This window comes from Hibiscus syriacus, unplaced genomic scaffold, assembly GCF_006381635.1.
Source record: "Hibiscus syriacus cultivar Baekdansim isolate YM2019G1 unplaced genomic scaffold, ASM638163v2 tig00112738_pilon, whole genome shotgun sequence".
NCBI classification, from domain to species: Eukaryota; Viridiplantae; Streptophyta; class Magnoliopsida; order Malvales; family Malvaceae; genus Hibiscus; species Hibiscus syriacus.
The window spans coordinates 2696272-2766656 of NW_024063392.1; the positions used below are offsets into that span (position 1 = coordinate 2696272).

The window sequence follows — 70385 nt, forward strand, 5'->3', positions numbered from 1 at the left end:
CATATTTTGTTGGTAATTATTCCTCATTGTTTATTTGATGTTGCTAATTTAGTTATGTTTTGACTTGTTTTTGTGTCGGAATCTATTTTCCAGAAACAACATTAAAAGGGATAAGTTCTATAGTTTTTTTAATTTTCTAAAATTATGGTTGGAATAATGGGCACGGTCTAGGGCATAACTATTTTCGATATGGTAGACTCTGGCGATCCAGTCAATATCATTTAGAAGGAAAACAGACGAAAATTACTTAGGAGTTAAGTTTGAGTTTAAATTTGAAAAAAATATTTGGGATTTATGTTTTTATTATTTAGGGTTTATCTTTCTAGTATTTAGGATTTATTTTTTGGATATTTTATTTCAAATATTTTTAGGAAGTTTATCTCTTGTAAATTCTCTAAATTATAAATACCTCTTAGGGTGAACCTTGAGAATGTACTTCTATCTCTTTTAATTTTATAAAATTCTCTTGGGTTTTTATTAAAAGTTCTCTTTTCTTCATTTAGCTAAAGGCTTAGCGATAACTTAATTCTAATTGTAAGAATTGAAAAGTACTTAACATCTTCATATTACATTCTTGATTTTTTGAAATCTTGATTTGACAATCGGCTTTATCTTTAAAAATCTTTACACTTTCATTTCAAAAAGTTGATGTTGGTTTAAATGTTGTTTGGATTTATAATTTGGAAGAATCAGTTGGTCGTAAATTACCTTTCTAAGAACAAAATTTAGTAAGGTGAAACGAGATCGAATTCGACTCTTGTTGAGACAATATAATCTGAGCACAAACTTTTCTAGCGCTTAAAGCTACGTTGTTGCTAATGGCGATAGCCGTGATTAGTTCAAGTAAGAACTGAATTCTGGAGATAGATTTGTGAATATTAGTTTTCCAGAAAGGAAAAGTAAGTTAGAAAGGTTGGACCTTATAGACTATAAGCGGCATGTATCCAGAGTAAAATATCTTTCAATGATCAATTGAAATTGAGGCGAACCGAAGCTTGATGCTATTTTAAGATCTTTGTTTCTTTTCTTTTTATTTCATAACCCCCATTTCTTTTATTTTTCGTTTCATCCAGATCAAAACAATTCAGAATTGGAAACTTTAAAGTCCTTACAGATCAACCCTACTTCTTTAACCTATCTCTTTTCCATTATTTATTTTGAGAAATATAATTATTTATTTGAAAATTACGACGTTTGTCAAATTGATACCATTTTCATGGACTTCGGCAAAGTTTCTAGTTGTTTCTTGTTTTGATTTACGACCTGTAGTATGAACCAGATTGTCAAACTAACAATGTTAAAAAAATGTTCTAATGAGAGGTAACCCATTTTTATTTATTTTCATTCATTTCATTTTATTTATTTATTCTGGTTATTAATTTTTTTCTTTGATTTTTAAGGTACCTAGATGTTTTTATGATCAAGCTCAAAATTACGGATGTGACATTGATTCAAATAAAAATTGAAGTTTAGTCGTAAAACAAATGAGCAGTATTAATTCCCAAAATTGGAAATCGTCTTGCGCACCAAACCCCAAAACAACACTCACCATTTCATTAAAACCCACATGGTGCATTTTAGCAAAACCCATTCTTTGTTTTCCCACTGACCCATGGTAGTAAAAACCCAAACCTTGTTTCATTTAAATTGCCGCCCAAACATTTTTTGTTTTATTTTATTTTACGTGACTTCCACCCTATCTTCACCTCAAAATTTTCCTACTTTCATGTAACTTGGGCCCTACCATATCTCTGAACCTTTTCAATTTTTAAACAAAACAATCTTTACCCAATACCATCCCTGTGAACAACCAATTATCTCCCTCTTTTATTTAACTTGGCCCACGCCTATATCTTAACACCAACTAAATTCAATCATCACTTTTGAAAATGTTAACGTGCATCAATTTTAATATATGGTTAAAAAAAAGTATTATCGGTTTTTTTATTATTTTAAATAATAAAATTGGTAAGAAATGATCGAAAACATTATTATTTCTATCGGTTTTATTTTTTTACAGAATTTTTTGTACCTCATTTACCTATTTCAATATTAAAATCAATAGAAATAATAATATTTTCAGTAACTGTTGATTAATCTTGTATATATATATATATATATATATATATATATATATATATAATTAAAATACAATATATAATAAATAATATAAGTAACTATTGATTTTGTGAACCCTAAATTCTAAACTCCAAACCTTGAAATATTTTGGATGTTAATGAAAACTCTAAACCATAAATCTTAAACCCTAAACCTTAACCATTCTCCCTCCAATCAATTTCTTCTCATAAAAAAACAAATATGTAACCACCATCATGGTAGATATCACCATCCTCTACCCCTTTCATTGCCCTCAACATACCATGAATTTATAAAGGTTTTCAGCAACAACCAAAATATTTTAGGGTTTAGGGTTTAGGGTTTACAAAATCAATAGTTAAGGTTTAGGGTTTATGATTATAGTTTAGGGTTTAGGGTTTAGGATTTTCATCAACAACCAAAATATGTAACCACCATCATGGTAGATATCACCATCCTCTACCCATTTCATTGCCCTCAACATACCATGAATTTATAAAGGTTTTTAGCAACAACCAAAATATTTTAGGGTTTAAGGTTTAAAGTTTAGTATTTAGGGTTTAGAGTTTAAGGTTGTTACTGAAAACCTTTATAATTCATGGTATGTTGAGGGCAATGAAAGGGGTAGAGGATGGTGATATCTACCATGATGGTGGTTACATATTTTGGTTGTTGATGAAAATCCTAAACCCTAAACACTAAACTCTAAACCCTAAATTATAATCCTAAACCCTAAACTCTAATAATTGATTTTATGAATATTAAACCCTAAACCCTAAAATGTTTTGGTTATTATTGAAAACCTTTATAAATCCATGGTATGTTGAGGGCAATGAAAGGGTAAAGGATGGTGATATCTACCATGATGGTGGTTACATATTTGTTTTTTATAAGAAGAAATTGATTGGAGGGAGAATGATTAGGGTTTAGGGTTTATGATTTATGGTTTAGGGTTTTCATTAATAACTAAAATATTTTAGGATTTAGGGTTTAGGATTTAGGGTCATAAAATCAATAGTTACTTATATTATTTGTTGTATATTGTATTTTAATAATATATATATATATATATACATACATACATACAAGGCGTTGAAGAAGCATAAATATTTCAAATAATTATTTGGGAGGGACCAAAGAATTGCATATGTGAACAATGTTTCTCCTTATATTACATGGAATTTTATTATTTTTAAGTAAATAAACTATTATTAAATTATTCAAATTACATGGAATTGTAGTTAGACAAATGGAAAGTTTTTGGTTGATGATAAAGCACTTTGTGGAGGAAAACAGATGCTTGAAAATCAAAACTGAAAACAACATAATGTTAAAAAAATACAAAACCTCATGCCCACTACATCACACATTACCTAATTCTAACCCCCACCATAATAATATAATAAATTAACGTGTGTTAGCAAAACAGAAAGAGGAGGAGCTCGCACTCCCTGCATGGCGATCTACAAGGTCGCACGACTTCCATGACGACCTGAATAGGTCGTTTGGACCACCTGGCTACCTACAAGATCACTGTAGCAATCGCCCCATTTCAGTAATTAATTCTTCGAGATCAATATCTGGTGAATTTTTTTATTTTCAATGCATTATTACTTGAGTTTTGCCTAAAAAACCAATACCCTATTTTTTTCTCTCCAACCACTCGACACTTCCATCTTTCTCATCCTTTTTGTTTGCTCCAAACCCACAGTTGTTTCCTTAAACTGCCCTCATTGCTCGATTCTTCAGCCACACCAAGATTGTCCCATCCGTTGCATACCGTCATCGTCAAACCTCACCGTTTTCAGTCAAGACTTTTGCACCTCCACATTCCATGCCCACTATCGAACCAAATTTTTTTGATGAAGTAAATAGTGAACCATAATTTATTACACTACTACTAATGTACCACTTTGATATTTGTTTTGTAGAAAATTTCAATATCAGTACATCTTCCAAAGGTTTCTCGGTCGGATATTCTACTCCGCAACAATTGTATGAACAAGCACTCATCACACGAACAATCAATCATTGATAGAAACAGGAAGTATCTATGTCCCTTCTCTTATGCTTTAAATTTTTGTATCGGGACAATACACTTTAAGTGAGGGGTAGAGTAAGAATTTCACCTTGCTTATTCATGCTGGTTTTATGGGATATCTCGATGCTTATGACGATAGCTTACATTGATTGACTTGTTAGTTTTGTCATAATCTCTTGTTTACAAGCTTGAGTTGATCTTGTTATGTTTGAATAATTGATTTGAGTTGATGAAATGATTTTATGAATGCTTTTAACCTTGTGGTATAATTGTTATTGTTGCTTAAATATGAGCTTGTGCTTGTTTCGCTAATGATTAACGTTATCTTCAAGTGTGTAACTTTTTGAGATGACTGTGAGTGGTAGATCGTTTGAATGTGACCAGATTAAAGAATCGGGAGGAGGTGTTTGGCTTGTCATCTCGTTTAAAGTTAAAAGATTCGATGACGAGTCAAGACTACGGAGTTGATAAAAAAAGAGAAAAACAAAAAATAAAGGAAATTAAAAAAAATAAAGGAAAAAAGGAAGGAAAAAAAAAGAAAAGAAAAATGAGAGAAAAAATAGGCGCTTGGAAAAAAGAGAGAAAAGAGCGAGTGATACAAAAGGGGTAAAACTAACACTCAGCCAATTATTTATCATGAGGAAACTAAACTTGATTTGATTACGTCTCACAAGCAAATAACAAAAACTCTACATATTTACCCCTTATTCACTTGGATAATTATTGTTTATTGAATTATCATGTCACTTTTGTTTGATTATTTTATCTAACTTTTTTAATCTATGCATGTACTTAGGATTTGACATAAACTTTTGAGTGAATCTTTAGTAAGTGATGAAAATGATAATTGAAGTATGTTTGAGAACAAACATTGAATAAGTGAGGGAGAATTTGACGAGTGATTTAATTTGAATATATTTTGTTGATAATTATTCATCGTTGTTTATTTGATGTTGCTGATTTAGTTTTATTTTGAATTGTTTTTGTGCAGGAACCTATTTTCCAAAAACAACATTAAAAGGGACGAATTCTGTAGTTTTTTTTATTTTCTGGAATCATGGACACAACCTGGGCATGACTATTTCCAACGTGGAAGATTTTGGTGATGTAGTTAGTAGTAGTTTCTAAAAGATGATCCATTCACCATTATCTAGAAAGAGGACGAACGAAAATTACTTAGGAATTAAGTTTGAGTTTAAATTTGAAACAAATATTTGAGTTTTATCTTTCTATTATTTAGGATTTATCTTTTAAATATTTTATTTTAAATATTTTTAGAAATTTTATGTCTTGTAAATTCTTTAAGCTATAAATGTATTTCTTTGTCTTTTCACTTTATAAAATTCTATTGGTTTTTTTATTAAGAGTTCTTTTTTTTTTATTTAGCCAAAGGCTTATCTATGACTCAATTTCTATTGTGAGATTGGAAAAGCACTTAACATCTTCGGATTACATTCTTGATTTTAAGAAATATTGATTTAGCAATCAATCTTATCTTTAAAATCTTTACACTTTTATTTCAAAAAGTTGACGTTGGTTTGAATGTTGTTTGGATTTACAATTTGGAAGAATCGATTGGTCCTAATTTGTATTATTAGGAACAAACTTAGCGGCAATCCCTAAAGTGAATCTCGTTGAGACAGCATAATCCGAGCATGGGCTTTTCTAACGCTTAAAGCTACGTTGTTACTAACAGCGATATCCATGTTTAGTTCATGTAAGAGCTGAATTCCAAAGATAAACTTGGTAATATTGGTTTACCAGAGACAAAACTAAGTTACAAGGGTTGGGTCTTGTAGACTGTAACTGACTATATCCAAAGTAAATCTCTTTCGATGATCGATTAGAATTGAGACAAACGAAGCTTGAGGGTATTTCCATTCGTTTGATTTCTTTTAAAGATTTACCTTATTTTATTTTTTCTTTCTTTCCACTCTTGATTTCTTTTATTTCAATTTTAAAACCCACTTTTCTTTTCTTTATTTTTCATTTCAGAATCAACACAATTTAACATTAGAAATTTCTTAGCCCATGCGGATCGACCCTTCTTCTTTTTATTACATATTTATTTATTTTTTTGACAATAAATTTTTTATTAACAATTACGATGCTTGTCAGTAGATGGGCTAAAATAGATAATTGATTTATCCATGTTTACACGTTGGCCATATGAGGTAGCATAAACATTAAGAATCTTCTTAATATTATTAGACTATAAAGTAGAGTTTTTCATGAAAATCAAGCTATCATAAGCAAAAAGCAAATGGGAGACACAAGGTCCTGATTCACTAGCACGAATACCTTTAATTTGCTCCATCAACTTGTGCCTTATGAAACAAGGCAAATAAACCCTGAGTCATTAAGAGGAACAAGAAAAAAGATGAGGGGTACCTTGTCGAAGGCCACAACTAGGGACAAATTCTCTAGTAAAAGAATCATTAACTTGAGCGAAAAATGTCATAGTAGTGAAACATTGAATGATTAAATCTGTAAACACATCATTGAACCTGAGCCTCATCATAATACCTCATAGGAAATTTTATTCCATGCGATCATAAGCCTTTTTCGATATCAAGTTTAAGAGTTACACCCTTATTAATCCTATTCTGTAAGATAATCGATGACAAATATCTACAACAAACTCACTTCAATAGACTCTTTGTTTTTTGTATTATGTAACCATTAAATCAAGTCTCAGCTTTACCCACAAGATACATTACAACTATTTTTAACTTTTAGTCGTCAGGAATACTAAAAAAACACTTTTGGCATTTTCGCACCCACCCCTAGGGTTCTCACCATTAAATGTTGGGAACTCAATTCTCGATTTAAGAGGAAAATTTTCTAGGGATTGATGTTAAGCATTATATTCATTTTATTTGAAGTCAGTCATTATATCACTATGACTAGTATCCCCAACAATATTTCTCCGTTTACCAAGTTGATTATCATTAGTTAATAGAAAATATAGTAATGGTTTATAAGCTAGCAACCCTGGTTCATTAGGATTAAAGGAATATCTCTTATTTTCAGCAATCACAATAACTTGAGTATGTCTCTGTTGGAAGTAAAAGTAAAAAAAAGGTGGCAAAATTGGTGGCACCGAATTCCACCAAAAAGTTGCACCAATTTTGTCAAAAAGGCAAGCCTCAATTGTTGAAAATGAAAGGGTAAAATCTCATAATTAATCCCTAGACTTTAGGATATTTACAAGATTAAGTCCTTAAGCTTCAACTATAAATACCCTAGCTCATTTATCTTCAAAATCATCCCAAATCATTTCTTTCTTCCAATACTATAGAGCTTTCTTGTGAGTTGTCTTGTGAGTTGTGAGTGTTTTATAAAACACCTGTAAATTTTCTCTTTAGTAAAAGATCTGCAGCAGTCCGGAGACATAGGCATAATTGGCTGAACTATGTTATCAATTTTTGGTATTATTTTTCCTCTTTTATTTCGCATTCTCACTAATCTGGTTATAGGGAAATTACTCGTTTATTTCCCAACAATTAGTATCAAGAGCTTTTGGTGATTAATTTTGTCGGTTTTCTGCGATGTTACTATTTATATGAATAGTGAATTTTGTGAATATTAAAATTTGGTCGGCGATACGAATTTGTCGAAGGAGGTGTTATAATACACGGTGATTCATAAGAATTAACAGAAACGATCCAAAAGAAGCCATATTCGAGTGGGAGCGATGGTTGCAAACGAAGGGAATGTGAAAATTGAGAAGTTCGATGGTGCGAACTTTGGCTTTTGGAAGATGCAGATTAAAGATTTTCTGTACCAGAAAAATCTATATCAACCTCTCTCAGGAAAGCAACTAGAGGGCATGAAGAATGAAGACTGAGTTCTTCTCGACAGACAAGCCCTCGGAGTTATCCGACTGACGTTGTCCCGAAATGTTACTTTCAACATAGCAAAGGAAAAGACCACGGTGGGCTTATGGCGGCTCTCTCCAGTATGTATGAGAAGTCATCGACCTTAAAAAAAGGTCATTTGATGAGGCGATTATTCAATTTGCGGATGGCAGAAGGGGCATCAGTGGCTCAACACCTAAATGAACTCAACACAATCACAACCCAGTTAAGTTCCGTGGAAATTGAATTCGATGATGAAGTTTGAGCTTTAATTCTCTTATCATCTCTACCAGACAGTTGGAATACTACTGTAACAGCAGTCAGCAGCTCATCGGGAAATAACAAATTGAAATTCGACGATGTTCGGGATCTGGTATTGAGTGAAGAAATTCGACGGAGAGAATCGGGTGAAGCATCAAGCTCCTCAGCCTTGCACACGGAGTCTAGAGGGAGAACTTCAGAAAGAAATTCAAATCGTGGCAGATCGAAATCCAGAATGTTAGAGTTGGTTCATACTGATGTATGGGGACCATCTCCAGTTCCATTTCTTGCAGGCTCACTATATTATGTCACATTCATTGATGATTCTACAAGGAATGTGTGGGTTTATTTTCTGAAGAAGAAATCAGAAGTCTTTGATACCTTCAGAAAATGGAAGGCCATGGTGGAAAATGAGACTGGTTTGAAAGTCAAGTGGTTGAGGTCTGATAATGGAGGAGAGTACATAAACAGTAGATTCATAGATTTCTGCGCAAACAATGGGATCAAGATGGAGACAACATTTCTCATGACACCGCAATAGAATGGCGTAGTAGAGCGCATGAACAGAACTCTGAATGAACATGCCAGAAGTATGAGGATACATACCGGCTTGCCTAATTTACTATGGGCTGAAACTATCAACATTGTAGCTTATCTGATCAACTATGGGCCCTCAGTTCCCTTGGATGGTGGAATACCAGAGGAAGTTTGGATCAAGAAAGAAATAAACCTTTCACACTTAAGAGTGTTTGGTTGTATTTCTTATGTACACATAAATTCTGCTGAAAGAAATAAACTTGATGCCAAGTCCAACAAATGTGTCTTTGTTGGTTATGATGGTGATGAGTTCGGTTACCGGTTTTGGGACTACAAAAATCGAAAGATCATCAGAAGCAGAGATATCATTTTCAATGATAATGTGATGTACAAAGACAGGCCAACTATAGAATCAAGTATCTCCAATACCGAAGCTGAAACAAAGGAATTTGCTGAGTTTGAGGAGATTTCTAGAAATGATGTTCAGATCAGTCCTTAAGAAGTTCAAGAAGAACCAGACACACCAGAATTGAGACACTCCGCCAGAATTCCTAAACCAACCCATCATTATTCGCCTTATTTACACTACTTATTGCTGACTGACAATGGTGAACCAGAGTGCTATGATGAAGCAATGCTGGTGGAGGATTCAGTTAAGTGGGAGTCTTCCATGAAAGATGAGATAGACTCGCTTATGTCAAATCAGACGTGGGAATTAGTTGATATACCACCAGACAAAAATGTGCTCCATAACAAGTGGGTTTACAGGATCAAAGAAGAGCACGATGGGAGCAAACGCTACAAAGCAAGATTTGTTGTCAAAGGTTTTCAGCAAAAAGAAGGTATTGACTATAATGAAATTTTCTCTCCAGTCATGAAATTGTCTACAATCAGACTAGTGTTAAAAATTGTAGCTGTAGAGAATCTATATCTTGAGCAGTTAGATGTGAAAACAACTTTCCTTCATGGTGATTTGGAGGAATAAATCTATATGAAGCAACCAGAAGGCTTCATAAAGGCATATAAAAAAACCTGGTATACAGGTTAAAGAAGAGCTTGTATGGTTTAAAACAAGCTCCTAGACAGTGGTACAAGAAGTTCGATAGTTTCATGAGTAGCAGTGGTTTTACCAGATGCCAAGCAGATTATTGTTGCTACATCAAGAAGTTCGACAACAACTTCATATTTTATTATTGTACGTTGATGACATGCTCGTTGCAGGTTCAGACATGCAAGAGATTATAAACTTGAAGCAAAAATTGTCGAAGCAGTTTGCAATAAAAGATCTGGGCGCTGCAAAGCAAATTCTTGGGATGAGGATTAAGAGAGACACAAATTCGGGGACTTTGATGTTATCACAGGCTGAGTACATCGACAAAGTACTCTTCAGGTTCAACATGCAATATGTTAAACCAGTAAGTACACCTTTAGGTGTTCATTTTAGACTCTCCAAAGAACAGTCACCAAAGACGGACGAAGAACGTGCACACATGGTGAAGGTTCCGTATGGCTCAGCAATTGGAAGTCTTATGTATGCCATGGTTTGTACCAGACCAGATATTGCTCAAGCAATGGGACCTGTTAGCAGATACATAAATAATCCGGGCAAGGTACACTAGGAAGCAATCAAATGAATCCTCATATATCTACGAGGTACCACAAACAAAGAACTTTGTTTCAAAGGTGGAGATATGATACTGATAGGCTATGTAGATGCTGACTTAGCCGGAAATATTGACATCAGAAGAAGCACTACAAGGTATGTCTATACTCTAGGAGGTACCGTAGTGAGTTAGGTTTCTCAACTACAGAAGATAGTTGCTCTCTCCATAATTGAAGCAGAATATGTCGCTGTTACGGAAGCCAACAAGGAGATGGTTTGGCTCCAAAGTTTCTTGGAAGAGTTAGGCAAGAAACAAGAAAACAATATCTTGTATTGCGACAGCCAAAGTGTTATCCATCTAGCGAAGAATCCGTCTTTTCATTCCAGGACGAAGCACATATAATTGCGATATCATTTTATCGTGTCTCTTCTGGAAGATGAGATTTTGAAACTTAAAAAGATTAGTTGAGCTCAAAATCCGGCAGACATGTTAACAAAGACAGTGACTACGGACAAACTGAAGTTGTGTTCAGCTTCAGTTGGCATGCTAGAGTAATGAGACCAAAAATACTATTGCATCGATCGAGGTGTGAAGACAGATTAAAATCAGTCTTCAAGTGGGAGATTGTTGAAAGTAAAAGTAAAAAAAAGGTGGCAAAATTGGTAACACCGAATTCCACCAAAAAGTTGCAATAATTTTGTCAAAAAGGCAAGCCTCAATTGTTGAAATGAAAGGATAAAATCTCACAATTAATCCCTGGACTTTAGGATGTTTACAAGATTAAGTCCTTAAGCTTCAACTATAAATACCCTAGCTCATTTAGCTTCAAAATCATCCCAAATCATTTCCTTCTTCGAATACTAGAGAGCTTTCTTGTGAGTTGTCTTGTGAGTTGTGAGTATTTTGTAAACACCTGTAAATTTTCTCTTTAGTAAAATATATGCAGCAGTCCGAAGACGTGGGCATAATTGGCTTAACTTTGTTATCAATTTTGGGTATTATTTTCCGCTTTTATTTCGCATTCTCACTAATCTGGTTATAAGGAAATTACTTGTTTATTTCCCAACAGTCTCTTACCATCAGCTTTAGTAAGTGGTTGTTCCTTTATCTTCTTACTGCTTCTAAGGGTCATTTGCTCCACTCCCTATGCGTTCTTGGACATCAATGTCAAGATTCATTGAAGATACCCACGTGTTTCTGCAAAATTAGTCTCTAAGTTTGTAATGTCTCTTCCCAGATAGCTTTCTATGCTTTCCACCATTTTAGAATCACATCCTCTGTAGTTTCAGTGGTTTGTTCTTAAGATTCAGTTGGATTGGTCTCTACCATTTTTTAAGTCTTCTTATTTTTACAGCTTTAATATTTTTCTCTTTTTCATGAAAATAACCTGCTCTGAATACCAATTGTCAGGGTTTAACCTGATAATATGTAAGAAAGGATTTAAGAATGAAGAAGAAAATGAAGATTTTTAGAAAAAAATACTGAAGTTCATTCATAATGCCTTTTAGATCATTTTTTTTACATGTTATATAGCTCATTCTGATTTGTATAAATTATTTATTGATAGTTGTTGTTCTTCTTAACAAACTAGATTCTCTTCAGGACCGTTGCTTCCTCATTTGATGAGATTAATTGGCTAGGTTGTTGCTGATCCGTTTACCCGTATTTTGGCCTACTTCTTCATTCACGTGCTCTTCTTTTGTCACCGTCATTTCCTCCAGTAATAATTTTTTACTTTTATCCACCTTCCTTTTCTCATTCGTCGAAATCCCTAATCCCTCAACTTCACTTCCTTCGATCTCTAGTTCCACTTTCAAGACCATGACACTATTTTAAATTTACTTTAAATTTTGAAAACTTAAAATCTAAACTATAAATTAAACCTTAAAACCTTAAAACAGGGATATGTATAAACTAAAGTTTACACATTTTAATATTAGATGATTTTCTTTGAATAAGACTTATTTTACACATGTTTATTTTAACTTAAAATATTAAATTTTAAAACTTAAAATCTAAATTCTAAAACTTTAAATCTAAATTTTAAACTCTAAATTTAAATAAAGGCCTTAAACCATAGATAAACCCCCCAAAACATTAAAATAATCAAAGTTGTAGAAACTAAAATTTACACTGCTTGTGTACCAGATACTTTTCATAATTTTTCTTTGAATAAAATTTATAATTTGATACACATATTGCATATAATTTATTTTGCACAACATATCTATTTTCGTCTTAAATCCTAAAATTTAAAATTTAAAACCTAAAATTTTAAATTCTAACATGAATAAGTTGAGTAATTATAACATGTAGGATGAAATAGAATTGTCCAAAGAAAGAAACAACTCCAAAAACTTTAAGGGTAAACACAGAGTTGGTCACTTTTATTTTATTTTTATAAATTTATGGTCATTCGATTTAAAAAAGTTAATGTGTGCTAACGTTTGTTTTGGTTTAATTAAGATATTGTCACTTAGCTTATCAATCTTTAAATATTTAGTCACTCAGACTTTAACAACCGTTAAACCATTATCAGATCGATGACTTGGCACAATAATTAAATAAAATATAAAATATGTCATTTTCACGTGTATCACACGTTGATTAAAAAAATAAGAGATTAATTGACCGACTGTTTGACTTCATTATATTAACCTTGCCTTTTTTAACATACCTCGTTTATCATAATAATTGGCGCGATAATCTAACCCCTTTTTTGATCCATTAAACAAAACCTTTTGTTTTGGGATTCAAACGTTTCATGGGTAAACTACATTGAGGGGGAATCAAAAGCTATGAGGGAAAAAAATCTGTGGAAAAAAATTAAATATGTGGGAAAAAATCAAATGTGACTGTCAGTCAACAATTAAATGTCTCCAACCCTGCACCTACAACTCAAGAATCAACCGATCTTCTAAACCAAGGATCACAAGCTTCAACTAGGAATTGAAACTGCACAAAGATTTAAACTTATTTTTATAAATAACCTCAATATATAATTTCTTTTGTGAACCACCTTTATTTTGTCTGTAATGTCCTTTATATGCATTACCTTTTGTGATTACATATAGTTAACTTTGAACAGATTTTAAGTCATAATTTAGGTTATTATTTTGTAGTTAATTTAATCATGTATAAGCTTAAAACATGTTTTTCACTTTAATGCAAATCTTCGGTCATTATTTTGTTACAGATTTATTCATTTATTAGTTTACAAATTGTATATTAGTTAAGTGGATATAATCACAAAAGAAGATAGATTACACAAAAAAACCTCCATTACATTAAACCAAAAATAATTTGCTTGAATCCTAACTTAAACCCTAAATCTACTAATATCCCCCACCACCATCACACCGTTCAAACAACCCTAAATTCCAACCCATTACTTCATAACCTAGACAATCGTCACACACAAAATCAACACAGATAATTAACAAATGTGTTCTAACATTCTCGTTCTCTCATTTTTCTTCACATTCTTCAAGGGTCTAACAATAATCACTCTTGAACGAAAGGACATAAGAACATCATACCAAGAAAAGAAACCAACAAAAAAAAAACTTGTTTCTATTCCCATAATTTTTAAATCCAAAGAACCTCCTACTTAGGTTTTCATCAATCCAAGCAATTACAATTTCAGCTCGTTCTCCACAACAACAAATGAGTATTACATTACTTCCTTCCCCGATACTCTTCTTCACCGCCATTTCTTCTTTTTCCCTACATTTTAGAGATGATTTTAACATCTAGGAATTTCAAATGGTTTCAAAACATGCTTTAGGTATTTCAAGGTAAGGGCTACTTAAATAGAAAATTTTTAGAGTGATTCACCGTTTGACATCAATTATTTCTCTTTTATTTTTTTTAAATATTCCAATCAATTGGTCATGTGATTATTATTTAATTTAAGTTTATTTATTTACAGTTCCATGTCAGATATACGTTAACGATTTAAGTGATCGTTTATGCGAAATGACGTCTTAACTAAAATAAAATAAAAGTGACCACGTATTAACGATTTTGAATCGAATGACTATACATTTAACAAAACAAAATAAAAGTGATCAACTCTGAAGTTTACTCAAATTTTAAATTCTAAAATGAATAAGTTGAGCAATTATAACATCTGCGATGGAATAGAATTATCCAAAGAAACAAACAGCTCCAATGTAACAAAATTTTAGTTTAGGTATGACGAATATCAAACATAAAACATTTGGGCCGTCGTTTATCCCATTCTGTTGTGTTCTTCGTTCCCTCCTCACTAACTCTTCTTCTCACTTCAAATTTCACTAATTTTCCCATTGGGAGGTTGTAAAATTCAATGGAAAATATGAATATGGCGTTGATTGCATCCTCTTCTTCACCTCCAAAGCCTTATCTTTTAGGACACACTAATAATAATAATCTTATCTATACTCTGAAAACACCTACCAAAATCTTCACTTTTCCAACTTCTAGGATTGCTCCTCGTCGTTCCAGAATCTCCTACTTGGCCCACGCTACTCCTCCACGACGTCTCCCCCAAATTGGTTTTTTTTATTTTCTCTTTTTCACCTCTTTTTTTTCTTATTTTTTAAAGTTTATTATATTTGATCTTATTCTGTCCTCTTAATGCAGTTTTCAGAAAATCTGGAGACGAAAGGTTTGCCAGCATTTCTTCAAGTAATCAGCAAACTTCTTCGGTTGGAGTCAACCCTTTTCCAACTGTGCCACCGCCGTCCTCTCAAATGTAATTCAATCCATCGTTTTCCTTGTATTATCTCTGGTTTCTGATTTATGCTTTTGAATATGGGATTACATGAACTAAATTTTCAGGAAAAAAATTGCTTCAACGCAGGATTAGAAAGTAGTAGTCTATCTTTGGATTAATGTTGCATTTTAGTTATTTATCCATTTTTAATAATTTTTCTTATTAACTTTGTAATGAGCAAAAACTGATGATGAAACAAAGCAATAGTTTTCATGTATAATGAAATACTGTATTATTTTTCTTGTATATGAAATAGCTGTATAGTGAAATAATTATAGTTTTTAATTGTTTACTTTTACTTTATAGCAGTTTTGGGTTAGTGAAAGAGAAAGTATTGATTAGAAGGACATTCCAAATGTATATAGTTTCTGGTGTGACATTTTTTTGTTTGCCTAGTTGTTTATGTGTTCATATTTTGCAGAGGGTCACCGCTTTTCTGGATTGGAGTAGGTGTTGGGCTCTCAGCACTTTTTACATGGGTGAGCACAAAGCTTCTATTTTTCTTTTCAGTCTTTTTGAGTGATATCTAGAGTTGTTCTATTAATTGGAATTTGTTTTTTTTGTATATATCTTAATGAAGTTGATTGAAATGACAGGTAGCTTCAAGCTTAAAGGTGAGGGTTTCTTTACTATGAGGTATGGTTATGTTGTTTTGCCTGTAAGTTGTATGATTGAATCTTATGTTCTAGTTTTGGAAGTAGAATTGGGTACTTAAATGAAGCAATGAAAATTGGCAATGGATATAAATCTTTTTAGTTTGCATGGTTCGGATGCTTTCTACAAAGTGAAAGTGTTCATTACGCTTCTTGTGACATTCGAAGACAGAAATCGGCATGTGAGTGGGGAAACTTTAGATCAAATTGGCTATTGTACCAATTGTTATTTCACCAAATTATTATAAGTGGTAGTTTATGTCTTTCCTTTACTTTTTAAAGTTTCTCTATCAAGGTGCCTTATTTTATCTGTTAAAGTTTCTTTTTGGAGGGATATGCAGCAGTTGATCAAATTATTTGGTTATGTAATTGATTCTATTCACTATACATTCTTTGAAATCCAATAATGAAGGCTATAATAGATAGTGATAGTTCAAAACCATATAGGAGAATACAGGTTTTGCTTACAGGGCCTATAGTTATCCTGCAAAATTGTATTTTGATATTTGTAAAACTCACTTCATCCATCCCAGAGGTAGATGATTCCTGCCTGGACGCAGGGGTGGGGGCATGGTGGTTCTTGCTGACAATGAAGTTTTTTTTAATGGAAATTATAAATCCAAGGTGTTGAATCCAATCCAGAAAGTAAGAGCTAGTTGTATGATTTGTGCCTCCTAAATTTCTGTCAGATCTTGATTGGATATGTTGAGAAGTTGACCTAATGGGGGCAGCTTACCTTTACATAATCTACACTTGGCATGACTCTATGCTCTTCTATGTTATGGCACCAGGACAAGTACTCGTATCTAGATAACAATGGTATGAGAAAGAATAGTAATATTTGCTGTATCTAAATTTTAACAAAAATGGAGAAGATACAGAACAGAATAGTAATATTTATTAGCTATGGCAGTGTAAGAATCTTGACACAATTACAACCAATAATCTTGAAATTCAAATAACAGAATCACATACGATATATATAATAAATAACATGGACTATATTTTTTCTTCTGGAAAACATAGCTAAATACCTATAAAGTAGGAGATAATGGATAGCATGGAAGAACTGAAGTTGTGGAAACATGGAGAACATACAGTTTGTTAAGGTAAGACTTGCAACTCTGCTTTAGTATCATGTAGATCATGGCGATTGTGTAGTCCAAGTAGCTTAGAAAGTTAGATTTGATCTTCCACTATCTGCTCCTTGTTTTGTGCTTTCCATTTTCTCCTTGAATAGGTCTGCAATAGTAGTGGAACCGTATCAGTATGATACATAGATTTTGTATTTCTGTAAGTTTCTTGGTTGTCATATAAGAGCCCTACCATAGTTTGTTAGATATATAACACTCTTTCATGGCCTTTGAGTTGTGCCTTAATATGTCTACATTTATCATTGCATGGTTAACTCTTTTTATGTGCTTAAACTTTGAAACCTGGTGGAGGAGGTCGCTGAATACCTTTGTTATTTCATTGATTTATGATATCCACCTTTCCATTGTTCAGAAATATGCAATGCAGCAAGCGTTCAAAACCATGATGGGCCAGATGAATACAAAAAATAACCAATTTGGCAATGCCGCTTTTCCATCTGGATCCCCGTTCCCTTTTCCAACACCTCCATCACAAGGCCCTGTCACATCACCTCCTCCACCTTATCAAAGCAAAGTTACAGTTGATGTACCTGCAACAAAAGTTGAATCCGCCCCGATAACTGATCCAGCAACCAATGGAAAAAGTGAAACAGAAACTACAGTACCAAAGAAATATGGTAAAGTAGAACTTTTACTGCTGCCACATGATGTTGTATATTGTGTAATTCTTCCTTGAGGTAAAATGGAACATTATATGGCACGCTCATGCATATGAAACATTAGTAAAATTAACAAATCTTTTTTTCTTTCTTTCCCTAGAATAATGGGTTTACTTAATATATGGATTATGGAAGTATAAAACTGAGTTGTAGTATCAACGGAATATTTTATTTCAAATGATGGTTTTGGATTCAATTAACAACTCATTTCATCCCAATTGCAGATGTTCTTGAGATTGTTTCTTAAGACTGATTCAAAATTCTATTTGCAGCTTTTGTGGATGTTTCTCCAGAAGAGAGCATGCAGAAGAATGTTTTTGAAGATGTGGTAGAGCTAAGTTCATCAGACAATGCTCAGATTCCCAAGGATGTAAGTTTTTTAAGCTTTTTCTGTGAGACTGTTCTATGGATTAATTTCTGTAATTTCAATGCATCTATCCTGGAAAATTAAAATTTCGAATGATGTCTGAAGGTTTCTGACAATGGAGCTGCATCAAAGCAGGATGCTAGTGCTTTTGGCAATTATCAGACAACTGGTACAAATGATTATTTGAAATGAAAGTGTGACACGTTTTGGTTTGTAGTCATTGTAATAACTGTCTAAAGAAATGGATAAAAATGCATGGAGAGTTTTGTATCGATTGCAAATCCTGCTGTTTTCCCGTTGGTATAAAATCTTATTTGGACCAAGGGAGGTATAATGACTTGAAAAAAAAGTGTTATTCCAATATTTTAGAGATCAATAGATCTTCTGACAAGGAGGGATATAATAGATTGATTATGATATCTATGTTAAAAAAAAGGAACAATAATAGGAGGCACTAAGCAGCGAAGTAAAAGGGAAGTGCTTGTCATCACTTGATTTTTCATGAGTTGACATGCATATAATTTTCGCAGTAATTAATGCTATTTTGTTCAACACTAGCCCTTTTGAAAGATATTTGTTGGTGCATATATTGACATAGCTAAACGGTGACCAAATATGTGGTTCTATTACCTCTTTGATACAGCTGCATTTCTGCTGCTCTCTTATGTTGCATTTTGGTTGCTTTATGATTAAATTAAACATTGTGCCTCTTTACCAGTAGTAGACTTGTACCCATCCATAGTCAACAATCAAATCATGCATGTACACATTTTGGGCATGCTCTTAGTTTATTGTGCTCTCTCTGTAATATTTAATAAAGCATTCTGTTACATTTGCAGGAAGAGCAGGTCCTGCCTTATCTGTGGATGCTTTGGAGAAAATGATGGAAGATCCAACAGTGCAGAAGATGGTTTATCCGTAATAAAACTTCTTTTCCTCAAATATTTTATTTTTTCTGATTTTTTATTGACGTCATGTCATCTTGGTGTACCTGAGGAGTGTAGGGTAAGCTTATGCTTCTTTCTTAATACCCATTATTTCGTTTTCATTCTTTGGAATAATTATAGAAGTAACAAAAAACTAGGTCAATGGTATATCTTTCTTATATTTAAAAATCGTTTGGGATTGGTATCTCAAATGTTGTGATGAATGAACATGGAGCTAGTAGGCTTTCATTAACTTTTCGAGTACATGGAATTAGCTGAATTAGATATAGTAATGAGATAAGTCCACTGAAACCCCCTCAAAAGCTTGTAAGCTCTAAAGCACATCATACTATTTTTCTCTTAAAACATAGATAAGCAAACCTAACTTTTCATTTTGCTTCCCTAATTTGTTTCCACATCTGGAAGTCGTTTATTGCTCTACTTATGGGATAAAATTCAACCCTAAGTATTAGGAGTTGGACTATCTAAAGATCAACTGTAGCATTAGAAGCTGACTGTCTGGCTGTTTTTTAAGGTTGATATAATTACAAAGAGAAAGGATAAGGAGGGAGTGTATAGATGGAAATTGATATATTCCACTTTACTACCTTCAGCTGAGTCCTAATAGCACCTCTAAAAGTAGAATTCTTCCAATTAAAATCTCTTTGTTTTAAAAATTCTTTTACTCGTAGACTTCTTCCTGGTGCTCAAGTAGTTATTTTTTTAAATGGAATTATCCCTTTTATTGCAATCTGTTATTTATTGAAAAGGAAATTTAATCTTTTATTTATTCTTACAGATACTTGCCTGAGGAAATGAGGAACCCTGAGACATTTAAATGTAAGTCCATGCTTAACCACTCTTTCCTTCTTTGTTTTTCTGTTCTTTTCTTTATGGACGAGGATTGAGGAGGATGGGTGGTGTTGGAATTCCTAGAATCAAGGGATAGTATCTTTTTTTTCTTAATTCTAGGAGTTTGCCTTATGTAAATAATCACTAATCTAATTCCCTGATCTTAGGAATCATTTCTTAATTTAGAGTAGTTCTTCCTTATAAATTGTAATTTACGTTTAGAGCAATAAAGTAAGAATTTTATTTCTTCTCACATTTGTTCATGGCATCAGAGCTGTAGGACTCATTCGATCCTATTCTGCTCTTCCTCTATAAATTGTTCTTGCGTTGTTTTCTTCTTATGGCAGAACAACCAGAAAATCTTTCCGAATCTGAAACCTCATATGTTGCACAAAACATAAATCAACCAATCCCTCTTGGTGACATGAGTTCCTCTCTTATAATCACCAACCATCGTCTAGATGGAAAAAAATTCCTACAGTGGTCTCAATCAGTTCTAATGGTTATTCGAGGCCGTGGGAAATTAGGATATATCAATGGAGAAATTCCTCAGCCAACCATCACAGACCCTACTTACGCTACATGGGAACTCAACAACTCAATCGTGATGGTCTGGTTAATTAATTCGATGGAAAGCCACATAAGCCGGACCTATCTCCTATTCAAGACTGCAAAAGAAATGTGGGATGCAATAAAGGAAAACTATTCTGATCTGGGAAATGCTTCCCAAGTATTTGAGATCAAATTAAAACTAAAAGACATTCGACAAGGGACGCTTGAGGTAACTAATTACTATAATAACTTGAAGATCTTGTGGCAGGAACTCGACATGTACTATGAAGCAGACTGGGGTGAAGGCTTGGAACAATCCAAATTTAGAACACATCTCAACAACGAAAGACTGATTTCCTTGCAGGACTGAATCGGGATTTGGATGAAGTTCGTGGACGAATTTTAGGCAGAACTCCACTTCCTACCATTGGTGAAGCTTTTGCAGAAGTTCGAAGAGAGGAAAATCATCGTCGGGTTATGATGGGAGATAATAAGGACCCAAAACCAGTAACTACCACTGGACATCGTCCAGTTGAAACCTCAGCCCTTGTATCTAGGGGTCCTCAATTCCAAAAGAGGAGTTATGTAGGTCAAACTCGAACAGGAGAACGACCTTGATGTAGCCACTGCAACCACACTGGTCATACGAGAGAAAAGTGCTTCAAATTCCATGGATACCCTGGAAACACAAAAATTCAGAAAGAGATCAAGGCTCTTGTATCATCCAACACTTCATCCTCTACAAAAAATACCTTGGATGTCCGCCTAACCAAATCTCAACTCGAAGCCCTGCACAAGATACTTGAAACATCCACTGCTCATGGATCCTTGGCTATTCAAGGTACTGCTTTTAATATTACTTCGGATTCAACTAATCAATCCGCTTGGATCCTGGATTTAGGTGCCTCCGACCGCATGACAGGTAACTTATCCCTGTTCCACAGCTACATCCCCTGTCACAATCAATCTCGTATCCGAATAGCTGATGGTTCATACTCGCCTGTTGCTGGAATTGGGGCAGTTCAACTCACTGAAAAACTCTCTTGAAAAAGTCTTACATGTCCCAAATTTATCCTGCAGTTTACTGTCACTTAGTAAACTAATTGAGGATAAAGCTGCTCTTGTTGAATTTTTTGCTCGTGTTTGTGTTATACAAGAACAAAAATCGAGGAAGATGATTGACACTGCTAAGGTTGATGATGGACTCTACATTTGGAATAAAGACAAAAAGAAAGGAAGTTTGGCGTTATTTGCTTCACATGAGGACACAATTATGCTGTGGCACCAAAGGCTAGGACATCCAAACTTCTTGTACATGAAGTATTTACTTCCACTGTTATTTCGAAATAAAAATCCAATTTCCCTAAAGTTTGAAATCTGCCAACTTTCAAAACATACTCGTGTTCCTTATACATTAAAACCTTGCATCCAATCCAAACCTTTCTCCTTAATACATAGTGATCTATGGGGGGCTAGCCGAGTGAAAAATGTTACGGGGGCTAGATGGTTTATAACATTTATTGATGACCATACTAGAGTTTGTTGAGTTTATCTCCTCAAAGAAAAGTCCGAAACACCCGAAGTATTCCAAAATTTTCATTCAATGATTAGAACCCAATTCAATTCCACCATACAAACTCTCCGCACCGATAATGGAAGAGAGTACTTTAACTCGATTTTAAGTCCTTACCTTGCAGAACAAGGCATCATACACCAAAGCTCCTGTCCAGACACACCACAACAAAAAGGAATTTCGGAAAGGAAAAATCGGCACCTATTAAATGTTGCTCGAGCCCTAATGTTTACCACAAATATCCCAAAATACCTATGGGGAGAGGTTGTTCTTACCGCATGCTACCTAATCAACCGAATGCCATCCAAAGTCCTTAAATTTCAAACACCTCTAAATACCCTTCAAAAAGCTTTCCCTTTTTATCATGTTCCTACCTTACCGGTTAAATTATTCGGGTGCAAAGCCTTTGTCCATAGCCATCAACCCAACCTATCTAAACTTGACTCTCGTGCTCATACTTGTGTTTTTTTGGCTACTCCCCTATGCAAAAAGGGTACAAATGTTACTCACCTACTTTGCATCGTGTATTTGTTTCCCGAGATGTAACCTTCTTTGAAACAAAACCATATTTTTCAGCAACTCATCTTCAGGGGGAGATTCTCAATGAAGATGAGAACCTCAATACCCTCCTTATTACTCCACCACCCGATCATAATCTACCACAAAATTTTCATACAAATGACATCCTTATAATCCCCTCACAGCAGCCCCCTTCCCAGCAGTACAATGATGATCTTAGTTTGCAGAAACAACAACAACTTGCTCCACAGCTTGCTCCTGAAACTCAGAAACTCAGAAACAACAACAACTTGCTTCACAGCTTGCTCCTGAAACTCAGCAACTATGTGCTCCTGAACTCCGGGTTTATTCAAGGCGTCATTACTCTCCTGAAACTGACATAGCAGTGCCAAATTCATCTACAACCGTGGACTGTTCTACAACAGAGGTAACTCCTGATTCTCCATCTAATGATCTCCTAATTGCTATTCGAAAAGGTGTAAGGACTTGCGCCCAACACTCTATCTCTCGATTTGTGTCTTATGGAAATCTATCCAAGTCATACAAAAACTTTGTGACAAATATTGACCATGTAAAAACTCCAAGGGATGTGAAGGAAGCTCTTGAATCACCCGAATGGAAACATGCTGTAATGGAAGAAATGAATGCTCTAAAAAACAATGGAACATGGGAAATCTCGGATCTGCCTAAAGGAAAAAAAAACAGTAGGCTGCAAATGGATTTTCACCACCAAATTCAAAACTGATGGAACTATTGACAGGCACAAGGCTCGACTTGTGGCAAAGGGATTCACTCCGACATATGGGATCGACTATGATGAGACCTTTGCACCTGTTGCCAAACCTAATACTATTCGGGTTCTTCTGTCACTTGCTGCAAATCTTGATTGGCCTTTGGCTCAGTTGGATGTTAAAAACGCCTTCCTAAATGGTGAATTGGCCGAGGAAGTGTATATGGACTTTCCACCAGGATTCGAAGAAGAAAAAGGTCGGATATGCAGGTTAAAGAAATCACTATATGGGTTGAAACAGTCCCCAAGAGCCTGGTTTAGTCGATTTACCAAGGCTATGACCAGCAGGACATATACCAAAGGACAGACTGACCATACCATGTTCGACAAACATTCAAAGGAAGGTAAATGCTCCATCATTATAGTCTATGTTGACGATATCATTCTAACAGGAGATGATTCGAATGAAATCGGATGCCTAAAAGAGTTCCTTAGCACTGAATTTGAGCTTAAGGACTTGGGAAATCTAAAATACTTCCTTGGAATGGAAGTAGCAAGGTCTCGAACAGGTATCTCCATCTCTCAACGAAAATAAGTCCTAAATTTACTGAAGGATACTGGCATGTTAAGTTGCAGACCTGCAGAGACCCCGATGGAATTCAATCTGAAACTTGGAAATAATGAAGATGGAGAGGAAGTAGACAGGGGGAGATATCAACGACATGTGGGAAAACTTATCTATCTATCCCACACTCGTCCTGACATTGCTTTCAGTGTGAGTGTTATCAGCCAATATATGCATAACCCAAGGGAGAAACATCTATAGGCTGTCCATAGGGTGTTGAGATACTTGAAGGGAACACCGCGTAAGGGCCTATACTTCAAGAAAACAAATAACCGATATGTAGACATCTACACAGATGCTGATTGGGCAGGTTGTGTGAATGATAGACGGTCTACAAGCGGTTACTGCAGCTACGTGTGGGGTAATCTTGTGACGTGGAGAAGTAAAAAACAATCTGTTGTAGCCCGCAGTAGTGCTGAAGCTGAATATCGAGCTGTGTCACATGGTATATACGAGGGAATTTGGATATAACGACTAATGAGGGAATTAAAAATGCCTCACACCAGACCTATGAAACTGTACTGTGACAATCAGGCAACAGTGAGCATAACATACAATCCGGTTCACCATGATCGTACCAAACATGTAGAAATAGATCGTCATTTTATCAAAGAGAAGATCGAATCAGGGGAAGTATGCATAACCTACCTACCAACTAAACAACAAATTGCAGACTTGTTTACCAAGAGCCTAAACAAGAACATGTTTGAAGATCTCACTAGCAAGCTGGGTTTGATGAACAACTATACACTAGCTTGAGGGGGAGTGTTGGAATTCCTAGAATCAAGGGACAGTATCTTTTTTTTTCTTAATTCTAGGAATTTGCCTTACGTAAATAGTCACTAATCTAATTCCCTGATCTTAGAAATCATTTCCTAACTTAGAGTAGTTCTTCCTTATAAATTGTAATTTACGTTTAGAGCAATAAAGTAAGAATTTTATTTCTTCTCACATTTGTTCAGGTGGGGAGGTTGGAATAAAGTACAGGTTTATGTGGTCTATAAAATTTATATGTTAAAAGCATCGATGGTGTTCTGTCTCCAGTCTGGTTAAATATGATATCAGTCTATCAGACTTTACAGCTTTTGAAAAAAACATTTTTTATGCCAAGGGGTTTGGTACCCGTATATCATGTTTAGAGTCAGTTCTAATCTAAGTACTTTCCCCAGTTTTCTGAATCCTGAAATGCTTGCTTTATTTCCCTGAATGGAATTATTTTCTTTCTTAAGAGATTTATTTGTTTAATATATAAGCATGCTTAAATTTTATGGATGTTTTTCTAGTATATATCAATTGTCTTTCTGTTGCATATATTTTTTACAGGGATGCTACAAAATCCTCAATACCGTCAACAACTGCAAGATATGCTGTATGCTTTTTCTGACTTCCGCAGTTGATTATTTTTATGAGCCTGCCTTTCTCTTGACTTGAGTTTTAAGCATTGCCTCCAAAAACTTAACATGTTTGTTTCGGATTCTTGTTCAGTTATAATATTTTATGTAATGTTTATTGTTGCATGATTCCTGGTCTTGATTTTAAAAATTAAAATTTCGGATAGACAGATGCCTTTAGTTTTATGTTTGTCTAGTTTTACATCTTTGGGGGTTCATTGATGCTAAAAAAATATTTATATATACGTAAAGGGAACCAATATATACTCTTACTCTGCTCAAAAGAGTCATTATTTGTGTAAATTATTCCCTACCATTCTTCTTGAGTTTCTTGCAATTGATGTTGAAAGATAAGTGTCGAGATTTACGATGAAACTTATTAACTTAATGTGAAATGATGGAATTGGTTGATTAGCTGCCGTTGTATTTGAGGAGTTGGAGTGTATGTTTCATTTTGTTTCTGCAGGTTTTTGTTCTCAGTATTATGTCATTTGTGTCTACGCTTTCCAGCTGATAGTGGTTTTTAAGTCTTATGCTTTCAGGGAAGGTTTATTTTGTTGTAAGAGTGGGTAATGTACTTTTCTTCTGTTTAATAAAATTATAGGTGCTCTTTTCCTCCTTTCATTACCCTTCATGTTACTTTCATAACATGGAGGGTAAAAAGGAGGTTTTTATGAGGCCTCATCTTCTATCAAAAAAAAAAAAAACTTAATGTGAAATGATGCTGATCTCTATTCATTTGCTCCTATTATATGTATTAAGGTTACTATTAATTTTCTTATTATTTAGAATTGGCTGAGTTTATGGCCAATTCATATACTTATGTGTACGCCTTGCTAAATTTTTTCAGAAATAATATGGGTGGAAGTTCTGAATGGGACAATAGGATGATGGATTCCTTGAAAAATTTTGATCTCAACAGTCGTGAGGTAAAGCAGCAATTCGGTAAGTCTGAACCTTTTATTGAAGTGTTCCAATGCTTGGGATAAGATATTAATTCCTTGACGTATATTTTAATTATTTTTATTTGTTATATGTGTTATACACAGTTTTTAGATGGTCTGGTCCTCATGGTAAAATATACTTTATTACCTGAATAGGGGTTCAGTATCTTCCTTTTCCTTATGCAGACCAGATTGGGCTTACACCTGAAGAAGTGATATCCAAAATAATGGCCAATCCTGAAGTTGCCATGGCGTTCCAAAACCCTAGAGTTCAAGCAGCTATAATGGATGTATGTTCTACCCGGTTTATTGATGAATTGTTAATTCTCTTTCGATGTCTTGCACGAATACTAAATCTTTAGTATTAATGTTCTTTTCTCTTTTGCTGCTTTCCCCAGTGTTCACAAAACCCACTGAGCATTGCAAAATACCAAAATGACAAGGAGGTAATCTAGGCCTTCTATCCACATCTTATGTTTAATATTTAAGTTTCATTGATTGGTTAACTGATAATCATTTCGAGGGTTATAGCATCAATCCGCCCTTTTAAGCAAAATTCTCTTCTTTCCTTAATAACTGTATGTTGTCAATGTTTATAAATGCCAATTTATTTGAACCGATTGAAAATAGCTACTTCTTTTTGTTCAAAGATGAAGTTGCTTTTTGCTTCGAGTTCACTTGTCTGATATACGTGTGAAAACCTACATGTTCATTTACATGCAAATGTATTGCTTTTACTGTTCCAATGAGGGCTGCAAAGTACTGGTTAAGATTCCCCCTGCGGCACATCTGATTATTGTTTAATCTTTTCTGCCATGTTCTGGCTGTCATAGCTGATATGGATTTTAAAGTTGATTTCCTGGTACGACTTATTGTTGATATGATTGTTTTTGCATTTCAGGTCATGGATGTATTCAACAAAATTTCAGAACTCTTCCCCGGAGTGACTGGGTCACCTTGATTTGGTTGTTCACTGAAGTTACTGTTCTCAGAGTATAATTTATGTCAGATGGTCGAGGTGACCCAATATTGGAGTATAGACCGAACACAAATCTTACATCACTTGTTCTGGTTTTAGAATGAACCATATCAATGGGTTGTATTCCAAACATTCACCTTTTACTGTATAATCTAAAAGGTTCCATTAGCTGTAGTTGAATTTTAATGCTTATTTTGACAACTGGGTTTATACCGAAAATAACTGTAAATGGTTTCTCTTTATAAATATAGTTTCCCTACATTGACATAAGATGCAGTACTTTTTTAATAATCTGATACGATTATAACGTAGTATATGCTTTAGAATTTTTTTAGCTTATTGACAATGCATACACACTATACAGATCCATTTTTAGGTCAAATTAGAATTCTTTAGGAAGAATAACATTATCTAAATAGGAGTCGATGTTTGCTGGAGGTCATTATATAAACTTGTTGGATGTCGTCTGCATGAATTAAATTTAGTTAGAAGGAAAAAAAAGGATCCCTTCGCTAGCTGGGAATTGGCTTCAATAGCACAAAGAACGATAAAAACAACACTATAAAAATCCAATCAGAGTTTTGACAAATATCGTTGAGAGCCAAAACAATCTCATCATATCACTGCAAAACCTGGGTTTCATCTCCATCCCTTGCTGCATAATCCAACTGCAATGTAAAAAAAATCAAAATAATAAAAACCCTATCAAAATCAAAACAAACACACAAGGGGAAAAGAGTATAATCTTTACTTTGGTAACACTGTTGAAAAGATTTGAATAAAGTTTCCTAAGTTGAGGCCTTTGATTTCAAGGTTTCCCTTGAATGATAGTATAAATATCCTGCTTCAACAATGAAGAACTCCTTGACTCCTCCTGAACTTCATGCCATGCCTTGGGTTCAATCAGATCTTTGCCTTTCAGTAAAGCTTTTGCATGGTTTTGAACCCCATTTTCTTCTTCTTCAAAAGTCTGGTCTGGTGCCACCATTCTCAGGTCAAGTTCAAGTCCATACGCACTATTCTCTTCCTTCTTCATTAGTAAAGATGAAGCCATTGTTGCTATGAGTGGGACTCCCACCCTTCTGTTCATGTTTGAGTGGATAGGCGTTTTTGCAGGCATTTGCTTGTAGTATTTCATTCCGCTGGGTTTGCTGAAGCTGGTCATTAAGGTTTGTGAACAGTTTGGTGGGTTATACTTCGAAATTAGAGTTGGTCTTAGTCCCATCATTTCTTCAAACTATACCTTGAATTTTGGAGACTTGGTATATTATTTCTGCTGGATTTGGAGAACAATATTTGTAACAGGTCAGGCCTAAGACATTTTCGACATAAAATGTTAGGCAAGTATGAGAAATGGGTGGGTTAAAAAGAAGAAGAAGAAGAAACAGGGGATATAAAACTGAACTTTTGATTCGAAAGGAGACAGTGGGAGAAGAAAAAGCAGTAGGAAGGAGGGGTTGGAGTTGAATTTGAGGTTGCTGGTGATGATGATGATATACACTGCAGTGAATGTGACCTCTTCTCCTTTCTTGCTTTTGTTTTCTTCCATTGGGAAAAACTAAGAGGGGAATTTGTCACAACCTTTGGTGATTTGTACGATTAATAAGAAAGACTTCGGATGATTATCATTTCAAACAGTGAAGATAACATTTTTATATCAGCTCTGTATAACCCCTGCATTATATTGGAATTTAGGTTATTTGGTATAGTGTATGTGAAACTTTTAACGAAAAAAAATGATGAGTTCTATAAAAATAGAAGACGTCATATGGACTGGAACAGTGACAGATGTATGTACAATTCAGGGTGGATATGTGCTCACCCTAGAATATGAATTTCTTTATGTTTGTTATTCATTTTACTAAATGTGTCCATTCTGAAATTTTATTTGTACAACCTAATACAAACTCTTTTTGTCATTAATACATATGTGCTCACATTGGAAAATATTTCTGGATCCACCATTAGACTAGAAGAAAATTGTATAGAATTAGACATATCATTGTGACGAGTTTCAATTATTTATTATATTTTTATGAAACTCGTAATCCTCACATGACCAGCCCCACGCATATTGTAATAAATGATATAAATCCCAAAATAAATTTTAAATACTCGTATTTTTTTTAAAATCTACCTAAATTATTTGGTCAACGAAATCGTCTTTTTCATCTTCTCAAAAAAAAAAAAAAGTCATAAGTTGTCTTAGTGACCCTTTTCTGTAGTAATGGAACACACAAATTGATGTCCAAATCCCAACCCTAGAAGAAATTCTAGCCCCGACTAATTGTATCCCTCCAATCTTGATTGACATTCTTTAAAAAAATAAATTCAAGTCTTATCACGATCAAGCCGATGCCCTAATTGAGAACATAACTCATCCAAACTCAAACTAATAACCCAGATTTGATTAGCCGAAAGTACAAGAGCATATGTGAAAAGGAAACGAAAGGATTAAACAATCTCGTGCTTATCGTTACCTCTTTAACTCGTCTGACTGTCATCAATTATTATTTATAACAAGATCGTTATTAAAACATTTACATTTCATACTTTTTTCCTGTTATGATTTGTTTTTCACAAAACTCACTCAAAATTAATAAAAAAATCATATAAAGATTGGATATTTTAATGCTTTAATTTCCTCTAATATTCGTCTGATGAGACTAGTTTCGAAGTATGTTGTTTATCTTCATGAAATATTACTTATGACTGATCAATTTTTTTTAGATAAATGCCTCAAATTTTAAAAAAAAATCCTCAACCCTATAGTATAATAAAAATGAGTGAAAAATGATAATGGTTGTCCCTTATTCCCATATGTAATGGGGTAAGAGGGAGGTAAGATAGTAGGCTGCCCCCAACATTAGGTTGAGAGCAACTTCCGTAGGAGACCTCCAAATTATGAAATGCCCTCCATGAGACTCGATCCCACGACCTCAAGGTTAAGAACATTGTGCTCTACCAACTGAGCTGAATGGTTTAACTATCAAATGCTTTAATTGAACCCAAAGAAAAAGTTCAATTCTTAATTTGAATTGTTTTAAAGTTTAGAGTTAAATTTATACACAATTTAATATTCAATGACGTTCAGTGTATTTTATCTTAAAAAATTTAATCACGTATGAAGTTCTATCTATCTATCTATAATAATAATAATAATAATAATAATAATAATAATAATAATAATAATAATAATAATAATAATAATAATAATTAGTGTTTATCTAAAAATTATTTTTTGATAAATTATTTTTAATATCAAATAGTAATATAAAAATTATTGTTATCAATTCAAAAGTTTCGACAGAACTTGTTCTTTTATTTATAGTTAAAGATTAAATTAGTTTTTATCTTTTATTTATTAATATATTTAAATATATTATTTACAATAAATTTTAAAATGATAAATTTAAATAAGAAATTTTAATATATTAAATTAGTATTTATTTAATATATTTTTAGATGTATAGTTATATTATATTATGTTAACAATAAAATGAAAAATAATGTTTATTTTATTATCATTGAAAATATCTACAACCAATCAACATAATATATATACAAGAAATCTAACTGTTTTACTAACCCACTAACAACATATTTACAATCGCCTAACTAACTCTTAATTTATATTTAACACACACTCAAGTTCAAGTTGAACGGTTAAAAATATTTTTAATCCCCAATTTGGAAACCAAGAAATTATGTTGTTGTGTACTAAGCGCCTTAGTCATGACATCTTCTAGTTGATCCTTTGAAGCAACATACACTGCTTGTATAAGGCTTCTTTATTTTTCTTGTAATACCACAAAAATTTTGATAGTGACCAATGTCGAAACGATTTTTTTCTTAAATGTGAAAAATTAAGATTTTAAAAAACCACATTAATTTTTAATTTACCTCTTTCAATTAATTTTTAATTTAAAAACAAATGTGATTTGAAAACCTCTCGTTTCGAAAAATTTTGGATTTCCTTTATGATCGAAAAAATACAGTTCAAAGAGTCGCCACCAATCTTTAATTAGGGTGTGATTGGGCACCCAGAAATGCTTTGTCATTTTAAATAAAAATTAATTTTAATTAAAACAACAAATTGAGGTATGCGTTACCAAAATTCGAGTTCGGAAGTCGGTTACGTGTGGGGAAGGATTAGCACCCCCACAACGCCCTAAATCAGTACCTAGTCGATTAATTAACGTCTTTGCAATGAACTTTACAAATTCGAATTTATTTTGATTTTTGATCTCATAAAACAAAGATATAAATTTAAAAACATTCAAAAGCACTCAAACAAATTAAATTAAAATTACCAAGTCGTTTTAGAAAGATAAAGAATGTTCGATTATTTACAAATATCGAGACCAGATCTTAAAGATATAACAACCTTTTTTCGATATATTTAAATAAACGAACATTTCTTTTTCTCTCGTTCCCAAATTTTAGGTGACGAATCAATTTTTTGGTTTCACTTTCGGGATACACTTTTATTTTAAAATCATTAAAAGCGAACCTCAAATCAGTTATGACTGCCCACTTCAACAATTTTAAATTAAAAGGGTATTACCCTTAATCCAATTATGTGATATATGTCGAGTTATGCAAATGAGGTTATCATGCATATTATGCAAAATAATGTCATGCAAAAACTAATTAAAATATGCCATGCACTCAAACAAACTTCTAGATCTAGAAAAAAAATCATATGTATTTACGACATTAACATACATTAGAATAAAACCATATATACAATAAAACATACTATTAATAACTTGACTTCACATTCAAAATTACCATGAAGGACCATAATAAAATAAAATTAAACTAAGCATGCAAAGTAGGAATTAACTATTAAATTAAAAAACATGCTAAGTGACTAAATGGTCAAACAACCAAAATTACAAATTACATTTCAAAAATAAAACATAAAAACATTTCAGGACTAAAATGAAAAGCGCTCATAAATATGAAGACAAAATTAAGAAGGTGCAAAAGATTCGTTCAAAGACCAAAATGAAAGTTCCGTAAATTACATAACCAATTTAAGAACAGTGCAAAAATGACCCTAATATGGAATTGGACTAAAATATAAAACGTTTAAAATTAAGAGACAATATTAAAATAACAACAAAGCTCGAAATGCCTGATTTTGGGGACCGAAATGGAATGCGCGCATAATACTGGGTCAGAAATAGAAACTAGGAAAGTATCGGCTGAAACGATGGCGTTTAACCTTTAGACACAACCCTAATATCTAACCCAACGAATTCATCGCCGTTCTCTATCACTCTCAACTGTCTAACTCTCCTTCTTCCTCACTCACGACCCTCTCTGCTCGCTCGATTCCGGTGAGAATACCATCTAAACCCGACGAGGGTTTAGCCGCACACAACTCTAGCTGAGAACCAAAATCCTTAGACTTACCTTCGATCCATGAACGCCGCTGAGCCTCTCACCCTCTCCTACGAACCCACAACCACACAAAGTCGTCGCATGCTCCAATGAAGATTAAATCTACCCTAGTCACTAATCTTGACAGTTAGACAAACCTCAAACAAACCTAAACTCCCAACCCCGAGACCCTTACACTCTGATCTCTACTGCTCGATCCTAAGGTACTGCCTTGCTTCCTTTCTTTATTTTTTTTATTTTGGTATTATTAAACTAAATCTCACACTTTTTATTGACTACCGAACCCACACAGTGAACAAATGAAGCCGACGAGACTCCTTCTTTTTTATGCTCGAGCAGTATAAGTAAGTCCCAATTCCTTTCAACATTTTAATTTTAAAAACAATCACACATGCATACAACAAAAGAACGAACTGAAAAATTAAGAAAATTGGAGAAGAACCCCTAGGAGAAATGTACCTTTAATCCTTTATCTATTTTTGAATTGTATGATTACACTGTGATTTCCTTTCGTATTCTCTCAATACTGCAAAATCGATGATAGTTAATCCAATTTTCTGCTTCCCCCTCGTTTCTGGTCGTTTTCCTCCTTTCTTTGTGTTTTTCGTTGGTTTTCTTTTCACTGTTTCTCCTTTTTTTTTGTTGCCTCCTTTTCCTTTACTGTTTTCTCTCCCTTTCTATCCCTCCCCATGGTTGATAGTTTCTAGTGGTTAAACCCCCTCAAAACTGACCATTTACAGTTTTTTAATTCCCCACTATCTAATTATTCCAACTGCTAAAAACCAACCTGGATCTCTTTCTTTTTCTGCATCAAACTGTTGTCAATTGGTCTTGAGCTGGACCTTCATCTGGTTTGGGCTCATCTGGGCTCTCATTGCTTCGGGTCTGCTCTGACTTGGCCCCGGACAGAAACGAGCATCTACAGCTGCCCCTCTTTGCTCATTGTCGTGTAACGAGAATAGAACAAAGATCAAAAGATGATCGAATTTGTCCGGTCATGAGGACTTCAAAAGATTAAACCACTCAATATTACGTCGGGATAAGTGAGACTTGAAAAATCTTCAAATGACGAGTCTGTTCCCTATTCCTTCAGGAAGTATAAGACTCGAACAATCTTCATAAAATGTGTCTGCTCTCTATTCATTCAGAGAGTATAAGACTTGAACAATCTTCAATAAAACAGGTCCGCTCTCTACTCATTCAGAGAGTATAGAACTCGGAAAATCTTCAATAAACAGGCCCGCTCTCTATTCTTTCAGAGAGTATAGGACTCAATCTTTAACAAACGTGTTCGCTCCCTATTCCTTCAGAGAGTATAGAACTCGAGCAATCTTCATAAAACGGGTCCGCTCTCTATTCCTTCAGAGAGTATAGAACTCGAACAATCTTCAACGAACTTGTCTGCTCCCTATTCCTTCAGAGAGTATAGGACTCAATCTTCAACGAACTTGTCCGCTCCCTATTCATTCAGAGAGTATAGGACTAAATCTTCAACGAACTTGTCCGCTCCCTATTCCTTCAGAGAGTATAGGACTCAATCTTCAACGAACTTGTCCGCTCCCTATTCTTTCAGAGAGTATAGGACTTAATCTTCAACAAACTTGTCGCTCCCTATTCTTTCAGAGAGTATAGGACTCAATCTTCAACAAACTTGTCCGCTCCCTATTCTTTCAGAGAGTATAGGACTCAATCTTCAACAAACGAATTTGCTTCACTACTCTTTCGTGAAGGCTTATAGATGATTTGCTTCAAAGGTCAAACCTGAAAATCAAACATTATTCATCATGAATGTATATTTGAAAAATATTATACTAAAAAATTTAGAAGTTGAGAAATTTTTTGAAAATCCATCTCCATCGTGAAAACTTGTCTAGAGCCATTGGATATTTAAATCTGCTTTGACTCAATTTTCGTATAAACATCATTTTTGTCAAAATCTCAAGACCAGTTATCTTCATCTCGATGCTTTCATATCTTCAATCTTCAACTATCCCTGGGAAACCTGTAGATATTTAAGCCATCATGCGATTATGAATGCCATGATCCTACTCATGCCTAAAATGTATGCAATTATGCAATTCAATGCGTTTTCTTCTTTGAATGAACTCTATCTCCTTTTGATCTCGATGGAACTCGGCTTCATCTTGGGCACAGAACGTTTGACCAGTTCACCCCAGTTGACAATCTCAATTCCATATCTCTCGCCCTAACATGACCTTGGTTCATTTCTTTCTTGAAACCCGCCAGTATCCCTGACCAACTTCTCGATCAATGATAACCTCCTTGGGTCATCTTTTAATGGCTGAAATTTTCTACGAACTTCAAGATCTCATTTTCCCGTAACCACACAAGCTCACATGTTTAAACCATTGTCAACTTCAGAATACATGCATTCTCCAAAACCTTTTGCACAATAATACAAAATGATCACATGTACTTCAAGTTAAGCTATATGTTTTGACCTTTCAAAATAAGATGTTTGTAAGAGGGAAATTAACAAGAAAATATATCTCTTTATTTATAAAATGCAGAGAATTTTTAGGTAATTTTATGGCAAACTTTTAACTGAAAACAGTAAAAGAACAAAAGAGTAGGCGTCTTCAAATATCAATAATGCAAATGCTTTTGAACTGGCACGCCGTTAGAATGTCTCGAGTGTAGCTTCTGTCAAAAGGATCTCCAAAATTGTGATGCTTACGAGTATGAAGCTACTTCTAAACTCCCAAATCTCTATTATTGGATTCCCTAAACCAGTATTGAATCTCATATGCATTCAATTTCTCTTGGTTATTTCAATCGAGACTCATTAATCTTTAGTCTCATCCCTGATCACCGACTGTCATTGTTACTATCCATATCAGGAGCTCTTTCCACTTCCAAAATTGATTCAGAACCTTCACCATGCACGAATTCTGAATTTCAAACTCAACTCAAGTCGCCCTTTGCGGGTTTTCAAGTCGAGACCTCCTTTGGTTCCAAGACGCCCTTTTCGGGTTTTCATCCTGAACCCTCCTTTTATTTCTTTTTTTTTTCATTTTTCATTTTTTTCATTTTTTATTTTTTCTTCCCTTTTCCATTTTTTCTTTTTATTTTTTCCATCATTTTTCTTTTTTCTCATTTTTCTCATTTTTTCTATTTTATTTCTTCTTCAAGCGAAATATCTCTTAACAGCGTCGGAATTTACTATATATGGTAATTCTGATCCGTCCATTTCAGTTAGGACTAGAGCTCCCCCAGAAAAGGCCTTCTTGACAACATAAGGTCCTTCCCAATTGGGCATCCATTTTCCTCTGAAATCCTTCTGAATAGGCAAAATCCTTTTAAGCACCAAATCTCCCTCATGGAATTCTCGAAGGCGAACCTTCTTACCATGTGCTCGTATCATACGTTTTTGGTACATCTGACCATGACAAATAGCTTTCAATCTCTTTTCTTCAATCAAATTCAACTGGTCATACCTAGCTTGGACCCATTCTGCCTCATCAAGCTTTACCTCTGACAAAATCCGAAGTGAGGGAATTTCCACCTCAATAGGTAAGACAGCTTCCATCCCATAAACCAAAGAAAATGGTGTTGCCCCAGTTGAAGTCCGTTCTGAAGTTCGATAAGCCAACAGAGCAAAGGGCAACTTCTCATGCCAATCCTTATAGGTCTCAGTCATTTTCTCTATGAGCCTTTTGATGTTCTTATTGGCCGCCTTTACTGCCCCATTCATCTTTGGGCGATAAGTGGTGGAATTATGATGCTTTATTTTGAACTGTTTACAGACCGAGTCCATCATCTTATTATTTAAATTCAACGCATTATCGGAGATAATCCTCTCGGGTAAACCATATCTACAAATGATCTCCTTCTTCAAAAATTTGCATATTGTAGACTGGGTAACATTTGCGTAAGAAGCCGCTTCTACCCACTTGGTGAAATAATCTATGGCTACCAGAATAAAGCGATGACCATTTGAAGCTTTGGGCGAAATTTGTCCAATAACATCCATGCCCCACATTGAGAATGGCCACGGAGCTGTCATTACATGCAACGGATGAGGAGGAGTATATATCCTATCTCCATAAATCTGACATTTGTGACATTTTCGGGCATAATTGATACAGTATGTTTCCATAGTTGACCAATAATACCCAAATCTCATAATTTGCCTAGCCATAGCATGCCCATTAGCATGGGTACCACATATTCCCTCATGCACTTCTTCAAGAATCACTTTGGCTTCTTTCGCGTCCACACATCTTAACAAAACCTGATCCAGGCTTTTCTTGTATAGAGTCTCACCATCAAGCACATATCCTGATGCCATTCTTCTAATGGTTCTCTTATCATTCTCAGTAGCCTGTTCTGGATAACTCTGATACCTTATATATTGCAAGATATCATAATACCAGGGGTTTCTATCTTCTTCTTCTTCAATATTAAAACAATGGGCTGGATACTCATAAGCTTTCATTTCAATAGGCATCATATTTGAATGCTCGTTCATCTTAAACACTGCTGCCAGTGTGGCTAAAGCATCTGCCATTTGATTCTCTTCTCTGGGGAGGTAATTGAAAGTTACTTCTTCAAATTCTTCAACAAGCTCCATAACCAACTTACGGTATTCTACAAGCTTGGGATCTTTTGTCTCCCATTCTCCTCTGAGCTGGTATATTACCAAAGCTGAATCTCCATACACCTTGAGCATTTTTACTTTGCGTTCAACAGCAGCTCTAAGACCCAGAACACAAGCTTCATACTCAGCCATATTGTTAGTACAATCAAAATTAAGCCGACTGGTGAAAGGATAATGCTCTCCCTCTGGTGAGACCAAAATTGCCCCAATTCTATGTCCCATGGCATTTGAAGCACCATCGAAGTTCAACTTCCAATATTTACTAGTGGATGCAACTGCTTCTTCTACCGAAATATCCATTAAATCTTCATCTAGGAAATCAAAGCTCAACGACTCATATTCTTCCGAAGCCCTGCTTGCAATGAATTCCGCTATAGCACTTCCTTTAATTGCCGTCTGGTTTACATACTGGATGTCAAATTCGGACAATAAGATCTGCCAACGAGCTAATCTTCCAGATAATGCAGGCACACCCATTAGATATTTCAAGGGATCAAGCTTGGATATAAGCCAAGTAGTATGATACAACATATATTGTCTAAGCTTCGGGTAGCCCATACTAAAGCGCAACACAACTTTTCAACGGGTGAGTATCTTGTCTCACATTCAGTGAACTTCTTGCTGAGATAATAGATAGCTCTTTCTTTCTTCTCAGTTTGGTCACGTTGCCCCAGCACACACCCCATTGAATTTTCATAAACCGACAAATATAGAATCAAGGGTTTGCTTGAGATGGGTGGCGCTAAAATTGGAGTGCTCGACAAATATCTTTTCACTGCTTCAAAAGCTCTTTGACAATCCTCACTCCATTCCCCTGAGTTATTCTTGCGAAGAAGGCGGAATATGGGATCACACTTTTCTGTCAGCTGTGAAATAAACCGAGCTATATAATTTAATCTCCCCAAAAATCCTCTGACTTCTTTTTGTGTTCGTGGGGATGGCAAGTCTTGAATAGCCTTTACTTTATCTGGGTCTATTTCAATTCCTTTTTGGCTTACTACGAATCCCAATAACTTCCCAGATGTCACCCCAAAAGTACATTTATTTGGGTTGAGTTTTAACTGGCATCTTCTTAGTCTTTTAAAAAGCTTTCTCAAATTCCCGATATGTTCTTCCTCTGTCTTAGCTTTGACAATCATATCATCGACATAAACTTCTATCTCTTTATGCATCATGTCGTGAAATAACGTCACCATGGCCCTTTGATAAGTTGCCCCAGCGTTCTTCAATCCAAACGGCATTACTTTATAACAAAACGTTCCACACATGGTAACGAATGTTGTTTTTTCCATATCTTCAGGGTTCATCTTAATTTGATTGTAGCCAGAGAAACCATCCATAAAAGAGAACAAAGAATTTCCAGCAGTATTATCCACTAGCGTATCTATATGTGGCAAGGGAAAATTATCCTTTGGACTAGCTCGGTTGAGATCCCTGTAGTCAACACACATTCGAACTTTCCCATCCTTCTTCGGTACTGGGACAATATTAGCCACCCATTCAGGATATTTGGCCACTTTAAGAAACCCAGCATCAAATTGTTTCTTCACTTCCTCTTTAATCTTAAGCAGCATCTCAGGTCTCATTCTTCTCAGTTTTTGCTGTACCGGTTTACATTCAGGCTTTATTGGCAGTTTGTGAACAACCAACTCTGTATCTAAATCCGGCATATCTTCGTATGACCAAGCAAACACATCCTTGTATTCTTGAAGCAATTCTATCAAATCATATCGACCTCCAACTGATAGAGTGGTACCAATCTTTACTTCTCTCTTATCCTCATCTGTCCCCAAATTCAAAATCTCAGTAGGCTCTTTATGAGGCAGAATCTGCTTATCTTCATTCTCCACCATTTTCAGCAATTCAGAAGGTAGTTCACATCTCTCATCATCATCACAATCCTCGATCTCCCCTTGACATATAGGTTTCTCGAAATCAATCTCCGGGTCAGAGTCATTAGCATTCATATTATTGATATCTGAGCTCCTGAAAAAAATAATGAAAGAGAAGATATATATACATATATACATATGGGAGGATCTTTTCCCATATAAATAAATGGAAAGAAATACATACATACATACATATATACAACAAAGAATGAATGAATGAAATGTATGGGAGAATGTTTGCCATTTGGAACTAACAGAATGCATCCTTTATTGAAAGCAAGAAAAAACAAACAACTTAACCCTTTACATAAAATCACCTATTGCCCCAGGGTATGAACAACAGGGAGAAAGTTCCAGTGCATTACTCTGTAACAGATTTGTAAACTACAGGCAGTTCTTCCGCGGTCCAATTGTTCAACACGAAGCCCGGTGGTGCAGGATAAATGCCCATAACTCTCATTTCCTCAAATTCATCATCAGTTATAACATTAATGCCTAAATCTCCCAAGGCATTTTCAACCATCACCTCGGTGTTCCTTGAATCCCCTTGAAACATATGTCCCCCAGATATGAAAATGCTGCTCAACGGCGGGAAGATCATGGGTTCCCAACTAAGGTCTTCACCAGTCAATCTGGCCTTTCTGATTTCTTGGCCCTTCTTAATTCCCCTCATCTTATCCCTCGAAGTTGGCTGATATCCCAAACCAAATCGATCTTTTTTAGTAATAGGGCATATGGGATTCACCGGTCCTTGTAACTGTCGGCCTAAACCCTTTCCAACTTTTGCTCCTCTTCCAAGAGTCAATTTAAGCCCCATCTTGGTACAGTTTGACAATCGAGGCTTTGGTATCTTCTTGCCTTCGGCCACAAACGTAGCATTGACAAACTCCAACGATCTGAAAGAACACTCGACGGCTTGCTCATCAACTTCAATATAAGGAGCAGTAGTAGAAACAGAAGCAATAATGTCCTCTTCAGCATGAATACATACCAAGCTTCCATCAATCACAAATTTCAGTTTCTGGTGTAATGTGGACGGAACTGCACCGGCCTGATGAATCCATGGCCTTCCCAACAAACAATTGTACGTAGGCATAATGTCCATTACGAGAAATTCTACTTCATAAGTTGCTGGACCAATATTCAGAGGAACATCAATCTTGCCCAACACTTCTCTTTTAGTCCCATCGAAAGCTCGAACCACACTTTGACAGGTTCTCATAAGTGTACTATTTAATGGAAGCTTCTTTAGAGTCACTAAAGGCATCACATTCAAAGCTGAACCATTATCAACCAAGACCCGGGACAACACATGCCCTTTACATTTAACTGTAATGTGCAAAGCCTTCTGACTACCCATCATCCCAGAAGGGATTTCATCCTCAGAAAAAGATAAAAAATTATCAGCTTGTATATTGGAAACTAACCGATCCAACTTTTCAATGGGCAACTCTTTCGGAACAAAAGTCTGGTTCAAAACCTTTAACAGAGCATTCCTATGGGCCTCTGAACTCAAAAGTAATGATAAAACAGAAATACGGGCATGTAACTTGTGTAACTGTTCCACAACACTGTATTCATTGTGTTTCAGAAACTTCAAAAATTCTACCGCTTCATTCTCGGTTACTGGTTCATTAATAACAGGCTTATCCTCTTCTATCTGCACATCCACTTTTTTCCCTTTATCAACTGCAACCTTCTTCTCAGACTCTTTAGGTGGATTAAGAGAATAACACCTACCGCTTCTAGTAAAGCGTCCCACCTCATCTACTTCCTCATTCTCTTTTGTTACATCTCCCATCTGATAATCATATCTCCAAGGCACTTGTTTATTATCCCGATATGGGAATGGAGATGGAGGTGTAATAACCACTTTCGGGGCTACCTTCTCAGCAACTCGATTTTTGGGAGTAATAATTAGAGGACAACTGGCATTGTATACCCCTTTAGACGATCCTTCTGAAGCGCAAACTTCCGATTCCTCTTCTTCAGCAATCTCTCTAAAGAACTCAATTTCTTTATTGTCCATCATGTCTTGTACCAAAGATAGGAAATCAGGACATTGCTGAATACTGTGTCCTTCACTGTTATGATACTGACACACCTCTCCACTGTTAAACTGTTCACCCATCAAACGGGGCTTCAACAATCCTACCTTGACCATCTGGCACCACACCCAACTCATGGGTGATACCACCTCACTAACATTCTTTACAATTCTCTTTCCTTTCTCTTCAGTAATCGCGTTAACTCCTGCCCCTGCATGGCTTGGCAACGGATTCTAAGCTATATTTGGCTGCTCACTGTCACCAAAGTTGATGACATTCCTCGTTCTCAAAGCTTGGACAACCTTCTTAAAAGCAGTACAATTCTCAATGGAATGCCCAGGGTTCCCTGCATGGTACTCACACTGAGCACTAGCATCATACCATTTGGGAAAAGGAGGTTGCATTGGTGTCACGTGATACGGCGAAACCACATGTTGATCATACAAAATCTGAAACAATTCCTTATAAGTCATCGGAATTGGATCAAATTGAGGCCTCTCTCTCCTTTGGTCCCTTACCCCTTGTCTATTGTCATTTTGTGTTGATGACCCTGCTCCTTGAAGACGGGAAACAGTGATGTTATTAGAATCGTACTGCCTCACATTACTGACTTCGTTTTCTTTTTTCCTCGTTGGTGGTCTCTTCTCCCTCGAGCTTCCCACTCTTAACAGCCATTTCAATCATTTCTCCCACCGTAACTACATCAGCAAAACTTCGATAAGGATTACCGATAAGATGCGAGAAAAAAGGAGCCTTTAAGGTGTTGACAAAAAGCATATTTGTTTCTTCCTCTTCCAATGGCAGGTGGACTTGCACTGCTACATCTCTCCATCTTTGAGCATATTGTCTAAAACTCTCGTTAGACTTCTTTTCCATTCCTTGCAACATCATCCTGTTGGGCCTAACATCCTTCACATGTTTGTATTGCTCAAGAAAGGACTTAGCCAAGTCTTTCCACGATTTAATATTAGCTTTACTCAGCTGGTTATACCACCGGATTGCCGAGCCAGTTAAGCTTTCCTGAAAGCAGTGTATCAACAATTGATCGTCCCCTATGTATCCGGTCATCTTCCTACAAAACATCATGATATGCGCAGAGGGACACCTAGTACCATCAAACTTCTCAAAGTCAGGAACTTTAAACTTTGGAGGCAAGACCAGATCGGGAACTAGACTTAACTCCTTTGCGTCAAATCCATAGACACTGGTATCTTCCTTCATGGCTCTGACCTCTCTTTCTAACTGCTTCCATTTCTCTTCCAACAGATTGTTTTGGTCCTTCTTGGCTTGTTCATCAAGGTCCGGAACTTGATGATATTGATGTTCTTCCTGATACGAACTAGATCCAGGCTGTACGTTAACAGAAGCACCGACTGGATTAATGTGCACCTTCCCAACATGAACAGGGGTCACTTGAACATTATGAGATTGTTCTGGGGTTAACCCTGGATGATGAAGTGGGTCTTCAGTTACACCTTCTGGCATAGGGCTTTTCCCATGTTCTGGATTTCTTCCATCCAACATACTCGCAAACTTGGCAAACATCTCCTTTTGGGCATTCATCATATCTTCTTGCATTTTCTTGATATTATCTTGTAACTCCGACTGAGCCTTCTCAATTTGGGCAAGTTTGTCTTCCATAACTTTCTTCCTGGTTCTGTAGATATGCTTGGGATTTTCCAGTATTACTCTGTCACAGAGTCATTTTGTTATCACTGATATTTATTATTGAATATGAGATATATGATTATGAATGAATAAAATGCGGTGCAAAAATTAAATGCATTAAAAATGCATATGCAAAATGCAGGGTGTTGATCCTGGAACGACTCCTTAAAACAACTCTTTATATTAGAACGACGTTCAATTACAAAGTTGAAACATATCACAAATAAATTTGCACCATCTCTCCTATTTCTTATACATGTGCTAGTAACTCTACAATCTTCTGATTTTCTTCAGCCTCTAGATCCAGTTCTTCAGTTACATCAGCAGCTTCCTCAGATAGAATGACCAAATATTGAGCTATTCCTCGCGCGTGTTCTAGGTAACAAGCAATAAAGTCCTCTCTTTGCTTAACTCTCGCCTGAGCTCGCTCCCATCGAAAACGCCATTGTATATCCCCCTCATAGGGAACTATCGATAACTCACTTGCTTGCCTCTGAAACTCTTGAACCATGGCTTCAAGCTCGCTCACTTGTCTCTTCAAACTTTCAACCTCCCCACGGCTCGAGCTACCTTCCCCGCTTCGGTATCGTCGTAATGCAGTCTCTAAACTTGAAATTTTCCCCTTCAACTTCTCATTCTGGGCTTGACTCTCTTGTAACCGCTGCTCTAAGAATCATTTCCTTCGATAAAATCTAACTTGGTGCCTGCTTTGCTTGAGCTCTTCTTGACTCTCTCCGGCTACTCTTTTGAGGCTCGCAACCTCTTGCCTCAATTCAACAGACTTACTCGAGCTAGAACCTACTTGAGCTTTTACCATTCGCTGATAAGTTGACCGAAGATCGTCAAAGTCTAGCCGAAGTTGCTTCTCTACTTTTTCAATTCGATCTGCTCTACTCTTCTGAATGTCAATCTCCAATCCTTTTTGATACACTTCATCTTCTAGCTTCTGCAAAGTCATTCTCCATTGTCTTCGTTCTGCTTCGAAATCGCGCTTGGCTAACTCTAATGGAGATGGCACCACTCTCAACTGTTCCTCCACCGGCTGAATATTTTTCAGGATTCACCATCGGGATATTGTCATTTACTCGACCGCTTCTCCACTGCTCGTACTCTTGAGACAACTCGAGATCATAGGTAAACAAATTCACGCGACGAGTTTGCTTCCAGGCCTCAGCAACCCCTTTAACTTTACCCTTATACTGATCTCCTTTGAATGCAAAATCCGACCCTACCAAGTCCCATGTGGCTGGAATGAACTGCCTTGACCCATACTGTCTGGAAACTAGTAGCGGTGCATACCCAACAGAACCCCATATACCTGGCAAAGGAACCCAATCTCGCTCTCCACATCGATAAAGTATATCCGAAGAGGTATTCCACGAAGCTCGCCACAAAATATCTCCATCTCTGACATCCTTGAAGATGACCATCCATTTTTCTTCGGTAAAACCCCCAGGCCACTCTTTAGAAAGAAAATCCTTCAAAGGTGAGAAACCGTCTAAAAATACTCGTCCTGGTGCCCTTTCAACATGTTTGAAATGACTCAGAATCCACACTAGCAGCAAAGGCGCACATCCTATAAAGCGTCCTTCTCCCTCGCGTCTACAAGAACTCAAAGACCGGAACGTCTCAGCTAGAATAGCTGGAACAGGATCCACGCGCTTGTCTAATCTTTCAAACAGGTCAACGACTGATACGTCTACATATCCTAGCACCTTTGGAAAAATAACGAGCCCATAAATCCCTAAAGCAAACAAGTCAAGCTTCTTTCTCTTATCAGGATGATGATCAATTACTTCTTTCAAAGCAGCCCAAGAGATGCACTCACTGTCTCCCTTCTTCTTAATGTTTTTGATTACCCAATCTTCACTCATTCCTGTCATCAATAGTAATTTCTTCTTAAAACGAAGGAGTGACTGGCAGCTTGGTATATACTCTATCTATCTGTGACCTCGAACAACGGACCAAAGCTTGATACTCCTCTATTGTTGGTGTTAGATCCACTCTACCAAATGTGAAACAGCTATAAGTCGGGTTCCAGAACTATGCCAATGCTCTAAACAGATTTCGGTCAATAGAAATATCCAGAAGATAAGGAATATCGCCGTACAACTGATAAAACATCTCCTTATCAGCTACTGTCCATCTTCCCCATATCTCCTTTAGCTCACTTAGATCATTCTGACGCACGTTGATGTGAGTGTAACCAAATAACTCTGACATATATCCAGGCATCACGCTGTCTCCATTGGTCAATTGGGACTGTTCCGACCACCTCAGAACATCTGCATTGTCCTCAACCTCTTTCTGAACAGTTCGTTCCATATTACTGGCCTTCTATATGGACATCGACCCCAAATCAACACCATGTAATGGACAATGCAATGCAAAACAGAAAAGAAACAAGGCAAAAACAACAAAAGATCGGTTAGTAAACATGAAGCAATTAATTCAAGATAAAAAATCCTACCCACATATGCTGACTACCCCATCATGCTTTATCAGATCCTACCCAACATGATATCTACCCCCAGGCTTTGTTATCCACAAAAAGAAATCCTAACTGCATGATATCTAATTCGCATGCTTGTTCAAAAAATAAACCTAACCGCATGATATCTAGTTCGCATGCATTTATTCGAAAAAACGAAAATAAATGACTCAACAAAGCTTTCCTTGTGTACCCTCCTCACGGGATTCTTAAGGTTCGGGTTTGGTTCAACCTAAGTTCAGGCTCTACGTTCACTATATGCTGGGTTAGGTTCTAAAGCAATAGGTTCTCGAATTGTCCTTGCCGGTGCCCCCTTGGGCTGCCGAACCCTCAATCCTGGCCCATCACAGGCTTTAGGGGATCGAGTTCAATTTCGAGGGAACACACCTCCTTATGTCCATGCGGAGGTGATTACCATCACAAGGACCATAAGGCGTGAGCTCCAGGAGCGATCCACTATCCCATGCGGAGGTGAAAACCACACGAGGGCATAGTCTCTCACTCATACTTAAATAGGACGGAGCGGGGTTTTAGCTCATGTTATGATAATGCAGCTGTGCAGTGTGTGAGGAAAAACGAAAAAACAATCAATAAAAACACTCAAAATCAATTCCTAAAACAAACAATTATTCTGAAACCATTAGCAAACAGATTAGTACAACTATTTAATTGTCAATCGAATTAAATTAAAGAAATCAAAATACAAACAAACAAAAAATTATTAAAAACCAAACAATAGATCAAAAATCAAATTAAAACGAATTTGTAATTTTCAATTGCAAAGAAAATTAATTAATCGACTATCGGCTTGACTCTCTAAAAAAAGTTCCCCAGCAGAGTCGCCAAGCTGTCGAAACGATTTTTTTCTTAAATGTGAAAAAGTAAGATTTTAAAAAACCACATTAATTTTTAATTTACCTCTTTCAATTGATTTTTAATTTAAAAACAAATGTGATTTGAAAACCTCTCGTTTCGAAAAATTTTGGATTTCCTTTATGATCGAAAAAATACAGTTCAAAGAGTCGCCACCAATCTTTAATTAGGGTGTGATTGGGCACCCAGAAATGCTTTGTCATTTTAAATAAAAATTAATTTTAATTAAAACAACAAATTGAGGTATGCGTTACCAAAATTCGAGTTCGGGAGTCGGTTACGTGTGGGGAAGGATTAGCACCCCCACAACGCCCTAAATCGGTACCTAGTCGATTAATTAACGTCTTTGCAATGAACTTTACAAATTCGAATTTATTTTGATTTTTTATCTCATAAAACAAAGATATAAATTTAAAAACATTCAAAAGCACTCAAACAAATTAAATTAAAATTACCAAGTCGTTTTAGAAAGATAAAGAATGTTCGATTATTTACAAATATCGAGACCAGATCTTAAAGATATAACAACCTTTTCTCGATATATTTAAATAAACGAACATTTCTTTTTCTCTCATTCCCAAATTTTAGGTGACGAATCAATTTTTTGGTTTCACTTTCGGGATACACTTTTATTTTAAAAATCATTAAAAGCGAACCTCAAATCAGTTATGACTACCCACTTCAACAATTTTAAATTAAAAGGGTATTACCCTTAATCCAATTATGTGATATATGTCGAGTTATGCAAATGAGGTTATCATGCATATTATGCAAAATAATGTCATGCAAAAACTAATTAAAATATGCCATGCACTCAAACAAACTTCTAGATCTAGAAAAAAAAATCATATGTATTTACGACATTAACATACATTAGAATAAAACCATATATACAATAAAACATACTATTAATAACTTGACTTCACATTCAAAATTACCATGAAGGACCATAATAAAATAAAATTAAACTAAGCATGCAAAGTAGGAATTAACTATTAAATTAAAAAACATGCTAAGTGACTAAATGGTCAAACAACCAAAATTACAAATTACATTTCAAAAATAAAACATAAAACATTTCAGGACTAAATGAAAAGCGCTCATAAATATGAAGACAAAATTAAGAAGGTGCAAAAGATTCGTTCAAGGACCAAAATGAAAGTTCCGTAAATTACATAACCAATGTAAGAACAGTGCAAAAATGACCCTAATATGGAATTGGACTAAAATATAAAACGTTTAAAATTAAGAGACAATATTAAAATAACAACAAAGCTCGAAATGCCTGATTTTGGGGACCGAAATGGATTGCGCGCATAATACTGGGTCAGAAATAGAAACTAGGAAAGTATCGGCTGAAACGACGGCGTTTAACCTTTAGACACAACCCTAATATCTAACCCAACGAATTCATCGCCGTTCTCTATCACTCTCAACTGTCTAACTCTCATTCTTCCTCACTCACGACCCTCTCTGCTCGCTCGATTCCGGTGAGAATACCATCTAAACCCGACGAGGGTTTAGCCGCACACAACTCTAGCCGAGAACCAAAATCCTTAGACTTACCTTCGATCCATGAACGCCGCCGAGCCTCTCACCCTCTCCTACGAACCCACAACCACACAAAGTCGTCGCATGCTCCGATGAAGATTAAATCTACCCTAGTCACTAATCTTGACAGTTAGACAAACCTCAAACAAACCTAAACTCCCAACCCCGAGACCCTTACACTCTAATCTCTACTGCTCGATCCTAAGGTACTGCCTTGCTTCCTTTCTTTATTTTTTTTATTTTGGTATTATTAAACTAAATCTCACACTTTTTATTGATTACCGAACCCACACAGTGAACAAATGAAGCCGACGAGACTCCTTCTTTTTTATGCTCGAGCAGTATAAGTAAGTCCCAATTCCTTTCAACATTTTAATTTTAAAAACAATCACACATGCATACAACAAAAGAACGAACTGAAAAATTAAGAAAATTGGAGAAGAACCCCTAGGAGAAATGTACCTTTATTGCTTTATCTATTTTTGAATTGTATGATTACACTGTGATTTCCTTTCGTATTCTCTCAATACTGCAAAATCGATGATAGTTAATCCAATTTTCTGCTTCCCCCTCGTTTCTGGTCGTTTTCCTCCTTTCTTTGTGTTTTTCGTTGGTTTTCTTTTCACTGTTTCTCCTTTTTTTTTGTTGCCTCCTTTTCCTTTACTGTTTTCTCTCCCTTTCTATCCCTCCCCATGGTTGATAGTTTCTAGTGGTTAAACCCTCAAAACTGACCATTTACAGTTTTTTAATTCCCCACTATCTAATTATTCCAACTGCTAAAAACCAACCTGGATCTCTTTCTTTTTCTGCATCAAACTGTTGTCAATTGGTCTTGAGCTGGACCTTCATCTGGTTTGGGCTCATCTGGGCTCTCATTGCTTCGGGTCTGCTCCGACTTGGCCCCGGACAGAAACGAGCATCTACAACCAAAATGAAAATTTTGAAAGTGTGTTGGTCAAAGTAGAAAATTTGGGAAAAGTTAAAGGACTTAGGTGGTAACTTTTCCAAAAAGAATTTTATTTCATAAATGGATTTAGTTAGTGACCAAATTATAAATTTTTAAAGTTTGGTGACCAAATTATAAACTTTGGAAACGTTACAAATTGGCCTTGTAAATAAATAGTTTATCTCAAGAATAACGTTTCTGTGGGAATTAGAATGTTAATACGAGTTTTGTAATAAAAGTTATAAAGCAAGGAAGTTGAGGGAAAATTCGGTAAATCAGATCGAATAGAATATTCGGTAAATCATTTCGGTAAATCAGATTGAATAGTGAATTCGGGAAAATATGAAGGATGATACATTAGACCGAAAATATTATTTTCACATTTTTAAATGTTGGAAAATAATATAAATTTTGAGATTTAAAGGTTTAATTCCATGTTTAATTTGGATTGTTGGGTTAAAGTGGCAAAATTGTGATTTTTGGAAAAAGATAAGGGCAAATCGGTAAACTAAGATCTTATCTGTTCATCCTTGACTTGTGGGAGATGATAAGGTTTAGGTGTCTTATTTTGGAAGATGATAAGATTGAGGTGTCTTGATTTAATGGTGGTTATGAAGTTTCATTAAGGGTAAATTGGTAATTTCCTAATTTAATGAATTTAAAATTCATTAATGTTAAATTAAAGGTAGATAAGCATGAAAAATATCTAAAGTTTCATGCCAAAGTGTTCATCAACTTCTCCATTGATGTGAGCTATACCAAGGTAAGGAAAAAAATTGTTTTCCATTTTTAAACCATTTCCTATGGATTTCAAGATATGCCGTGAAATAGGAAAGTGATATAGTTGAGAAACGCTATCTTTTGGTATCAATTATGTTTTCTCAACTTGCTTGATTTCAAAGATCCCAAATCTTAGGGTTTATGTTCATGCTAGGTTTCATGAAATTGATGATGAATATTGATGTTTTTAAGGTTGTAGATTCATTTTCAAGCTCGATTTATGATTAAAACATGTTCAAACTTCCTAGAAATGATTCTATAATTTTTGGTCAAATGAAGAAATTATAGAACTTGGTGTTTTGATGAGAGTTGATTAGGGATTTGATAGTAGAGATGTTGTAAGGTTGATTAGAAGTTGATTTCATGCTTGAATCGAATCAAAATCAAACAAAATCATGAAAACATAGTTTTAATTATGGAAAAATTATATAAGGGCTGAAAATGATATAGGAAGTATGTTACTAGCCTCGGAAAAATTTGGGGACCATTATGTAATTTTTGAAAAGTTGGGAGACCAATTCGAAAATTTTAGAAAAGTTGTGAATGATTGTATATTTTCCTAATAGTTGATGTACTATGCTGAAAATTACTTTTTTTGGAATTGAAATGACTGTTTAAATGTGAAATATGATTATTTTAGAAGTTTGAAAAGATTGGTGATTGAAGTGCAACATTTACATAGTTGGGGTGCTTAAATGTAATTGTACCTTTGTAAAAGCACTTGAATGGTAATAATTTCAATGCTAGAATTTTTGGTATTAAAAATTTAAGTGATAAAATGGTGAAGGACCATTTTGTGTAAATTGGAAAAATTGGTGCCATTATTAAAAAGAATTATTAAGTGTTAAGTATTTTGGTAGAAAATGAGTTTCAAGTATATTATGGATTTGGTTTTGGGGATGTGTTTATGTTAGTACAATACTAACATATGTATTGTTATGAATTTGTGATTTGTACGGATCGTGATTGATTTGTGATCGAGGCAAATCAAGTATAAAAGGGTTTATTGTGATTATAGTGAGGCACATCTTTTGGATATATAAAGTGTCAAGGTGAGTGCAATACATGCATGACATTGTACATAGATATTTTATACATCATCAAGAAGACTTGCGACAAGTTGACCTTGTTTATACCAAAATGATATTATGTCATTTTTATAAATTCGATATGGCATTTATATGTCATAGTGTGAAATTATAGTGCATTGATCATGAATAATGTAATATTTTACCATGGAAGTTATTTTGGATATGAACTGCCCTAATGTTAAATTATGATAATATGTTTTTCCATGGATGAATCAAATAAAATAGACTATATACCCAAGTAAGTCATTGAGGGGCAGGGTATAGTTGGCATGCCATAGAGTATAGCAGCTGCATGCTTATATCAGCACTAGTGTGTAAGGACACTAAGTGTAGGTTCATATCCGGATTAGCACTAGAGTGTAAACCTAGTGTAGGTGGTGGGTACGACCTTACGTATCATGTCCGAATTAACACTAAAGTGTAAGCTTAGTGCTTGTTTAGCACTACGGTGCAAGTATTTGACCGCGTACCTAGGGTCCTCAAGGTTTAAGTTGGGCTATGGTTTATAGGTTAATAAATGATAAACTGACAAATAAACTTACGATCTTATGGGATAAATGGAAATTATATTGGTAAGAAACTTTATATCCGGTTATATCATGTTATTTTATGGTAACATGAATGGTATACAGGTAAAGTGATCATATTGCATTGAATTTTGTTATTCTTTTAAATTATGTATTGCATTGTTTATTGTTTTTAATTACCTCACTAAGTATATACTTAGCGTGTGATGATTTTCACGCGTAGGTAAAAAGCCAAGAGTATAGTAAAGAGTACAGAGCACTCCAAGCATAAAAGAATATACTACAATATCAGTAAGACATCCTATGATATAATTTTGACTTAGTTTAGTGGCTTGTACTTATCAATGTCCTAGTTGCTCAGTTAACTATTTTGAAACTGGTTTGTAATGGATAAACTGAATCGTTTTATGCTATTTTAAAAATGGATAATATGAAACAATGTTATTATTTTGAGTATATGTATTTAATATACATATATATGTTTTAAATATCATATGATAGTTTTATTGAGATAATATTTTTATATTATCAATTACCAATTTGAGAAAAGAATTTTGTAAATCACCTTTGGAATTGGGAAAATGTTTTTAGAAAATCATGTGACATCTATAATATGTATAGGTATATTATACGGGCACAAAATGACAATATATTTCTATGCGTTTCGTACGCTCATGATACACTGGATTGGCAACAATTTGAAGGGATGTTCTGTTATCACAAAACATCTTCATAGGTTTCAATTCTTTCAAACCTAAATCTCCAAGAAGACCTTAGATCCAAACTCAATTGTTGTCAATGCCATGATTCTATATTCTACTTCAGCAGACAACCACCCTATTGTGTTTTGCTTCTTTGATTTCCACAAAACTAAAGACTATCCAATCGTATACAAAAACCAGTAATTGACCTCCTTGACATTGGACATGATGACCAATCAGCATCGTAAAAGGCCAAGACCTAAAAATTAGATGATGCTGACAGTAACAAATCTTGACCAATATCTTTTAATATATCTTACTGTTTGCAATGCTGCCTCCATATGAGATTTCTTTGGTTGATGCATGAACTGACTGAGATGGTGCACAACATAAGTAATATCAGGTCTCGTATGTGTAAGATAAATCAACTTACCAATTAATCTTTGAAAAATTGATCTATCTTCTAGCAATCCATCACCATATCCCTACTGCACATTGTCATCAAACTCAACAGTGGTCAATTTTACATTTTGTTCTAACGATGTTAAGGTCGGTTTAGCTCATCCGAATCCTACATCACTGATGAGCTCTGTGACATACTTGCGAAGATTAAGAATAATGACCTTCTTTGATATAAACACTTATATTCCAAGGAAATACCTTAACTCTCTAAGGTCTTTCATTTTAAAACTTTGATACAAGTTTGCCTGTAATTCATCAATCATCTTCACATTGTTTCCAGTCACAAGAAGATCATCCACGTATATTGACAAAACAACTATATCTTTCCATTTCCTTTTAGTAAACAAAGAGTAGTCATATTTGCTTTGTGTAAACCCTACAGAAAATAATATTTCCGTCAACCTTACATTCCACTGTCTTGAGGTATGCTTCAAACTATACAAGGACTTTTGTAGCCAATAAACTTTCTCCCCTAGTTACAAAGACCCTCTAGAAGAGGCATATAAACCTCCTAATCCAAATCGCCTTGAAGAAAGGCATTATAAATATCCATTTGCCAAACAAGCCAGCAAGTAATAGAAGCAATGGTCAAAACTAATCGAACTGTAACCATCTTCACAACAGGAGAAAAAGTATCCCCATAATCAATCCCCTCACGTTGATTATAGCCCTTGGCAACAAGACAGTCTTTGTACCGTTCAATCTCTCCTGAAGCTTTATACTTAATTTGATAAACCCATTTGCAGCCAATGGAAACCTTGTCAAATGGTAGAAAAACTAATAACCAAGTATTATTATATTACAAAGCTTGAAGCTCTTCTTCCGTGGCCTTGACCCAAAGAAGATTTTTTTATAGCCTCAAAATAAGATTGAGGTCCAGAACTAGTGGAAATAACGTAAATAAAGGGATGAGTATGAGAGGGTAAATGACTATGAAAAAAACAAGACTAATTCAAAGAAGATTGGTGATTACAAACAAAAATTTTTAACCAGCCTGGAGGTCTCGAAACCCATGAAGACTTTTGCGGAATGCCTTCCAATGAAGGACGTGAAACATCGAGAATATTTGTTGAAGCATGGACATTAGACATAGGCACTGAAGTATGTGAATAAGAAACATCATTTGGTGAATTATGAATTGTAGATGGTGAGGGAGAAACAATATGCGGTGAATGTAATAAAGAAGACCCTGAAGGAGATCCATGCTCCATAGACAAACAAGTAGGAGAATGATCAATAACAAGAAAGTTTGAATCAAACATAGTAAGTTGAGCGGGGGAAAAGCTGAAGAAAACTGTGGAGAAATTTGAAGGGAAACACATCTTTAAGAAAATAAACATCCCGGTTAACAAAAAAGGTTATAATGTGAAGATTGGAGAAAATATAACCCTTTTGGGTAACAGAATAAAAAAACAGAGGGAACAACTCGTGCATAAAACTTATCAATTTTTTTTTTGGTGTAATGGCATAACATAGACAAGACACGAAGGTGGAAAATGTGTGGAGGCTTATGGTATAAGACTTTAAAGAGTGACAAACAATTAAAGACTGAAGAATTGAGTCTATTGATTATGTAATAGGCAACAATGATACATTCTGCCTATGATTTCAGAGGGACATTTGAATGAAACTTAAAAGCACGAGTAATTCCTAAAAGGTGCTTATGCTTGAGTTCAGCAACACCATTTTGTTGTGGTGTTTGCACACAAGAACTTTGATGAATTATACCTTAAGAATCAAATAGATAAGAATTCTCGGTATTAAAAAATTTGACACCATTGTCACTCCTAACAAATTTAATAGCAGTAAAAAGCCGGGTTCAAACAAGGGTGAAATTATTTAAGGTATAAGATGACATCTGACTTTAGCTTCAACAAATAAATCCAAGACATCCGTGTATGATCATAAACAATTGTCAAGAAGAAACGATGACCAAAGTGTGTAGAAATACGATAAGGGCACCAAAGATCTAACTGAATCATTTCAAAAAGATTAGTAGTCCTAGAAGTACTCAAAGAAAAAAGTAGTAGAGTTTGTTTTGCTTGGGGACAAAAAGAACAATGCTTAAAACAATCATCATAAAAAACTTCATTATGAAAAGAATGCAACTTATGCAAAACAGGAAGAGATACATGTCCAAAACGAGCATGCCAAACATGAGTCTTATTGATAATTTTAGAATACGTACACTATGATGTAATTGAAGTAAAAGGAAAAGATAAAAGTGAAGAAGAATACAAACTCAAAAAAATTAGATGAGACATAAAAAAATATAAACCTTCAGACAATTTATCAATCCCCTTCTGAGAGATCTTGCATTATGCAGAAATTAGGATAAAATAAACCAACACAATGTAAGTCAGAGGATAGCTTTGATATGGATAACAAATTATGACTAAAATTGGGCACATAAAGAACAATTGACATGGTTAAACCACATTGTAAAGAAACATACCCAACATAAGTAATATGAACAAATTTACAATGAGAAGTTAACAAAATGGGAGTTTGGAACACAAGGAATATGATTACTCAAGCATTTGAAATCATATAATATATGATCAGTAGCTCCACTATCCAAAATTTAAGAAATAGATCCAGTAACAAGTAGGCAACAAGAATCGGTACCTGCAAGATTAATAGCAGATCCACCATAAACATGCTTACTGAGAAGATCCATGATTTGATTGTATTGATCCTATGTAAAAATAGGAGGTGCTGACAAATAACAAGTATCTGAACCAAAATGCTCACCAGAATGAGTAGAATCAGCCGAAGATGCATCAAAATTAACCATCATAACAATTTGGGCATTTTTCTTCTTTAGTAACAAAGGAAAAAAGAGTTTAGCGAATCCTTGATGAACTACATCGAGATTATTTATCAGACTGGATAATTGATTTAATATCAGCATGCGGGTTGTGTAGGAAACTTAGACTAAAAGACCCTCCAAGACCTTTCCAAGCCATAACATCATCTACACCATTGGCTTCACAATTAATAACGGATAGGCTGACAGTCTATTCACAGAGTAGAAGCTGGTGGATTCTTCGAACTAACGTTGAATCATAACTATAACATGACATAGAAATGATTCTAATCACTTCAACATTATCCATTTCTATCTCCATACATCCAACACCATGATTCCAAGTAATTTGTAAACCGTCTAACAAGGCCAGAGCTCGGCATAGAGAATAGAGCACCTCCCGATGTTATGACAGTAAGTAACGATCCAATTCCCTTTAGAATTTTGAATGACTCATCCCCAAACAGATTCGGATAAGTTTTGGTTTACATCATCCGTGTTGAGTTTGAAGGCCCCATCCTTAAAGGGTTCCAGGGTTTTCTTTTGGCTGGTTTGATGAAAGGCGAAGAAGTCTTGGTATTATTGTGAATTGACCGATCCCATGACCGCGTCGAATGAACCATTGCTAACGAGGACCAGCTCTCACCGCTGAAGATGAAGTTACATATTTGTTTCCAAATCCACCACGGCATGATACCAAGAAGGTGTATCCAATGGTAATCATCTTAGTCCACACCTATAGAAGCAAAGAGGTTAGGTTTTAGCCAGTCAATTAGAGGAAGAGATAAGAAACTCCTTGTAAGTTGGGGCGACATGATGATGAGCCAGGAATTTCGAGCGATGGTACAATCCCAAAATGTGTGAATCATTGTTTCATCGCTTAGGCCATGGATCGGGTAGGTAGAGTCCAAAATTATCCCTCATCTCTTCATTTCCACATTGGTTAATAACTTGGTTTTCAAAGTTAACCAAATGAAACTTTTGATCCCTTCAGCCCCATCGTAATTCCAAGCCAACGACCATAAATTGTCCTTGTCATCCCAATGGCCATGATGAAGCTCATAAAAGGAGAATTTAACAATACATTTACCCGAGGGATCTAGAGCCAAGTGGGGTGGTCACGACCAACATCATTATGAGAGAGGTGTAATGACGATAATCTCTTGGATAAGGTCATCCTTGAGTACATGTTAAGGTTTACTCATATCCCAAGTTTCAGAGCTATTAGTGAACTCCATAACAAAAAACTTTCAGATCACAAAGAGAATAATCATCAACGTGATCAATCAGGAGAACTTTCCCAGGGATCTAAGCATCGATCCAGAACCTAGTATGGAGTCCATTATTAATGGACCAAAAAGTATATTCACGAATAAAGCACCACAACTTCGAAAGAATGACCAGACAAAAGAGCAATTCCAAGAGCTAATATGTTCTAACATAGTGGAACTGATTTTGTACTTTGAGAAACATAATTTAACCCAAAGATTATCGGGTTACGTCACAAGCCAAAAATCCAACTTAACTAAGAAAACTTCATTTTTAAGTCTAGATCGGTCGAATACCCAAACCACTATGAGACGACGATTGACAACACGAATTCCAATTAACAAGAATGATTTTTAGGTCCTCATTAGTGCCACCCCATATAAACTGATGAGCTATCATCTCAATTTGATCACAAATCCCTCTAAGGATGGAAACTGTCTGTATTAACTAATTATGAATGACAAGAAGTATAGACTTAGCGAGAGTGATGCGACCAGCCAGAGAAAGTGATGATACCCAGCTACTTATCTTGCCACAAACCTTGTCAATAATGAATTGAAAAGCACGTCTCGTGACTCTACTATGGAAAAGGGGCATTCCCATGTAGGTACCCAAGTTACAAGACCATTGGAAACCTAGAGTAGCATGTTAAGTGTATAAAAGTGTTATATTTTGTACCATTTTACTCTTAATTATTGTTAGATCTAAGCTCATTTTAGTTGCATTATTAGTTATCCACGCATGTCATAGTTTCCTTCACTGTTAAGTTTGATATTACATTTTGGTTGGTTTTTGTGGAAAAAATGCTACTAGAGTGTGTTAATTTGTGCAAGTTAGGAATTGTTCTGGTAATTGAAGCTAACTTCTGAAGGGTTTGCTGAGCTGATTGTCTATGATGATTGGATAACTCCACCTTATTCTAGATAAGCACAACAAACAACGGATAAGTCCAAAAAATTTGGATATGCATATAGAGTTTTAAAGGGATCAAGAAGTCGGATTTGTAAGGAGTTTGAGGATAAAGATGGAATATATTTATTATCTCTTTTATTTAATTCAATTCTAACTTAAACCTATTTCATCAACAACTAACTCGACTTAATCATATCTTATAAATAACAATCAAATAGCATCCTACAAGTGAAGGGACCGTTGGGAGATAAAAGCTAAGGGCTGATCGCACATATTTTTCATTATTTCTATTTGATTACAATTTAAGTTTAAAGTTTGTTCATTCTTGATTTTTAATTTGATCGCATGTATTTCTTTAGCACCCAACCATGAACTAAACTAAAATGGCTTGGGTTATTTGGTTTTTGTGGTTGTGAAAACGTTTGGATTTTTTAGGTTCTTTGATTGGAATTTAAGTTTAAAGTTTGTTCATTCTTGATTTTTAATTTGATTTTGAGTGAATTGGGAGAAGATCTTGAGATTTATTCATTTATCTAATATCGAGATAGTTAGATTCAAGAAAGGAATGAGCATGATCTTCATTGAAACAAATGTTGGAGAAGGTTAATCCATATCAGGGATAAGATTCAGATTTCAACGGCTAGGAGGAGAACAAGATCGGTTGTTGTTCACCCAGGGTTAACTGATCGCTTGTAAATACATATGCTAAAGCAAGCAAATATGTGCAAGTATACACAATCGATGCAAGTAATATAATAGTGAGTGAGTATCGTCTCCACAGGGATTGGAGGGCTTTTAAAAGATTGCTACAACTAGGAATAGGTGTCACTAACTAATCCTAAGTATATAAGTCTAATGATATAAATAAGGAAAATATGCAATGGCAAATGGTATGAACAGATCGAGAAAAGTATGGTCGAGGCAAGAAAAAAATGCAAAGGTAAACAAATAAAAGTTGTCAAGGATAAAGTTATCAAAACTCTATAAATAAAATGATAACCTCACACGATCATACTTTTAACGGGGCACTTAGGTTGGTTTTGCTATGGAGAGAAGTTATTTCATGCTAAGAATGATTTGGTATGCTATGCTTAGGCTGCCTGACAGGATTATTGAGTATTCTTAGACGGTTGCTATGGAAATACTACTCGGCCTGAGCTACAACCCTTGGTTTGTCAGACTGTTGTTGTGGCAATACCCCTCAGCGTGAACTATAATCGTTGTCTATCCTACTCCAGCATTTATCCCTTTTAGTCAATTCAAACCCTCTCCTTATCTCTAAGGTATGCAGGTTAGAACATCACCATCCCGGATCTATTTCATTGCTCACTTAGATCTATCTTAATTCTCTTGAATCTAAGAATCTATTTCTAGAAAGACGACAATCTCTCGAAAGCTCTTACAAGGTCTAGAAATATTTCACCTAGGCATCAGGCAATCTCTCGAAGCTCTTACAGTGTCAGGGCAAAAGGTTAAAACAGTGAACAAAATAACACTTAACAAAAACATACTTAATCATTCATTAACGGTAAAGTAAAATATCATCCGAGCATTCTCAACACCAAATAAAACAGTTTATGGTATGGTTAACATCATCCCAAAAATATTCATTAAATACAAGCCCTTAGAAAAATAAAACATGAAGAACAAGACGAAGAAAAACTCCCAGAACTGAGCTCTTTCGTGACATCAGACCACCACCATGACTGCTCCAGCGCACCAGCCCTGGCGAAGCCTGGTTATGGAGTGCACCAAGGACAGACGAGTGGGGATGGTGTAAAAAAGGACATCGAGATCGCCTTTTTCCAAACCTAGGGTATTTTCTGTATGATTCTCCCCTCTGTCTCCTCTTTTTGGTGATTGTAACTGGGTATTTATTGAGGGAATTTTCCTAGGGTTTCATATCATTAAATATTCCCTAAATACCCATGTTTTCTTGTCCAAGCTATAAATGGAAAGGCGGTTGGCTATTGTCAGAATCTTGGGGGTTTGCTTGCACATGAGGTCAATCAGACAGTTGGCAGTTGACGTCAGCTGTTCGTCAGATCCGCGTCAGACGTGCAAGATAAATCTTACCTTGGCAAGGAAATTTTTTTTCTCACTGTCTTCGTCTTCTGTGTTCCATTGTCCCTAGCAAATTAATTTGTCTTGGAAAATAAATTTTTCCTTAGTCATTTCTTGCATCATCACAATCAACAAACAATCTTTCTCATCAGCATCATCAGTTTAATCAAATAAGCTTTTCCTTGGCAAAACTTATCCACCACATGAAAATATATCCTAAATGCAACTATATGCAGCTAAAATGTTATGTTAATGGCTTTTAGACAATCAATAACTTAAGTAAAAAGACCTAAAATATAGTATTTTTACGAAGTTATCACACCCCCAAACTTAAGTTATTACTTGTCCTCAAGCACTGTATAATAAGCAGTAGAGAAATAAATCGCCATGGAAAAACAAAATAATAGGATAATCATGTGGTTTAAAATTTCAACCCTTAGCAAAACGTTTAGCCTCAACATGGTAGACTGTACGAGAAGTCAAGTACCTTTCCTAGGTCAGGATTCTTTGTCGGTGTGTGTGTGTGATTGTATAGCAATCTATGCGTTAACGTATTTAGAAAGCTCATAAGCAAGCGTTTTTGTTTTGTCAAGGCATCAAATTATTTATCAAGCATAGTTTCACTCTTATTTTTTTCAACCTGTAACTTCAACTCTTTTTTAAGCATACTTTAAGGGGAGTCATCTGATCACACTACCATCCCACACTCTAAGTGAAAGGGAGCATACCTTCCACCCCCGAGCTAGTTAAGTAGAGTTTTTTAAGCATACTTTAAGGGGAGTCATCTCATCACACTGCCATCCCACACTCTAAGTGAAAGGGAGTATACCTTCCACCCCCGAGCTAATCAGGTAGAGTCATCCCGTGATTACTTTCATTCACTCATATGTCGATGCAACCTTTTATTTAAGGGATTTTCCAAGTCATGTCATCGCACAGAGGAGTGTCCCTCCATAGTTATGTCGAATCATTTATTTGTAATTCAACACAATTTAACACATTAAGGAGTTCAATTTATCCTTTCAAACATTTAATGCCACGACGCGCAAAAAGTTCTTTCCTAAAAATTTTCTAAGTACCTTAAGTAGAGAAAACATACAATCGTGTTTAAAGAGTCACAAAGAATCAAGTCCTAAGGTCGGTTCTAGCGTTCAACAGTCGTGTAAAATAATTCTGGCCTAGGCTAAAAAAATTCTTTCATAATTGGGCATCATCAACTTTTTCCAACAACTATCCTAATGAAACTCATGTCATGACAACAAACGTTTCAACCAATTATTATCAAAAATGAAAAAAACTAAGTATGGAGTACAACACCTCCCCCAAACTTGAGAGATGCATTGTCCTCAATGCATGAATACTAAACTAATGATGAAATGTAATACAAGGTACCTTGACTAACATCTACTTTGATGGTGGTAGGGTTGTTTTGTGCAGATTCCTCAGGTGGAGAAGTTCAAACTTGATTTGTTGTCCTCTTCAGGCGGTGCTTGATCAGAGGTGTTGTAATTCACCGTGGCATTTGTGCAGATGGGTGGACATCATCAGTTATGTCATCATTTTTGCCAACACCAATTGAGTATTCTTTCTAAGATGTTGTCGTATCCATAGGGCCTTTACTCTTGTCCACATGCTTGGGAGTATGTTCTTCTAAAAACTAATATTAAAAGTAAATAAAGAAATAAAGCAAACAAAAAAACATAAAAAACACAAAAAAAATCCATGATAAAAATAAAATAAAATAAATAGGGTTGAAGGGATACAAACTCCAAATATCCTGAACTGATATGACAGTTTTGTCGCGTTCGATTGGAGCACCAGTATAGAATAAAATGCCCCACAAATATAACATGTAACATCCCAAACTACGGGTTAGTGACCAAATTGTAAAATTTCAGAATTTGGTGATTAAAGTGGAAAAGTTGAAAAGTTCAATGATTTATTTGAAAGTATTTCCTGAAGAGTTGTTAGTAATTATTGAAAGAGTCAAAGGACAAATAGGTCATTGAATAAGAAAAATAATTAAATAATAATTTGTGGGTATTATAATACCCATGTGATGCATGTGTGAAGAGATAAGTTTCCAGACTTATCTTCTTCATCTTTTTCTCTTCTTCAACGTGAAGTCCCAAGCCCAAGGTAAGTTTAATCCTTAGATGATAATTAAGCTTAAGGAAAGCTTAATTTGTCTTAAATCAAAAGATGAAGAAGTTATGAAGGATTAAAGATAAGAAGTGGATAAGTGAAATTTTGAATAAGGATGTTTAAATGAATTTGGAGGTTGAATTTGACTTGTCATATGTGTGATTAAGAAGTTATAAGTGTTTAATCAAAGTTTGGATAACATGGAAAATTTGGTATGATTCTTAGCCTTAAGAATTGGGATGAAATATGGAAGATTATAAGGTGTTGGAATGATAGGAATTTGTTAAAGTTGTTATAGATGAATTTAGTAGCATAATAAGGATTTTATACATGAAAATTTGAGTGAAGAGTTGATGATTTTCGGGTTCAAAAAGTAATTTCTGGGTAAAATTTACAGATTATGCAGAGGGTACAAATACCCCATGGGGGGTATCGATTCCCCCTAAAGGAAAAATGGAATTTTGGTTTATTAAACTAGCTTAAGTTATTAACATCAAGTTTAACGTTTAGGCTTCTGATAATTGTTTTGAAAATTATATTTATGTAGATATTGAGCCTAAACAAGTTCTGGAACAATAAAAGAATTAGGATCAAATCAAAGAAAGGCTAAGGTGAGTTCAATTTAATTTTTGCTTATGTTGTAGAACGGACATTGGCTTACAATGAGCCAGTCATGGAGTTACTATGGTAGGAAGAATATATATATATATATGAACATAAGTAAACAAGACATGACATATGTGCTTACATAAGAACATGAGAAATAAAATAAGCTATGTGATAAGGATATAGAGAATAAAATGAATGACATGAAATGTATGTATGCTTGATTATATGAGTGGATATGTTCTAGTAAATGATATGTGGCATATGTAAATAAATGGAAAGGTGAGATAAAATAAGTAGTATTTACTGATATGGTAAAAGGAGATTATATGAACATATACTATTGATAAGGCACATAAGACTATATGTCTATCTTTTAATGTAATAAAGTGAAATAAGTCAAATGATATTGAAGTATGTGAATAAAGTATAGGTTATATAAGATTATGTGACAATAAGTTATATGAGGTGAATGATATAATAAGAAGCTATGTGATAAGAAGATATGAGTTTATGTGATATAAAAAGTGTATATGTGAAATAACATGATAGGTGATAAAACCATGAGCCTATATGATTATGTGATATATGTTACATGATATGATATGCGAGTTTACATAAACAAATGAGAAATGGTATAAGCCATATGAAACGATCTATGTGAATACATGCACTTGTGATACATGTGATATGATATTAGATATATGGTTACACATACATGTGGTATGTGACAGAAGAGAAAGAACAAGTGATATGAAATGTTATAAATGATAATGCCCATGTTATGTAATATGAGAGCTAGTGGTATAGTTGGCATGCCAAGAGTCGAGGGTTTACCTATGTTCTACGAAACATATGGATAGAATTACCTATGTCTTTTGGGACATATGGACAGTATACCTATGTTCTACAGGACATATGGATAGTTTATCTAGGTTCTTCGGGACCTATGGACAGTTGCTGAGGTTCTTTATGACCTCTGGAGAGGTCATTCGGGACATTTATACGAGCTGTGGTGACAGCATAGTGGTGCACAACCTCAATGTACACACATACCTTAAGTTCTCAAAAGTATACATGGGCTAATACATAATCTTTAAAGATAATAAATAACTTGATATGATACTATGTGTGCTCTATTGTAAAATGACATGAATGCTCGATAATGAGTATAAAAAGATACAGTATATGATTACATGATTAAAAGAAATTAGTGATAGTAATATGAGTACTGATAAGTATGTTAATGATAAATGTATATGTGTGCATTGGTTATACAATGGGAGATATGCTTTTATATGATATAATAATATTAATTATTTATGTATTGATATGAGTAGAGTAATATCATATGTTTTTATGCCTCACTAAGTCAACGACTTAGCGTGTGATTGTTTCACGCGTAGGTTCCGAGAAGAGGAAAATTGGTAAAAGTTATGCAAGACAGGTCAGATTCTCCTTTCCAAAGATCAGATCAAAAAAGAAATGTATAGTATGTATTTTGTAATAAAGATAGTGGTTGGCATGTAAATAAAGGTTTAAATCCGATATGTTCTAATCGATTTTGTAAAATCATATGATTAAGTTTTGTAATGTTTTAAATGTGTATATGTAAATCATAATTTTATACAAATGAAAACTTAGATTTTTATGAATTTATACGTATTTTACTAAAGTTACTGTAGCAGTATTGTAGCAGGGTATCGATTCCTTGTAGCAGGGTATCGGTTCCCCTATGACAATCTGGAAAAATTTTAACATTTGGTACTGTTCACCGTACTTTTCACTGTATTGTTCATTACTGTTCATACCGTATTTTACTATTCATAAATACATATATTTTCTTAAATTGGTTATAAAAAACATGATTCAACATTATATTATCATATTTTCTTAATATAAGTCCAATTTATCTTAAGAATATTATTTTAAAAAGTCAATGTGACATCTCGGACTCGTATCCGGGTCGGGTATGGGTTGGGGTGTTACATAACAGTTCCACCTTCAAAATATTTTACCCTGGCAGTTCGTGTCTTTCACATCTGAATTATAGGACCTTTTCAGTAGTCTTCTCTCCTTTAAAGTGCTCTTCGCATGAAGCTGAATCGTAGTGGAATATGATCTCTTTGTTATGCTTCTTCAATCGTTGAGGGAATGGTGGATGGGGCCTAACTTCATATGCTACAGGTGGGGGTGAAAGTTTTTTCGTGGCAATAAATTTTCCACCATCAGTAGGATGACTTGTTGAACCCTCATCATTTTTCTTCTCCTTAGGCAACTTGTCTTGTTCCACAGTTTCAACTTGACTTTCAGATTCTTCATGTGTAATGTCGTGGTGAGAAATTTCTTGCTTCATCCCCCCAAACTTATCTTCTAGATTAATTTGGTTTCCAGTCCTCAATGTAAGCGCACTGCATTGCTCGTTTCAATAAGGCTTAATGAACTCAGTATCACTAGGGAGGCTTCCTTGCAGGCAAGAATGTAATGCCATGACAATTTGGCTCACTTGGTTCTCCAATGCTCTCAAAGATGAGCTATGACTTCGTAATAAAGTTGTTTGACTTTGCATCAATATGCCTTGGCTTTTAATTGTTGAAGAGTGTTTGTGTAGCAAGGCCTTAGTTACAGTTGTGAAATCTTTTGTCGAGGCCATAAAATCTTGCAGTGAAGCTTCAAGGAAATTAGAATTTGAGAAAGATGTTGAACCCTTGTTAATATTTTTCCAGGGCATCTGTTGATAATGAAAATTTATCGTTTCAGATATAATTTGATGTGGCATGTTAAGGTTGCATGCATGGTTGTTATTGGTCCCTTGATTACCCCATGAAAAGTTTGGATGTTGTCACCATCCATGATTGTATGTATTAGAGAAGGGGTTGTTGTTGCTTCTATTAAAATTTCCCACAAAATTGATGGACTCCTAGTTTTCTGGGCATTCACTTTCATGATGGTTGTCGTGGCAAAAATTGCATGCTAAGTTGGTTACCTTGACTTCTTTCACCTCGCTGGAACGCTGCAAATTTTTCAACATATTTTGTTATGGAAAAAAGTTGGACAGACACTAAATCCTTGACATCATCAAATACCCCAGACACTTTCCTTCTGGTTCCAAGCCTTGTAGACAAGAATTGATAATCATTATTGGATATCCTATCAAGGATATCAAAGGCTTTCTCAGGTGATTTGTCAAGAAGAGTACCATTCGTCGAGGCATCAAACATCATGCAAGTGGGTGCATTGACTCCATTGTAGAACATCACAACTTGAGTCCATTCATGGAATCCATGATTGGTGCACTTGCGAAGCAAAGTTTTGTATCGATCCCAGCACTCATTCATAGACTCTTCATCGCCTTGGCAAAAAGATGCTATGTCATTCCTGAGATGGTTGTTCATATTGGGTGGATTATGCCATAGCAAAAATTGTTTGCACAAATCTACCCAAGACCTTATCGAACCAGAAGGTAGTCCATTAAGCCATACCCTGGCCTGATCTTTCAAAGAATATGGAAATAACTTCAATTTAAGCACATCTTCATGCACACCTTGTTGTCGAAAGGAGTCACAAACCTCAAAAAATGCTCGAACATGTTGCCTTGCATCCTCATGAGGAGCACCACCAAACTGTCAAATCAAGTCCAACATGTCGAACATAACCGGTTTGAGCACGAAGTGGTCTGCCTGAATCTTGGGAGCTATAATAGTAGGCTTATGGTCATCCAAGGTGGGAGCTAAGTGATCTCTAATAGTTCATGGTCTTGCAGCATTATTTGCATTTTTATTTTCCATGACATTTAATTCTTCAGGCACTTCATTTTGAACTTCGTATATAGCATTTTGAGATCCTTGAACATAACTTCTTTGAAAGAAAAAATTTTCAATCTCAGGTTCAAAATGAGATAATGGTTCCTTGGGACTTCTACAAGTTATGCAACCAGACAACACCTGAAAATGATAAACAAAAATAGGGAATAAATCCATAAAAAATAAAAGAAAAAATAAATAATAAAGAAACAAGATAATGCTATAACAAAACTTTTAAAAACACTAATTGCAAATCCCCGGCAACGGCGCCAAAAACTTGATCGCTTGTAAATGCATATGCTAAAGCAAGTAAATATGTGCAAGTATACACAATCGATGCAAGTAATATAGTAGTGAGTGAGTATCGTCTCCACAGGGATTAGAAGACTTTTAAAAGATTGTTATAGCTAGGAATAGGTGTCACTAACTAATCCTAAGTATATAAGTCTAATGATATAAACAAGGAAAATATGCAATGGCAAATGGTATGAACAGATCGAGAAAAGTATGGTCGAGGCAAGAAAAATATACAAAGGTAAACAAATAAAAGTTGTCAAGGATAAAGTTATCAAAACTCTATAAATAAAATGGAAACCTTACACGATCAGACTTCTAACGGGGCACTTAGGTTGGTTTTGCTATGACGAGAAGTTATTTCATGCTAAGAATGATTTGGTATGCTATGCTTAGGCTGCCCGACAGGATTACTGAGTATTCTTATACGGTTGCTATGGCAATACTACTTGGCATGAGCTACAACCCTTGGTTTGTCAGAATGTTATATTGACAATACCCCTCAGCGTGAACTATAATCGTTGTCTATCCTACTCCAGCATTTATCCCTTTTAGTCAATTCAAACCCTCTCCTTATCTATAAGGTATGCAGGTTAGAACATCACCATCCCGGATCTATTTCATTGCTCACTTAGATCTATCTTAATTCTCTTGAATCTAAGAATCTATTTCTAGAAATACGGCAATCTCTCGAAAGCTCTTACAAGGCCTAGAAATATTTCACCTAGGCACCAGACAATCTCTCGAAGCTCTTACAGTGTCAAGGAAAAAGGTTAAAACAGTGAACAAAATAACACTTAACAAAAACATAATTAATCATTCATTAACGGTAAAGTAAAATATCATCCAAGCATTCTCAACGCCAAATAAAACAGTTTATGGTATGGTTAACATCATCCCAAAAATATTTATTAAATACAAGCCCTTAGAAAAATAAAACATGAAGAACAAGACGAAGAAAAACTCCTAGAACTGATCTCTTTCATGACATCAGACCACCACCATGATTGCTCCAGCGCACCAGCCCCGGTGAAGCCTGGTTATGGAGTGCACCAAGGACAGACTAGTGGGGACGGTGTAAAAAAGGGCGTCGAGACTGCCTTTTTCCAAACCTAGGGTATTTTTTTGTATGATTCTCCCCTCTGTCTCCTCTTTTTGGCGGCTGTAACTGGGTATTTATTGAGGGAATTTTCCTAGGGTTTCACATCATTAAATATTCCCTAAATACCCATGTTTTATTATCCAAGCTATAAATGGAAAGGCGACTGGCTGTTGTCAGAATCTTGGGGCTTGCTTGCACATGAGGTCAATCAGACAGCTGGCAGGTGACGTCAGCAGTTCATCAGATCCGCGTCATACTTGCAAGATAAATCTTGTCTTGATAAGGAAAATATGTTCCTCACTGTCGTCGTCTTCTGTGTTCCATTGGCCCTAACAAATTAATTTGTCTTGGCAAATAAATTTTTCCTCAGTCATTTCCTGCATCATCACAATCAACAAACAACATTTCTCATCAACAGCATTAGTTTATTCAAATAATCTTTACCTTGGCAAAACTTATCCACCACATGAAAATATGTGCTAAATGAAACTACATGCAACTAAAATGCTATGTCAATGGCTTTTAGACAATCAATAACTTAAGTAAAAAGACCTAAATTATAGTATTTTTATGGATTTATCATTAACACAGGGTTGTATCATTAAGGCATGCGCAATTGACCAGTTCTTCAAGTTAGAGATAACAAGAAGACATTAAAGAACACTTTGTCGAGCTTTGAAGAAAGGAACCCAATTGCTACGATAATTGAATCATTTTTTAGTTGTCATGGCAATCGAGTTACCTAGGCAATAAACTACCTAGACTATCCAAACAATCATCACACCGTAACTCACAATAACCCGATCTACTCTCTTATTCGATCATAATTTTTTTCCTTTTTTATTTATTTTACTTGTTAATTCAAACTCATACCATCACCAATTTATTTGTCTTTACAGTGCAATAATTTATAACATAGAGTTACACCAAACCATGTGGAGACGATATCTAGTCTATATTATAACTTGTAACGTGTACACTTGCACCAATTGCGAAGCACTTAAATCAAGCAACACAATGCAGAGGTTATTGGAAAGATCATCCGAAAGATTATTGGAGTAATAAACTTTGGTCTTGCTAGAGTTAACCTTGTGGCCCGATAAATGACTGAAATGGTCAAGGACAACTTTGTGAGCCATACTTGATCTAAAGTAGCTTTGTAGAAAACCATGAGGTCATCGACAAAGAATAAGTGGGAAAATGGGGGGCCACCACGGGATAAGATCATAGGTTCCTACATATTAATGTCTACAGCATACTGAATACTGTGCCCCAGACGCTGCATACAAAGGATGAAGAGATAAGGCAAAAACGGACAACCTTGACAGATTCCTCTGGTCAGTTTGAACTCCATGGATAGAGAACTATTCTAGAGGATCTACAAGCTGGATGAAACATCCGAGTGCATAATAAGGCGATGTAAGTGTACAAGATATCCCAAGTCGAGGAGAGAGTTGGAGAGGAAGTCCCAGGAAACTTGGTCATAAGCTTTCTTGAGTTCCTCTTTAATGGCCGTGCAACTGGTTTTGCCCTTCTTCTTCCTCATGGGGTGAATAACTTCTTGAGCAATCAAGATGTTGCCATTTATGCTTCGGCCAACTATAAAACTGACTTGATTAGACACGATGATCTTGGGAAGGTCGGACTTGAATCTGTTGCCAATGATTTTCATGACAAGCTTATAAAGCACCGTACACATACTAATAGGACAAAAATCCACAAAAAACTCAGGATTCTTGACTTCAGGAATGAGCACAAAAGCACTTTATTAAGCTCTTGCTCAAGGGATTTCCGTTAAAAATATACATAACCCATCAACAAATAGCAGGTCCAACGGTATGCCACTGATTTTGATAAAAATGGACGTTCATACCGTCAATCCCCAAGACTTAAGAGGATTCATCTAAAAAAGTGAAGCGCAGACTTCCTCATTGGTTACCGAGGCATCAAGGAAAGAGACATCAACATCAAACAAGCGGGGAAAACATTACTAATAGGAAAAGGCTCCGGATGGATACCCTCAGCTTGGTAGAGATTAGAAAAGTACTTAGCAACTTCATCATGGAGAGTATCCTCATCGTGGCTCCAGTCATCGTTTTTCAGACGGAGAGCTTGAATATGATTGGACTTCCGATGAACTAAAGCCCAACTATGGAAGTACCTAGTGTTTCAATCTCCTTCTTTGAGCAAAGTATCATAAGAATTTTGTTTCCACAGAAGCTTTTCCTGGTCAAAGGCCTCTTCAAGTTTGGTGCGAGTGTACATCTCAATATCCTTGAGCCGTTCAGAACTATGGTTCTCGAGAGCCGCCTGGATAGACGGAAGTTGGGCTTTGAGCCTCCTTTCCTGTAAAATATGACCGAACACATTTTTATTCCAAATTTTAAGGGCCTCAAAAAGATTCCTAACCAAATAATGCATGTCTCTATCAAATTTCCAATTATCCCAAATGAAACTATTGAAGCTTACGTGCTTGGTCCATCATGCTAGATAACGAAAAGGACGATTTCACGTCCGAGTTTGATCTTCAAGAGTCTGAAGTAAAATAGGACGATGGTCCGACTTGATACGAGTAAGATGGTGCACCGTCGAGCTTGGGGCAAGAGTGGGTTAGGCATAATTAGTAACCATACGATATAATTGCTCAAAAAAAAAAACCTCCAAGAGTCCAAGTAAAATGGGGCCCTTGAATCCAAGGTTAACTAGGTTACGGGTCATGAGGAAATTTTGGAAGAGCCTACAGCCGACTCCCCTTCGAACCCCCTTTATTTTATCATCACTAGAAAGCAAACCATTGAAGTCACCAGCTAATATATGCGGGTTATTCAAAGCACTGAGTTTATTTAAATCACTCCAAAAGCCTTTCTAGTACTATGAATAGGATGACCATAGATAACTGTTAGTAAAAAGAAAAAGAAAGGGAAAAAAACTCCATGAGATAGAGGCATGGATGAACTGAGGATAGACCGCGATAATCTCGATTGTAATCGATAAATTCCAAAGCATCCAAATGACCCTGGAGAAACCTACCGCTTCCACCCTAAAGGATTTTTTGAACCCAAGCTTTCTAATAACACGATCCGTCTTAGGTTCAATGATTCACGGTTTAAGGGGGATAATGATACCAAATTTATGATACTACAAATACTCATTGAGAATTTTCAGGAATTTAGTCCTACCACAGCCTTGGCAATTCCTAATAAAAAAGGTAAAATCCATAATAAAATAGTAAAAG

General features: G+C 35.3%; 1 protein-coding gene and 1 pseudogene across 1 annotated transcript; one reads left to right on the forward strand and one right to left on the reverse strand.

The window, feature by feature from the left end:
* Positions 1 to 14641: 14641 nt before the first annotated feature.
* Positions 14642 to 27327, forward strand: LOC120182770 (protein TIC 40, chloroplastic-like). Its single transcript, XM_039187641.1, has 14 exons — positions 14642 to 14938; positions 15027 to 15138; positions 15581 to 15638; positions 15756 to 15773; positions 17319 to 17583; positions 17898 to 17995; positions 18098 to 18161; positions 18832 to 18910; positions 19718 to 19758; positions 25093 to 25138; positions 26011 to 26105; positions 26291 to 26394; positions 26503 to 26550; positions 27006 to 27327. Exons 1-14 carry the CDS (start codon positions 14731 to 14733, stop codon positions 27063 to 27065), a joined length of 1296 nt encoding a protein of 431 aa, XP_039043572.1. The 5' UTR covers positions 14642 to 14730; the 3' UTR covers positions 27066 to 27327.
* A 376-nt stretch (positions 27328 to 27703) lies between these two features.
* Positions 27704 to 28248, reverse strand: LOC120182904 (annotated as a pseudogene).
* Positions 28249 to 70385: the final 42137 nt, after the last annotated feature.

Bases quoted from the DNA above. Each gene is read 5' to 3' on its own strand.
- LOC120182770 (XM_039187641.1), top strand. From the start codon at position 14,731: ATGGAAAATATGAATATGGCGTTGATTGCATCCTCTTCTTCACCTCCA. The intron at 14,939-15,026 runs GTTTTTTTTATT...CTCTTAATGCAG, and splicing joins ACGACGTCTCCCCCAAATTG to TTTTCAGAAAATCTGGAGAC. The intron at 26,551-27,005 runs GTAATCTAGGCC...TTTGCATTTCAG, and splicing joins AATACCAAAATGACAAGGAG to GTCATGGATGTATTCAACAA.